The 71,863-nt window shown below is 36.6% G+C and overlaps 6 protein-coding genes across 7 annotated transcripts in view; 3 read left to right on the top strand and 3 right to left on the bottom strand.

Annotated features, from left to right (window-relative positions):
* LOC108989468 overlaps positions 1-2,645 on the top strand; it is a 13,569-nt gene extending 10,924 nt beyond the window's left edge. For both annotated transcript variants that reach the window (XM_018963084.2, XM_018963083.2), the window contains exons 8-11: positions 254-481; positions 566-916; positions 1,403-1,504; positions 2,010-2,645. In XM_018963084.2, the coding sequence (XP_018818629.1) occupies positions 254-481; positions 566-916; positions 1,403-1,504; positions 2,010-2,261 (933 nt within the window). In that variant the 3' untranslated portion in view covers positions 2,262-2,645. The remainder of the gene's footprint in view (positions 1-253; positions 482-565; positions 917-1,402; positions 1,505-2,009) is intronic.
* Positions 2,646-13,414: 10,769 nt separating this feature from the next.
* LOC108989448 lies at positions 13,415-13,921 on the top strand. Its single transcript, XM_018963050.1, has one exon. It carries the CDS (start codon positions 13,415-13,417, stop codon positions 13,919-13,921), a length of 507 nt encoding a protein of 168 aa, XP_018818595.1.
* A 7,180-nt stretch (positions 13,922-21,101) lies between these two features.
* Positions 21,102-22,107, bottom strand: LOC108989450. Its single transcript, XM_018963053.1, has 2 exons — positions 21,592-22,107; positions 21,102-21,212 (listed from the first exon to the last, which is right to left on the bottom strand). Exons 1-2 carry the CDS (start codon positions 22,105-22,107, stop codon positions 21,102-21,104), a joined length of 627 nt encoding a protein of 208 aa, XP_018818598.1.
* An 8,973-nt stretch (positions 22,108-31,080) lies between these two features.
* On the bottom strand, positions 31,081-41,462 carry LOC108989486 (protein argonaute 10-like). Its single transcript, XM_018963107.2, has 22 exons — positions 40,974-41,462; positions 39,559-40,153; positions 39,070-39,278; positions 38,663-38,812; positions 38,432-38,565; positions 38,231-38,340; positions 38,035-38,141; positions 37,679-37,817; positions 37,457-37,573; positions 36,676-36,783; positions 36,512-36,583; positions 36,029-36,151; positions 35,784-35,943; positions 35,547-35,668; positions 35,130-35,267; positions 34,890-35,032; positions 34,719-34,781; positions 33,383-33,446; positions 33,161-33,296; positions 32,981-33,054; positions 32,171-32,297; positions 31,081-31,656 (listed from the first exon to the last, which is right to left on the bottom strand). Exons 2-22 carry the CDS (start codon positions 40,009-40,011, stop codon positions 31,463-31,465), a joined length of 2,943 nt encoding a protein of 980 aa, XP_018818652.1. The 5' UTR covers positions 40,012-40,153; positions 40,974-41,462; the 3' UTR covers positions 31,081-31,462.
* Positions 41,463-54,760: 13,298 nt separating this feature from the next.
* LOC108989481 (ATP sulfurylase 1, chloroplastic-like) lies at positions 54,761-59,025 on the top strand. Its single transcript, XM_018963098.2, has 5 exons — positions 54,761-55,424; positions 57,311-57,716; positions 58,017-58,277; positions 58,365-58,451; positions 58,611-59,025. Exons 1-5 carry the CDS (start codon positions 54,919-54,921, stop codon positions 58,746-58,748), a joined length of 1,398 nt encoding a protein of 465 aa, XP_018818643.1. The 5' UTR covers positions 54,761-54,918; the 3' UTR covers positions 58,749-59,025.
* Positions 59,026-64,661: 5,636 nt separating this feature from the next.
* On the bottom strand, positions 64,662-67,766 carry LOC108989438 (putative calcium-transporting ATPase 13, plasma membrane-type). Its single transcript, XM_018963041.2, has one exon. The coding sequence runs from the start codon at positions 67,764-67,766 to the stop codon at positions 64,734-64,736; it is 3,033 nt and encodes a 1,010-aa protein (XP_018818586.1). The 3' UTR covers positions 64,662-64,733.
* Between the last annotated feature and the right edge of the window lie 4,097 nt (positions 67,767-71,863).

Genomic DNA, 71,863 nt, shown 5'->3' with positions numbered 1-71,863 from the left:
TTTAACTTGCCTCTCTGAATGTGGACTATTCCTGTGCTTCAGTACAGAGTTTTTTAATTTTTAATTTCTTGTAGTTTGAATGCTATATTTTCTCATTTTGATTCCCCACTACCTATTTTAAGTTTTTTCCCTTGTTTGTTTATTTTTCTTACTTATCAAAAAATTTGTTTAGTTATTCTTTCCATGATTGATTATTATCTATTGTTAATCATCTCAATATAAGCGTCATGCATTTTATGTTTGGATGTTGCAGGTACGTACTTTGGAAGCCTGTGGGACTTCAGTGGGTGAATTGAGGAATTTTGAGTACAGTTGTATAGGGGAAGTAAGAATTTTAGGTGCTTTGAAACACCCCTGCATAGTAGAAATGTATGGACATCGAATATCTTCTAAATGGGTTCCTCAAGTGGATGGGAATCCAGAGAGACGTATATTAGAGTCTGCAATTTTCTTGGAGCACATAAATGGAGGATCTTTAAAGGTAAATTGATATAGTTTATTAAGGTTACTTTCCTTTGCTTGATAGTTTTTATTCTATCTTAATTATTTTCTACCCACTATGTAGAGCTATTTAGAAAAGCTATCAAAAGCTGGTGAAAAGCATGTCCCGGTGGAGTTGGCATTGTGCATCATTAGAGACGTTGCTTGTGCATTATCAGAGCTCCATTCGAAACACATTATACATCGTGACGTAAAAAGTGAAAACATTTTAATTGATTTGGATAGGAAGAGAGCTGATGGAATGCCTGTTGTGAAGCTCTGTGATTTTGACAGATCAGTACCTCTTCGGTCTTTCTTGCATACATGCTGCATTGCCCATATCGGAGTACCTTCCCCTGATATTTGTGTTGGGACGCCTCGCTGGATGGCTCCAGAGGTTCTGAGGGCAATGCACAAATCTAACGCATATGGACTTGTAAGTTTTATGTAATCAGCCATGATCTGAGTAGTATGCTTTATTCACAATTTCTTTATCCATGGTCATCATGGGCTGTGTCATCATGTTGATAAGCGTGCAGGAGTGTTTTCCTGCCCCCGCATGATACGTGGGGTAAATGTGCATCTATTATGTTTCACAAATTGTCTGCAACTCTGTATTCTATGAACTTGTCTGCTTTGAATCTTACCATGATAGAATCAGCTTTGTATTTTCGTGCATTGCCACTTTCAAACTTTAAAATTATCTTGGCGCGGTGATGGCTGATGGATCTGTACACGTGTGTTTGCTTAAAAATGACACATGCGTGACCTTTTAATGCAATGGAAGTAACTGTTCTTGTGCATCCAAATGTGCCATAATGCGTTCATCAGCCATTATGATTTTATGTAGTTGCTGCTGCTTATTCTTCAGGTAAGGGTTTTTTGGTTATTTGGGTTCTAAATTTTTTCTATCTGGATGCAGGAAGTTGATATCTGGTCATTTGGCTGTCTAATTTTGGAATTGTTGACTCTGGAAGTCCCCTATATTGGGTTATCTGAATTACACATGCATGACCTTCTTCAGGTATATCCCTATCACTTGACTGAATAAATCTGAATAGTTAAAGAGATGGTGAGCGTAGAGTTGTGGAAATGCAGGATCCTGAGATTATGGTTGCCTACTAGTCTGATGTCCCATACTGAGTGATTGAGTGAAGGTGGTGTATGCAATCTCATATTGTTTGGGAATAAGAAGTTTTTGCTCTTTATAATAATTCCAATGTGACTACTTTTATATTATGGGCCCAAATGTGGCTTGGGCCTCCCTAGGGCGTTACAAGTATACTCTCTCATCTCGTCTCTGGCCTCTCTCTCTCTCTCTCTCTCTCTCTCTCTCTGTGTATTGCATTCTCAAATACTGTGCTCCAAAGATCTTTGGGTCACAGCATTGTAGGATGCTATCTCACTTTATAGAAGTGAACCTCTGGCATCAACAATATATTTGTGTTGATGTGTGCCCCTTGTATTAGCTTGAAACCAGCTGTATACCCTCTGATGTATATTCTGTTTGCTGTCTTTGAATTAAACAGATGGGCAAGCGTCCATTGTTGACAGACGAGCTGGAGTCATTGGGGTCTGCCACTGAGCCTGCAATGGCTCAATCTGGTGTTGAGCTGGTGGGATCTGAGGCCGAACTAGAAACATTGAGATTCCTTGTTGATTTATTCCGGCAGTGTACCGAAGAAAACCCCAAAAACCGTCCTACAGCTGATGACCTCTATGAAATGTTGGTTTTACGAACAAGCAATCTTACCAGTTCTGGATGTCAAAAACCTGAGTAGGTTGTCCTTAGGCCCTTGGGTGATATATTCTCTCCACATAAGTTTTGTAGCACTAGGACGTATTATTGAAATGTTGTTTCCCTACATCTTTTGGGATAGAATATATAGGCTTGACCAAGAATTACTGTATTTTTACTGGTTAGATTTAGTAGCCACCCAGAGTTGATGTTTATCAGTAACGAACAGTTTTTACATACATCCGGTGCATCAATCATTTGTAACTTTATTTCTTTTGTCGAGCGTCATTTTATCCGATCGAGCTGTAAATATGGTTGGTAGTTATGTGTTTGGGTCGTGCAGTTTTTCAGCGGCCCTTTGTAACTGTCATGATTGTTGTAGACATTATTAAATTATTATGAAAGCTCCCCTGATTTTGATTGGACAGTTTTTGACCTTTTGGATTACATGGATGTTTGCTGAATCTAGATCTGGATTTGTGCAATAAATATCATCCATTTCTTTTTTATAAACTCTTATCTGGATATTTGCAGTCATGTTCAATTGAGATTTCTTTGGAACTTCTGGTGCTCAATTTATTATATTATACTGAATTCTGAAAGAATTATCTTCAAAGTTTCATCGATGTATCATCAAATCTTAATTCTTCTGGGACCATTCATGGGGAATCATTCATCGGATTGCACCACTTATTTTGCCGAGCAAAGCCGATGGTGACGCATAAATAAAGGGCTAGGCGTTTCCAAAGTAGGGCGTTAAGTACCTTTGAGGAGAATCGGATGTGGCTGACGATCTTCGGATATCAAGATTCAAAACATATCTCATTTTTCAGATTGTTTTACGTATTGTTGAGGGTACGGCAGCCACTTTGGAAAACGCTATAATGATTCTCCAAGATCGTCAGTCAGATTTCATGAAACACCTTTTCCACTCTCTCTCTCAGTGGAAGCAACCTTGGCTATTCTCAAAGGCAACTATGTCGTCTAAGTTTGCTGCCTCAAATTTGACTGTTGATGTATTTTATTTTTTTTTTATTTTTTTATTTAATGATTAAGAAATTAATTATTAGTGAATTGATAATGTTTAAAAAATATATAAAAGAAAAAGCAAAAAAAAAAAAAAAACATTTGGTGCATGTCAAGTGGGTAAACTTGAATGCCATGATAGCACTATCCTTAATTATTTTTATCACCATTTACCAATGATCTCATGTACTCTTAACATCTTTAAAGTCACCTGCCGTCCAGTCCAACTCTTTATATTTTTATTTGGTGATGTCGCTGTTGTGAAATACTATACAAAGCACATACACCAACGATGACAAATAAAGTAAAAATAACACAATTAAGAACACGAAACAGTATTTGCGTGGTTCGGCAAATTGCCTACGTCCACAGAAGCTGCAGAAATCTTTATTAACCAGAGAAGATTACAATCACTCAATCTCAACTCATACTTTCTAGGGCTTTTTACTCTCTCACAGAATATGACTCACAAGACAATTGTTCTCTCTCACAATATGCTTCAGGCCGTCCAACACAAGTCTAATATGATGTATTTATAGTGAGTGGCGCTGGAAACTCTAATCTGATAAAAACTGCGTATTTTGCTCTAGAGGAGTGTCGAGTGCAACTCGAGCGAACAACCAAATGAACATTGGTTCGAGCAGAGTGTCGAACAAACACTAGGGTTTGCATCTAGTTCGAGCAGAGTGTCGAGCGGGACTTGAGCGAACTCTCTCTGACTTGCCTTTGCTCGAGCGGTATGTCGAGTGATGTCGAGCGAACCTTGGCTCGAGCCAACAGTCGAGCCAACTTTAGCAGACACTTTTTCAGCTCCAAAACCAGTCTCCACATATACCCCAACAATCTCCCACTTGGAGACTGGGTCTCCACATGCCAGCCACTGTTTCCAGCCAAACTCTATCATCTCTGCAGCTCACAGCTCCAGTCTTCAAGCTAGAAAATGCACTGAAGTCAAGCCCGACTTCAGTCTTCCACATACATCGCCCTTAGGGCGACTCACAACTCCCACTGCACTAGGAGTATCCGGTCTCGAACCGATTTTGGCAACTTTAGCCAACTTTCTCAGGCTTTCATGAGGAACTGCAAACCTGACTCCATTTGACTTCCTCACATGTTTCGCGCGATCAAGCTTGCCTTTTTGCACTCTTGTATTTCCCTGCACATCACTGGATCCCGATGTCAAATACAAAGAATTAGATCTATTACCATGTGCTAGGACCAGCGCACCCTTAGTGATCTTCCAAGCTCCTCTAGAGAACGCTACTGCAAAACTGCTGTCATCAAGCTGTCCCACAGAGATCAGGTTTTTCTTCAAATTTGGAACATATTTGACTTGTTGTAAAGTCCACACGCTCCTGTTTGGAAGTGTGATATGCACATCACCACTCCCACTACATCCAATGCCTCTCCATCAGCCACATACATCTTCCCAAAATCACCAGCAACATAATTCTGCATGATTTCTCGATGTGAAGTGCTATGGAACGAAGACCCTGAATCCAACACCCAATCATCAATCGGACTGTGCACTGCAAGAAGTAAGGCATCATGAATTTCTTCTGCCACTACATTCACAGTATCATCATCAGAACTTTCTTGATTCCTGCAGTTACTCTTGATGTGGCCCGGCTTGCCACAACTCCAACACGTGATCTGCTCCCAGATCTCGTCTTTCTATTTCCCCTGCTTTTGGAGCTTGACCTACCATGTCCTCTACCCCTATTGTCAACAATCAGGGCAGATCCTGAATCCGAGGACTCACCCATGTCTCTCTTACATACCTCTTCAGCAAGCACCATGTCACGTATGTCATCGTATTTCAGTTTTGCCTTACCGGTTGAACTACGTACAGCCATCCTCATGGACTCCCAACTATTGGGCAGCGATGCCAACAGAATCAATGCTCTGATCTCATCATCAAACTCAATCTCTACAGAAGACAGTTGATTTGTGATCGTATTGAATTCATTCAAGTGTTGGGCTACAGACATACCTTCAGACAACTTCAGATTGAACAATTTCTTCATCAAGTACACCTTATTATTCGCAGATGGCTTTTCATACATACCTGACAAAGTCGCCATGAGATCCACCGTGGTTCTCTCCTTACTGACATTGTGTGCCACTGTTTTGGACAAGGTCAGCCGAACAAGACCTAGAACCTGTCGATCTAACAAGGTCCACTCAGCATCATCCATGCTCTCCGACTTCTTTCCCAACAATGGAAGGTGGAGCCTCTTCCCATAGAGATAATCCTCAATTTGCATCTTCCAGTACCCAAAATCAGTACCATCAAACTTCTCGATCCCATGTGCATTCACTTTATCTCCAGCCATCATTCTTCTTCAGATTCGACCTTGGCTCTTGCTACCAGTTGTTGTGAAATACTATGAAAAGTACACACACCAACGATGGCAAATAAAGTAAAAACAACACAATCAAGAACACGACACAGTATTTACGTGGTTCGACAAATTGCCTACGTCCACAGAAGCTGCATAAATTTTTATTAACCAGAGAATATTACAATCACTCAATCTCAACTCACACTCTCTAGAGTTTTTTGCTCTCTCACACAATATGCACTCACAAGACAATTGTTCTCTCTCACAATATGGTCCAGGCTGTCCAACACAAGTCTAATATGATGTATTTATAGTGAGTGGCGCTGGAAACTTTGATCTGACAAAAACTGCGTACTTCGCTCGAGCGGAGTGTCGAGTGCAACTCGAGCGAATAGCCAAATGAACATTGGCTTGAGCAAAGTGTCAAGCGAACACTAAGGTTTGCATATAGCTTGAGTGGAGTGTCGAGCGGGACTCGAGCGAACTCTCTCTGACTTGCCTTTGCTCGAGCGGTATATGGAGCGATGTCGAGTGAAACTTGGCTCGAGTTAACAGTTGAGCCAACTTCAGCAGACACTTTTTCAACTCCAAAACTAGTCTCCACATATACCCCAAAAGCCGCAGAGGTGGCAATAATTAAGTTATTAACCCTCTTCCATCAAAAGTGAAAAATATAAAGTTAAAGAACTTTTCCTTGGCCCTATTCAGAGAGAGAGAGAGAGAACAAGCGCGCATAAGCGAACAATAGCATGAAACACAGTTAAGGATAAATTTTGTTCGCGGGGGAGATCTGAGATCAGCTGATTTCTTCCCCCCGCTGCCTTGTATTGTGTTGCTTTTTTATGTGACCATCTATAAGCGTGATGTCTGAGAGGAAAGAGAGAGTAAATATTTGCCCCCTCATTAGCGGTATGCTTTGCAGTAAAATGGGACCATGCTACACCGGTCCTCAAACAAAGACCTGTCTTCCTAATAATGATCTACCCTCTATAGCGTCTTAGGGAACAGCCCTTCCATTAAAGACTCTCTCTCTCTCTCTCTCTCTCTCTCTCTCTCAAAAGTGCTTTCTGCCTCTTGCAGCGGACACAAGGTTAATAAAAAAAAAAAAAGTGTTTGTAGCAGGTCGGTGAGCCCCAGACCCTGGAGAAACCTCACTTGGGCGGTTCCTGGCGTGTTCTTGCGCCTCAACTTGACATCATGTCAACACTAATCCACGATTTTGTAAATGACGTAAATATCATTTTGTCTTCAAACTTTTTTTAAAACAGATCAACCAAAGTCAACGGAAAACTCCATAGCCCTTGTACCTTATATATCATCGTGTGAAATTCATTTTCTCTATTTAAACTTGTACCTAACGTTACTCAACAGATCAAAATTGCATTTTCCCCCGTGCTAGCGGTCTCCAGTTTGAGCCAACAAATGTGATTCGATAAGATAGCCTTACCAACTTTCAGCTCCTCAGCCATCCCCATGGCCTCTATAAATACTGCTCATTTGACAGCAGGCATGCATGGGTTTAATTAAAGTACTTAAACTTCAGTATTAATTTCATTTGCTTGAATTTAGACTAAACATTCAAAGTTAAGGTTAATAGGTTTATCTTTTATATTGGAAATTTGAATTTCACACGCGTATAACAAAATAAAGTACGTACGTAGCAAAACATAACAATATTTAAACAATTAACCAAACAAAAGGCATAAATTAAATTGCGATCAGCAAACTGCAGTACTTACATGGCTAAAAAACTAGCCATAGAAATCAACAGATCATATAAGTTATATATAACCATTAAAGTAGTTTTTTTTAATGTTAACTTCTGTGTGTGTGTGTGAGAGAGAGAGAGAGAGAGAGAGAGAGAGAGAGAGAGAGAGAGAGAGAGAGAGAGAGAGAGAGAGAGAGAGAGAGAGAGATAGGCACGCATGATACATTTTATAAAATCTCTCTTTATTAATATGAATTCTTTCTCAATAATTGTTGTTTATATAATTTGCAATATATATTAAAATATATAATATTTATATATAATATGTGGCACATATATTATTAGAACATTGGTATAAGCACTGGAGAATATTATAATTAGACATTTATAATTCGAGTACATGAAACGATTGACCCTATGACCTAGGGCAATATATTATATATATATAGGATATGTAAAGCTTTATTAGCTAGTACTCATGTCATCTCTCTATCCTTTATTGGCCCACATCAGTTCGCATAATGAAGCGTCTTATGATGGTATCGGCATAGTTCGATGAATATATCATCCAAAGGAACATGTTCCAAGAGAGAGATCAGAGGAAAAACAATTTGTTTGGAAAAGAAGATTATTCCATATTGCTTTCGAGATCTCAAAAAGGTTAGGCAAATCTCATTAGTCTTACAATAATAAGTACCATTATTTTAACATTCCAAAACATGCACTTATGATCATATTTCTACTTCAAAAGCTTTATTCTCGAGAGCGATCGATTTGCCTATTTTAGTTCAATCATCATACCTATATAGCTAGCTAGTCATGCATAAACTAAAAGGAACCCAGATTTCTAAATTAATGCAGGAACTTTTCATGAAGCTAGCTAGCCACTTTCCTAAACGTCAGTATCAAATGTTTATAAGAACTAGTATGTGCAGCTAGCAATTATGACCAGATGCAGCACTAGTACTGCCAGCCATGTATTCAACAAATGGAAAATTCACAAAGAAAAGGCTGTACCAATGAGCAAAGAGGGGATAAAAAAGGAAGCTTAGATGGAATGCACATCACATGACTAGAAATATTAATTAGATCAGAAAAAGATAGAGATAAAGAAATTTATATGCCTAACTCATCTCATAAAACATGTTCAATAAGAGATGATTGTTCATTCCTTATAAATATACTCAAAATTTTGTCCACAGATAACGTGAAATTATTCTTCAACAAAGATATTGGCATGATCTTTTTGATCGACTGAGATGATTTCTCCTTTCTTGATCTTTATGTGTGAACCTTATGCAACACCGAAACCATGCATGCAGAATGGTCCCCTACTTATTATATAAACCCTTTCTGCTCTGGCTCATGGTTTATGGTTTGATGCAGAATGTAAAGGGTCCCCCACACTCTCAACCCCCGCTCTAAAAGATAATTAAATGCTGCTACAAAAATATATAGAAACACTACAGATCACTAACCTGTCTGCAAACTGCATGGTGTTAATCTTGGCGTGACAATATTCAATTTGCATCACTTGCATGGGGACCACTAATTGCATCGTTTATTTTGTTTTTAACCTGTAATTTATTCGTCAGTCCCCAAATAATAGCATATTTCCCATTCGTTTCCCTCAAATTTACATTCCCCTCCTCACTTTTCTATATATTTGTACACCTCTTTATCATCTTCTCCATCAAACCCTAGCAGAACCAGCAGCTAGCAGTGGTGCCAAAACAGGTCGATCTCTCCCTAATTTCCAAAGCTCACCGGTGCACATTTTCTTATCACGTGCTCCACCATCAGTTGAAGCTGCCAGCATGATCTTAACCTTTCTCCTTTGCTGAGGAACGATCAGATCATGCGGCAGTTTCACCTGTTGTTGGTCGCACCAGAAACCCTAATTCCTCTCAAACTATATATATTTCCAAATTCTTTGTTTTTATACACGTCCTAATTAGTTTCCTTTGACCAATCCCTCGAAAAATGTATATATATAGTGCTCTTCTTGTCCATGATTTGAAATCATCCAGGTTTTCCAAATTCTCGGGGGTAATTGTACAAGTAGTACCTGTGCTACCGGTTGGTGTATTGGTTGTTGTGCTTCATTTTCTTTATTGTGTGAGATTTGCAAGGAAAATGTTTAGTACTGCTTCTTGTTAGGGTTTTCAGCGACAAAGATTTTCTGTTTGGGTTTGCTAGGGTTTTAACTGACAGAGTTTCTGGTCTCCTCACTCCTAATTAGATGGTTAATTTGTAGACCCTCCTAGTGCTTTGGTGATTGAACATGTATAGCTCGATGCCGCAGCACTGCTTTTGTTGAATAATTGGCCAAGCATATGTTATTTCAGGTATATGTTGAGCCGATCATCTCCCTATGTATAATCTGTTTCATTTTTTTTCCTTTGTCATGTTGTGGACACGGTGTATTTGGCTTATTCTATAGCATTAAATATAAAATCCAAGCACTAATATTTGCTAGTTTAGGTCATGTTTATGAACTCAATATTTCCACAGTTTTATTATAAGGGCCCTATCAGCTTATTCTCTCTTGTTGACTTGGGATCAACTCATAGCTAGCTTATCATTAATCAAGCTAGGGTTCCTACATATGAAGTGGGTTTTTATTTGCCAGAGAGACAGAGATCTTGAAATCCTGCACTTTTGGAGACTCGGATTTTTTCTTCTCTCTGCAGGTAACTTCGTTAAGTTGTTCCATTTTGAAATCCTATATATATATAATTGATTTATCAAAATCCACGGATCCAGAGAGAGAGAGAGAGAGAGATTTGATCATGGGTATATAAGTTCTCCGTACAAACTAATAGAGATTGCCAGATAGCGTCAATCCAGATCGATCGGATTAAGATAATTATACCCATATATCTTTTTATGCTTCTTCAACTTGCATCTTGAGATATAGGGTATATTTGCTATATATCATGACTTATCAGTGGGATGGTAAATTTGTCTCGTATGAAGGATTCTTCTTAGTTAAGCGGCCTCTTATACCGAGCCGATTCCTTGGGATATCTATTCTATTTGGCTCAGGTTTAGATGGTGACATAACCGTAGTGTGATTTGACAATTTTCCTATTCAGTTCCGGTTTCATGCTCTTTGACAAATATATTTCCCTCAACCTGATCATCATAGAAAAGAATAAGAATATATAAGAAGTTGATGATGCTGGTAATGAATAAACCAGTACTCATGATTTTAAGTACTGCTTAACATTAGTTTATTTGTTTAGTTTTGTTCTTGCTGGAGCCTAATTTTGGTTTGGAGAATACAAGTCAATTAAAATCCAATGTAGATGCGCGCGCACACACATATGATCAACAACCATTTGAAGTGTTTTCTCGGTTTGGAGATCAATTATAAAAATTTTTTCTCATCGGCCACTATTTACTACTCTACACTCCACATCTTATAAAAAATATCTTGACACACCCTATGAAAAAAAAGAGCTATAGAATGTAAAAATGAATAGTGACTGATGTATAGAATCTCTCGCCATATTATATATATATATATATATATGCATGGAACAATTTGATTTGAGCCTTTCAGGCCGTACTATCCCTCTCATCGGGCCTCTAAATGAAAAGTATATATCCTCTAGACATGTTTAATTTGTTAAGCTAATTTATCAGAAAACTTGCAAATCCATTTGGCTCGGCCAAAGCTCTAAGTTAGTTTTTTGAAGAGAAAGGTAGCTTTCTAGATCCTATTTTGCTCTGAAACCTGTTTTCTAAAGTTATTTGGAAAACATGATTACTACTGATGTAATTTTCTGACTATAGCATGTGAAATCTTTCAGTTTTCCACAAGTTGTTAGTAAATCATCTCTCTCTCTCTCTCTCTCTCTCTCTCTCCCTCTCCCCACATGTAGTCTGGTTTCTGTGAAGTTTGGTGATTGGACAATGGATATTTTTTTATTAGAATATTCCAACCTGGAAAAGATTTCGTATAATGATTTTTCCACTCGTACCAAATGATAAAAACCTCACGAGTGTGACTCTTCCGATTACTCTTTCTTGTGTCTTCATTTGTCAATTATCATTCATGAAGGACGGTAGGTGGGGGATTCATTAGTTGTAGCTCAGTTTGTCACATACTGCTCGAGAGGATGGACGTCCTTGGAAAAGCTTTTATTGATGTACACTGGAGTTGCAGTGACTTGGTTCAGGGGTTGAAAGAGAGAGATCAGTCAAGGAAGTACGTTCAGTTATTTTTGTGAGTGTATTGATCTTAGAAATGTAGGCTAAATATTCTAACCTTGTGGCGACGTCTGAGATCTAAATTAATGATCATAAACTAGATCCATGCCCATATATATGTGTGTGTGTGTGTGTGTGTGTGTGTGTCAGCTAGCTAGTTGTCCTGACTCATGCGTATCTGCACAATTAATGTAGATCGACATGTGTTACGTCCTTATAAGATTATAATCTGATTGCATCCAACTGTTTATAGTTTCCTAGCTACCCGTGTGGAACGTCGCGATTCATTTTATCTAGGTGGTGATCCATGTGATCTATTCAGAAGAAAAAAAATGCAAGAACATATATTCTTACTTGAAATTCTGTAGATAGAAAGCAGCTTTTGACTGGATCGGACATATCACACAAAAGTCTCAGGATCATTCAATTTCTATCGCTATCTTCGAGCATTAATTGGTGTCAATTTGAAGGATATTTATCGTGATCGATCAAAGTTCAGGATCATGAGTACTACATGCAGTATGACTGATTTATCCAAAGGTTGTAATTATAAAATATCACAACTAATTAGATCAAAGAAATTAAAATCTACAACATATCACGGAATCTCCAAAATTACAAGAATCAAAGATCTGTCATTATAATTTTCTTTGTTAGAGTAGCTAGAAATCTATTTGTTTACTTGAAAGTCCCCCAATAAATGTTTAAACCACATGAAATGGAACTGTACCGCGGAAGATCAGAACATCGATCTCAAATTAATTAGGAATGAAGATGTGACATGTTTGTGAATGTGATTTATATAAGGATCTAAAATTAAATGTATAAACCTGCATGCGTGTCATGCATGCGGATAGCTTTTTTGTCTCATATATATCCTAGCAGGCATTTTCAATATTATAAATTATATCATAATGAAAATGGGACTTATGCCGGCTTCTAAAATCGTGACACGTTGATGAAATTATCCTTTATAACTTATAAGTTCCATGCATGGTCGGAAATCTTACCTGACCTGGACGCGCGTACATACCCCAAAAAAGACAGGCCAGTGATTGAAATAGCTTGGTCAATTTCACGTACGTACGAGACATATATATATATATGTATATAGTACCATTTGATTAGTCAATATATATATATATGAGAATTTGCTGTGGACGTCTTATATAGAGAAGATTATGTGACCAAAATATACGTACGTTCATAAACATGCGACAAAAACAGCAAGCAATGGATCAGGAATCGTTGAATTTGGTTGGTTTTGCTTAAAGATATGACCAAGTATTACTACTGGCACCGGGTGGATGCTCTGGGAAGTAAAAAACATAAAGGAGGTACTGTTCGAAAGTCTCAAAGGGCGAAAGCCCAACCCCAAAAATTAAATTTATGATTGACAACATGTTGGTTTGGAATGTCCGTGGTCTAGGGACGTCCAAAAGGAGACTAAGGAAATTAGTGCATAAGTATAGTATTTCGGTTCTAGCTATTTCTGAACCGTTTCAAGTTGTTAAAAAGTTGCAGAGATGGGCGTTATCTCTTGAGTTTCCCTTTGTTTATTCTAATGCTGACTTGGGAGGAAAGGTTTGGATTTGTTGGAAAGAAGGGATTGATATGAAGGTTGTGGGTGTTTTGAATCAATGTATTATAGCTTTGTTTTCTGGTCTGAATGGTTCCATCCATGTTTCCTTTGTTTATGCAAAGTGTGCTCAGATGGACCGAAAAGAGTTATGGAATCACCTTTGTGGCGTTTCATGTGTAGGCATCCCTTGGGTTGTGATGGGTGATTTTAACATCATTCGTTCGAATGATGAAAGGGTTGGGGGTAATCCAAGATTGAGATCCTCTATGGAGGACTTTAATAATTGTATTCATTCTTGTGGATTAATTGATTGGAGGATGGAGGGAAAACATCTTTCTTGGTGTAATGGACATCAAGGTTTGGCTCGGAGTTGGGCTAAACTTGATAGGGTGCTTGCCAACAATATGTTTGTGTCCAAGTTTGGAGGTGTTGTTGCTTGGTTTTTGAATAGTAGAACCTCGGATCATTCGCTGATCTTATTTCAGCTAGTTATGAAATTTAAGAGATACGGCCCTGCCTCGTTTAGATTTCAGAACATGTGGACGTCTCATGATGATTTTCTTTCTACGGTGATGAGGCCTTGGGATGAGAATATCGTTGCTGAGAGTGGCTTACATGTTCTTGCTAGAAAACTTATAAGATTAAAAGTGGCTCTTTGTGTATGGAATAAGGAGGTTTTTGGGCAAGTTGATGGGCATATCCGTGCTCTTGAGGAAAGAGTAAAGGTGTTAGATCGCTCCAACAAAATTTCTCTGATTCAGTGGATGCCGAATTGGTTTCTACTAAAACAAAACTTGATTCTTGGATCCAAAGAGAAGAGATGAGATTGGCGCAGCAGGCAAAGAAGAAATGGCTTAATGAAGGGGACCAGAATTCCAAGTTTTTTCACTCTGTTATTGCCCAACGTAGAAAGCAGTTGTGCGTTAAAATGATGAGCCTTGCAGATGGTTCTACACTTGGATCTCCTGAAATGGTTCATGAGGGGGCGGTGGCTTACTTTGAGCAATTCTTGAGTAATGTGTCATCCAGAGAAGACCTTGTGCTGTCTAGTTTAATTCGGCCGGTTGTGAGTGATATTGAGATTAGTTTACTCAATTTAGTTCCGCAAGAACTAGAAGTGTATGATATATTTAAGTCTATTCATGTTAATAGCAGCCCTGTACCTGATGGTTTTGAATCTCTTTTTTATTCTTAGTGCTAGAATATTATCAAGAAGGACGTAATGGGTAATAGAATGGAGACCATGATGTCTTGGCAAATATTCATTGTATTTAGCATAGCAATTACAGAGAGACTGTAGTATTTATATAGACAGATAGTACACCATGTAGTTCTACGGAAGAGAATAAAAAGGAATCAAGTTGGTTACAATAGAAATGCTAAATGACAGAAACATTCAGAATAAAAATGCATTATTAGTGCAGAATCGAAAATAGAAACAAGATTTTTGGTGATAGTGGGAAGATGAAGAAGATTAGAAAGTTTAATAGGAGTAGAGTTACTGGTGAAAGAAGATTCACCAATGTTATGAATCGGAAGACCTATTCTGTTGCCAACTCGAATTTGCTCTTGTCCATTGTATGGTTTAGATGTGAGGTTAAGGTGGGAAAGGTCATGGGTTATGTGATGGGTTGCGGCACTGTCTGGGTACTAGGTTTGGTATGGGTTGGTTGATGGAGAAGTATAGTTGGTTGATGAAGTGGTATGGTTGGCTGAAAAGGATTGGGGAGGGTCATATTGGTAGGCATGGTCGAACCTAAAATGGCACTGTAATGCAACATGGCCAGGTTTGTTACATACCTGACAGGTAGGCACTGTAATGCACTGTAATGCAACATGGCCAGGTTTGTTACATACCTGACAGGTAGGTCTTGATTGATTGGTTGGATAGGAGGAAAAATGTTGAGTCTGCTGTGAAGAGGATTGTCCCCTATTAGAGGTAAAACGTCCACATCCTCGCTTGTTTCGAGCTCCTCAATAGAAGCCTTTGCCTCTTCGATCTCTAGGGCTATTGGTACTTAGATGGGCAAATGTTTCAAAAGGGGAAGATATAAGGGAATGGGTGTTATGGGCCATTATGCTTTCATGAATGAGAAGAAGGTGGTATAGCTCATACGAGGAAATGGGTTCGATGCGAGTTGTAATTGAAGTGATGAAGGATTTGTAGTTTGAACCAAGGCCATTTAGGAGATATGTAACAAACTCCTTGTCTGAGATTGAGCTCCCAGTTGCAGCAAGTGTATCGACAAGCATCTTAACTTTGCTGTAATAATCCGAAATGGATTGTTCGCCCTTAGACAGATTGGCAAGTTGGAATCTAACTTGAAATTCCTTGGCTTGTGAGTGTTTGTTGTACATAGATTCAAGGGTGATCCAGAGCTCGTGTGAGGTACCTGTAGAGATCACATGGGTAACCACATATTCTGTTAGTGAAGAGAACAGAATACTCGAAATGAGTTGATCTGTTCGTTGCCAAGCAAGGAACGCTAGATTTGTTTTGGAACTGGTATTGGTTTCGGCAAGGAGCATTTTGGAAGGTGGTGTTTGAGTGCCATCCACATATGAGAACAGATCCTGGCCTTGTAAGTAGGCAGTGATCTGGCCTTTCCATAACATATAATTTTCTGAACTAAGTTTAATGGAAACTATATGAGAAAATGAGGAAGGAACAGATGTAGAAGGAGATGGAGAGGTAGTAGAAGGAGTAGCCATGGTAAAAAAAAAAAAAAAGACTGCTAGTCTACTGGCTCTCGATACCATAATAGAATGGAGACCATGATGCCTTGGCAAATATTCATTGTATTCAGCATAGCAATTACAGAGAGACTGTAGTCTTTATATAGACAGATAGTACACCATGTAATACTACGGAAGATAATAAAAAGGAATCAAATTGGTTACAACAGAAATGCTAAATGACAAAAACATTTAGAATATTCTAGAGCTATTAGAGCCGCTGCTGAGTCTGCTGAGGTGGATTCTGTTGCATTTTATTTTTGAGAGGAGCAGTGTCATGCTTATGGTCAATAATGGGTGCTGTCCAAAATTTTTTTCTAGGTACGGAGCTTCCTAGATTTTATTCCTCGTCTTTTATTGTCCTGATTCCTAAAGTTAAAGACCCCTCGTCGTTTGATAAATTCCGGCCTATTAGCTTGTGTAATATTGTTTACAAAGTTTTTTCGAAGTTGCTTGTGAATAGACTCTCTTGAGTAATTGAGAAAATTATCTCTCCAGAGCAAGGTGCCTTTGTTAAAGGGAGGAGTATTTTCCAGAATATTTCTCTTACGCAGGAAATGATTAAAAACCTCCACAAGAAAGCGAGGGGAGGGAACGTGATGGTAAAAATTGATATGAGTAAGGTGTATGATAAAGTAAATTGGGATTTTTTGATGGTTATTTTAAGAGCTTTTGGCATTCCAGATAATTTTTGCAAGCTGGTTTTCAATTGTATTGTCTCTCTGTGGTTCTCAGTGATGATGAATGAGACTTTTAGATGATTCTTTAAATCCAAAAGAGGTCTTCGCTAGGGTGACCCTTTGTCGCCGTATTTGTTTATTATTATAGAGGAAGTCTTCTCTAGATTAATCAGCTCTAAGGTTGAGAAAGGAAGAATTGGGTTGTATTCTCATCCGATTAATGCTCTGGTGGTGTCACACTTATTATATGTGGATGATGTTGTAGTATTTACCAACGCTTCTAAAGGTTCCATTCGTGAATTGTTGAAGGTTATTAAAGTATATAAGGCTTGGTCTGGGCAATGTGTCAATTTTGGAAAATTGGCCATTTATTTTTCAAAACACATGTCTCGATGCAGAGTTAGAGAAATCTTGGGGGAAACTGGTTTTTTTCTAGGGCAATTTTCCGTTTACCTACTTGGGAGTGCCTATGGTAGATGGTAGATTAAGGGTATCTCATTTTGATCCTCTGGTGGAAAAAGTTTCCAAGAAATTGGTAGACTGGAAGTTGCGACTTCTATCCCAGGGTCGACGTCTCATATTATTGAGGCATGTATTGTCTAGCATGCCTATTCATTTGCTTTCTGTTTTTCATATGCCAAAAGCTGTTATTTCCAAGTTAAACATGTTGTTTTTCTCCTTCTTTTGGGGAGACGCACATGGTACGGTGAAGCATAAATGGAAGTCACGAAGGTGTGTATGCGCGCCTATTGATGAAGGGGGTGTAGGCATTCGTGATTTGGCTGAGGTTCAAAGTTCATTATTTTTGAAGTTTGCTTGTCAACTTATTACCCAAAATTCTCTGTGGGCTAAGTATTTTAGGGCTAAATACGCTAAATATGATATTGTGGCTGTGGAAGGAAGAACTCTTTCGGGTTCAATTTTCTAGAAGAAAGTGGCAAAAAAATTCTCGGTGCTGGTCCATAACTCAAAGTGGAAAGTTAGACAAGGTAACATCTCTCTTTGGTATGATAAATTCATGGAAAATGGTCCTCTCTGTGATGTGGTGGAAAGAATTGATGAACCAAATTTGTGTGTTGAGGATTTGGTGATTAATAACACTTGGGATGTTCAAAAGATGAACCAATTAATTGGTGGGAACTTGACTAGAGAGGTTATTGCTTCGGTAGGCAGTTTAAATCATGCTCAGGATATACTGATTTGGCTGCCTGACAAAAATGGGTTGTTTTCATCCAAGTCGGCTTGGGACATTCTTCGTGTCAAAGTCCAGAAATTTGATTGGTCTTGTTGGACTTGGAACAAGTGGATCCCAAAAAAATTTGCCATTTGCATTTGGAAAGCAACGTTTAATTGCCTTCCAGTGGATGATCAAGTTCGAAGATGTGGCATTCCATTGGTATCCTGTTGTAATTGTTGTAATGTGGGGCATGAGGAAGACCTTGACCACGTGATTAATACGAGTGAGGTTGCTATGGAGGTGTGGAAAAGAGTTTATGCTGAATTTGGTATTCATTTCACTGCTTAACAGGGGTGGAAGGAAAGAGTTCAAGGGTTGTTTAATAGAGCTTCTCGGTACACCCAATTGGGGATAGTGTTTTCGTTGATCCCTTCTGTGGTTATTTGGCGATTGTGGCAGCATCGCTGTATGGCTAGAATGGAAGGTATTTCTAAATCCATCAACTCGGTTTTTAGCTCTATAATGTATTGGATTAAGTATATTGCCAGCAATGTGAATAAAGTGAAGCGTTTGTCAAGTGTGAATAGAGTTTTGCTTACCAAGTTGGGTGTGAAAATAATGGAACCAAAAACTAGTAATGTTCAACTTGTGAAGTGGGTTAAACCTCCAAGGGGTAGGTTCAAGCTCAACGTTGATGACAGTAGCTTTGGGAACCCGGGACCCATTTGGGGCATTCTCTGTGATTGCAATGGTAAGCTTATTTTCATTTTTTCAAAGTCTTTTGGATTTTGTTCTAATAATGAAGATGAGCTCCGGGCGGTATTGGAAGGTATCATTTGGTGTAAGGAGTTGGGTTTATTTTGCATTGATATTGAATGTGATTTTTTGGTGGTGGTTTATTGGATATTGACTAAAGCTTGTACTGTTTGGTATCTTTGGGATTTTTGGGACAAACTGTTGATATTATTGGATGAATTTGATTACACTATTAGTCATTGTTTTAGAGAGAGAAATAAAATTGCAGCCTTCCTTGCTCGTGAGGGGGCCTTCGAGGTGAATAATATGGTTAGAGAGGTGTCTCAGCTAGGCCGTGAGGTCTGTGGTTTGTATAGGCTAGACTGGGTGGGATTGGTAGATTTACGTATTTCTTGATTTTGTTGGTCTTGTTTTCTTTAGGCTTGTTAGATTATTGCACGGTTTTTATAGGCTTGTTAGAGTTCTGTCTATAGGCTTGTTTAGATTTGTTTATTGCTGTGGTTTTTTGTTGGTTTTTATTTGGGTGGTTTTTATTTTCTTACTTGTACACCCCTAGATGCTTGGCTTGTAACCATTGTTTTCCTCTACCACAAGTGAGGAGTGAGGGCACTTCAATAAATTTGAGACGGGGCCACTTAGACATGTGGCTACCGGCTCTTTAAAAAAAAAAAATTACTACTGGCATCGGCCGGAACATATAGGCTGAGATCATGGCCTACCCCGACGATGTAGTTAATGTTTAATATTCATTTGCTTAATATACGAAATGACGTGGAATTAAAGAAAAAAAAGGTGAAGGTGCAGTATTGTCACATGAAAAATATAAATTAAGCAAATTATGTACTTAGCATAGGTTTGGATGGTAAGTTGAGATGATATGTGTTGAGATGAAAGTTAAAAGTTGAATAATATATTGTTAGAATATTATTTTTTTAACATTATTATTGTTTTGAGATTTAAGAAAGTTGAATTGCTTATTGTATTTTATGTGGGAATTTATGAAAATTATAATGATGAGATGAGATAAGATGAGATGGATTGAGAGTGTTTCTCAATCCAAACCTAACCTTAGAGGCCGTGAAATGATTTTAGAAATGGATCGAGCTAGCAGGCCGAAATCTCAAGTAAATTAATGTAGTAGTAGTACTGATCTTGCTCAGATTTGACAAATTCTAACTAAAGAGTGGCGGTCTGTTAAGATATAAAATAAATAATAAAATTTACATATTCTCATCAGGTTAAGTTTTTGGGACAAGTGGTGATTTTATATGGTATAAAATCAGAGGTTCTGAGTTCGAACTCTGACTTTACAGTACTCTATCTCATTTAATTAAATATTCCATATATTAGATCACCCATTGAGAGGGAACCTACCCCACACATGAGGGCCGAGAATATTAAGATATAAAATAAATAATAAACTCTACTTTTTTTCATCAATTAAAATTTTTAAGATAAATAGTAATTTCACACGGCCTAACTATATACGTAAACTGGTCGTCAAAAATTCATTTCTTCATAACTTTCAAGCTAGCCCAGCTAGCTGCAGCTAGAACCCTTCAAATGAGGTGCATTGATATAATATTTCAGGTTTATCCAAAAGTTTAACTAATCTATATATATAAGTAGTTTTGTTGCTGTCGATCATAACATGAAGGAATGGGAAATTTTAAATTTTGCTTTAAAAATAACCATGCAGCTTGTACGTAACGTCTTTTGTTTATAGACTTCATGCATATACATTAATGGCGGAAAATTAAAATTGAAATTAAATATATAAGTATTGCAGGACGGACTACGTACGTATATACATGCACTTAATTTCTAATTATTACGTTTAGAACTTTATATATATATATATATATATATATATATATATATAAAAGCTCGTCTCAATTATCTTTCTGTAGGTGTTTCTAACAATCTATATATAGAGTTTATAAAATAATGCTTTATAGATCAGGGTGATCAGATCAGGAAAAAGAACACAATATCAATATGCCAATATTATTATATTTATATGGCGATCATCGCCTAATTACCTAATCCCCACCTCCCATGAATTCGCCTCCTTAATTGCATGGGGGCCCATGCATCAACCCATGCATCAACCCATGCATCGCATCATTGTCTCCTCACTATATCCTAAAGACAGATCAAGAATTATTCAACTTAAATGGGGTATTAATTTGAAGTAATTATTCATTGGATACGATCCAAATATTCAATATTTATAATCCATATTATAAAGTGGGATCCAATAATTATATATAAAAGTGGTGGTTATAAAACAATTAACATATAAGAATATATGATGATCTAGTTAATTCCCACATGATCGTGTGTGTGTGTAGAGCCTAGCAAAATTTTGGAAGGTGATCAATGACAATTTCATCAAATCAGTTCCTACAAGCATCTAAAGGAATTAAAGGAACCTGTTATGGACCTGCCTTTGTAATCCAATGTATCTTACAAAATCTGTTGCAATGTAGTGAGAGTTGGGAATTGTTTGTAATGAGATGAGGGCTGTTGTAAATAAAATAGAGTAATTGCGGAAGAAATATAGCTGCAGGGAAAGTGTTTGATAAAGAGTCTCACAGACTCATATTCATTGATAGTGGAAAGCTTCGAGGGTTTCCAAGCTCCATACACAGATTAATTTACACAAGGTTCCACAATCATTCTCCCTTCTTTCCATCCGTCCCTTATGCCAATGCAGAATAATAACTCACCCCAATACAAGAGTGACACGTAGACAGCTAACAACTAACAAATAAAAGAGACCAAATACAATTTCAAGCTGTAAATTTATTAGGATGCAAAACGGTGCGTTAAGCATTGGTTTATTAAAACTGTGCATTTAACTAAACTCCAAAACGGTGCGCTGAGGCCTCCATCTTCCACGCCACGGCTCCCCCTTTCTTCACTTCATTTCTTTATTTACTTCAGACTTCTTCAGACATCTCTTTACTCCTGATTGCAAGCTCCCCTTCCTCTACCTCTTCCATCTCATCTCTCAATAGGCCATAACAATCTCTCCCCCTTAAAGAACCTTGCCCACAAGGTGTGGGTAAAGATCTTGCATTTTTTTTAACCCCTCCCAACTATTATTTTCAGCTGCTGCCCCAACCCATTTGATGAGCACCTCCGTGATGGCTCGGTGGCCCAACTTCATCACATGGCGGTCCAAGATGACTTTGGGTTCAGGCTGTATTTCTCCCTGGGTGTTGACCGGTGGCAAAGACGGTAGTGCACTGATCTGGGTTCCAAGTTTCCTCTTGAGATATGAAACATGGAACACTGGATGAATACGGGCGTCGGCTTGTAAATCAAGGCGATAAGCCACCTTACCCAAGCGTTGGACCACCCTAGAGGGCCCATAGAACCTCGGTGACAACTTCAAGTTGTGGCAGACTAGAACAGATTTCTGCCTATAGGGCTGTAAACGAAGGTAAACCCACTGCATCGATGGTTTCATCCTCTTTTTATCTGCATAAAGTTTCATCCTTTGCTGTGCAAACTCTAGATTAGCCTTGAGTAGTGTAATGATCAGTTCCCTGGTTCTGAGTTGTTGGTCCATTGCATCGATGGTGGTTGTCCTTGGCATGTAGGTAGTTAGTTTTGGAGGGGGATATTCGTACAAAGCCTCAAATGGGGACATTTTGGCTAAAGTGTGGTATGATGTGTTGTACCACCACTTAGCCATGGATAGCCACTAGGCCTAACGTCTGGGCTTCAAACCTGCATAGCATCTCAAATAGCCCTCCAAGCTCTTGTTCAAGGCCTCAGTTTGGTTGTCGGTCTCCAAGTGGCAGGCTAAACAATATTTCAGAGTCGACCCTCACAACTCAAACAGGTTCTTCCAAAAAGAACTTAGGAAAACTGGGTCTCTATCTGAGACTATGTCCTTGGGCAAACCATGTAATTTGAACACCTCTTTTAAGAAAATCTGAGCCACTGTCAAAGTTGTGTATGGGTGAGCAAGGCCCCCAAAATGGCCATACTTCGTTAACCTGTCTACCACCACTAATATTTCATTGACTTCTTGTGAAACTAGCAACCCCTCTATAAAATCTAGGAAAATTTCTTCCCAAGCCCTCTCAGGAATAGGTAGTGGTTGGAGGATGCCGAGAGATTGTACAGTTTCAACCTTGTTGACTTGGCAAATGTCACACTCGCGCACCACCCTCTTTATATCCTTCTTCATACCCTTACACCAAAAGCCCATTTTTGCCCTCATATAAGTCTTAAGGTACCCAAAATGTTCTGCTTGGGGATCCTCATGAAGGAACTTCAGCACTTTCTCCTTAAATGAGGACTGTTGGTCAATCATCACCCTCCCTTTTTAAAGTATAATACCCTGTTGGACAGTAACTCCCTTAGGAATTTCCTCTCTAGCCTAGTACTTGGACATAATTTGTTGTAGATCCTTTGAGGAGGCATAACTCTCTTTCAACTCATCCATCCAACTTGGGGTAGGAAATGTAATGAAGGCCAACATTCCCTCTGAACTTTCTGCACTGCTCACTGATTCATGCCTTCTAGAGAGGGCGTCAGCCACCTTATTCTCTTTTCCCACCTTATACTCGATTCGAAAATCGTACCCCATTAACTTAGTAATCCATTTTTACTGGGTTGTAGTTCCTATTTTCTATTCCAGCAAACACTTAAGGGCCTGCTGGTCCATCTTGACAATGAATGCTTGGCCCAACAAATAGGGCCTCCATTTATGAACTGTTGTTACAAGGGCCAGCAGCTCTTTTTCATAGGTGGAGAGGTTCAGCGCCTTCCTCTTTAAAGCCTTACTCAAGAAGGCTATTGGTTGCCCATGTTGCATCAAAACAGCCTCTATTCCACACCCGCTAACGTCGCATTCGATAGTAAAGGACTGAGAAAAATCTAGTAGTTTGAGTACCGGAGGTGTTGTCACTGCAATTTTTAGCTCTTGAAAAGCCCTAGCTGCTTGCTCATCCCACACAAATGAATTCTTCTTTAAGAGACTTGTTAATGGGGCTGCAATAGGCCCATACCCGCGAATAAATTTGCAGTAATATCCGGTTAGACCCAAAAATCCTTGTAAGGACTTAGTATTCTTAGGAGTTGGCCATTCAACCATGGTTGCTAGTTTCTTTGGATCTCCCTTAACTCCCCATTCCCGTCACAATATGCCCCAAGTACTCCACCTCTCTTACCCCAAAGTGACATTTAGACCTCTTGGCAAACAAATTATGGTGTAACAGAATGTCCAGCACCTGTTTAACATGCCCAATGTGCTCTTCCCAGCTACAGCTATAAACTAGGATGTTATAAAAAAAATACCAAGACGAACCTTCATAAAAAAGGTTTAAAAATTGTATTCATTGGCCCTAGAAATGTGGAGGGGGCGTTGGTAAGCCCAAAGGGCATGACAAAAAATTTGTAGTGGTCTTCATGAGTACAGAAAGCCATTTTAGGATATCCAAAGGGCATGACCAAAAATTCGTAGTGGCCTTCATGAGTACGGAAAGCCATTTTAGGGATATCCTCCGGCACCACTCGGATTTGATGATACCCCGACCGTAAATCCAGCTTTGAGATCACTTCCGATCCATGTAACTCATTTAACAATTCATCGATAACTGGAATAGGAAACTTGTCCTTAATTGTTTCCTAGTTCAAAGCCCGATAATCCACACCTAGGCACCAACTACCATATTATTTTCTCACCAAGAGGACATGGGATGAAAATGGGCTGGAACTAGGCCTTATCACCCCTATTTTTATAAGCTTCGTCACTATCTTTTCAATTTCTGCTTTCTGATAATAAGGGTATCTGTAGGGGAGGGTAGAAATTGGGTTTCAGCACAATTTTATAATCTTGATCCCTCCTAGGAGGAAGCCCCATGGGTTTTTGGAAAATTGGTGCATACTCAAGTAGCAGCTGGGCCATTTCTGGGCATATGGTGCTGCTGTGTTGCTGAGATTCTTGGAAAACCAGCTGCAGTAGAATAGCTTTACCCTTGGTGAAAGTGTTCAAGGTCATTTTATGTTCTTCCACAAAGAAAGTACCAGTCTGCTTCAGCCCACGTAAGTCTACAAGTTTGCCCTCCACTCGAAAGGTCATTTGTAAATTTGATAAATCCCATGTGATGGGACCCAAGGTTTCAAACCATTGGACCCCTAGGACCGCATCACAACCGGCTAGAGGTAAGACACAATAAGATGGGCTGAACCGAGACCCCTGAATTTTAATCATGACATTGCTACAGCTACCTTGCCTATGTATGACAACCCCGTTTGCTACCTTTACATTTAATTGTTCAACCTCAGTTAATAGTATATGATTCTTTCTAACAATAGAGGGATTGAGAATCCCTAACAATAGAGGGATTGAGGAAGTTGTGAGTACTTCCTGAATCCACCAATATCACAGCCATACCACTTCCAATTTTTCCATATAACTGCATAGTACTATGACAAGGTGTACCGGTTAAAGCATTAAGAGAAATTTCAGGCTTACCTTCGGACACCGGTGTAAGAGCCACCTTGCTAGAATCATAAAATAATTCCTCTCCCTTGTCCTCCTGTTCATTCTCCCCTGCCATCATTAAACAAACCCTTGGGCTCTTGCCCGTGTGGTTTGGGTATCACTTTTTATCGCAATGGAAGCATAAACTTTGATTCCTCTTCTTATCCATCTGAGTAGAGTACACCTTCTTGGGCTGGAGTGAATATTTTTGAAATTTTGGGGTACTGTCAGTGTGTGGGCTGGGTGTGTAACTTCTTTCTATGGTTGTATGTATGTGGCTTTAAGTTCCTGAATTTCCAGATTGAGTGAAGCTCCTTTCCCCCAATCTTTTTGTAGACTTTTTAATACTAACCAGGTACTCTTCTTAGATTTTTGCTAGGCTAAAGGCAGCCCCAAGATTCAATGGGTTCAACATCTTAATGGGTAGTCGAATTTCATCTTTCAAGCCACTTAAAAACAGCTCAGCTTGTGTGAGTCCGTAAGACCCCTCAGCCAATTGGTCGATGTTTTGAATTGAGTCGTGTAAGCCGCCACCGTGGTGGTTTGTTTGAGCCTTGTAAGTGCTTCCATTTGGTCGTCATAGGCTGTAGGATCAAAGCGAGTTAGCAATGCTCTAGTAAATGTTTCCCATGAATTGATTTTCTCATTGTCAAAAACCCCTGGTACCATGGTAAGGCCTCCCCTTCCATGTGATAGGAAGACATAAGAAGTCAATGGGCTGGTGGTGTTTGGTGAAAGTTGAAGTAATGGCTGGCCTAAAAAATCCATCCAGCTAGGTCCTCACCTGAAAAGTGGAGAAAATCCAACTTAACTCCTCTGTTGGGGTTCCTGCGGTGCTCATGAGGATCCAATTCTATCTCCACATTGTTATCCCTTTGCTAATTGGTAGCTATGCCACAGACCAGTGCTATGAGTTGAACAAGTTCCTTATAGAAAGCTTGTAAACGTGCATCATGAGCTTCATTTCTGCAATCCTGGGCATCTTGCCTGAGAGTAATCTCTTGATGCTTGGTTCTAGTGTTATCAACCATGAAGGATCAGTGCTCTGATTACCACTAGTTTTGGACCTGCTTATAATCCAATGTATCTTATAGAATCTGTTGTAATGTAGTGAGAGTTGGGAATTGTTTGTAATGAGATAAAAGCTGCTATAAATAAAACTGAGTAATTGCGAAAGAAATATAGTTGCAGGGAAAGTGTTTGATAAAGAGTCTCATAGACTCATATTCATTGATAGTGGAAAGCTTCGAGGGTTTCCAACCTTCATACACTGATCAATTCACACAAGGTTCTAGAATCATTCTCCCTTCCTTCTGTCCGTCCCATATGCTACTGCAGAATAACAACACTCCCCAATATAAGAGTGACACGTAGACGGCTAACAACTAACAAATAAAAGAGACCAAATACAATTTCAAGTGGTAAATTCATTAGGATGCAAAACGGTGCGTTAAGCACTGGTTTATTAAAACTGTGCGTTTAACTAAACTCCAAAATGGTGCGCTGAGGTCTCCTTCTTCCATGCCACGGTCCCCCTTTCTTCACTTCATTTCTTCATTTACTTCAGACTTCTTCAGACATCTCTCTACTCTCGACCGCAAGCTCCCCTTCCTCTGCCTCTTCCATCCCATCTCTCAAGAGGCCATAACAAAACCCGAGCAATCCATGATTCATAGCTTAATTAGAACATGATCCAAAAGTACCGTCATGCGTGTAAATAACACCAGTCCAGTAGTCCAGCCTACATATAAATATATATATTTGTGGGCTTCTAATTTAATACTCCAAAATCTCAAAGCTACTGCATATATGCAAGATTTCCTAAATTAATGAATGTGGAAGTATATTACTACTCCCAAGTAACCTTACTTTAATTAATGACTTTTGTTCGACCCACACCTTCGCATGCATCTAATTGGAACTTGTTTTGGAGCCCCAGCTAGGTTCGAGTAATTTGGCTCTCTCTCTCTCTCTCTCTCTCTCTCTCTCTCTCTCTCTCTCTCTCTCTCTCTCTCTGTGTTTTGTAATAATCTTACTCCAAAGCAAAAGCCTGTATGGAGTCTATTACACATGATCATGAAAACAGTCTCACTAGCCATAGGCAATCTAGGTACCGAGTACAGAATATATATATATATATATATATACACACACACACACACACACACACACATGCATACTAGCACAATTAAGCAGCAGGTTGCTGAATTAATTAGAAGCATGCTTTAAAATGGAAATTCAAAACTCCACCTGCATGTATTAATTAGAAACCAAACTAATTAAGGAGATGTTGTGGATTATTCTAGGCAGCCTCATGCAGCTAATGTGTGGCCAAATGGTTGATAGATTAATCAGTCCTGGATAGTAGAACATTTACAGCACCCACCTTCATGTACAATACTCTAGCTAGCATTCCTTGCCCTACAACTATATCATACTTAAGTGTACTCTTTTATGCCAAAATTCAATCTCTCTCAACTATACGTAATTAGGAAGATTATCCTGGGGGATGTTTCCATATGCCAACAAGTAAATGACTGCTAATAATTAAGGGGCGTGGCCCCCAGTGTCTCACTTGAGCCTGGGGTTAATGCCCCCTTTCCCATCGTTACTTGTGTAGCAGACATGGGCACTTCACCTACTTATTCACAAGCTCTCTTCATTTATATCCTTTAATTTTTACTGAACTTATTTTCATTATGGATACCAGATCATAGGACAAGAAACATCACAGCAATCTTGTACATGACTTTTTTTTTTTTTTTTTTTGAGAAATAAAATATCATGTTTACTTTGATCCAACATTTACCTAGGCTGGTACCTGCAGGCACATAACATGGTTTCTACTTGGATTGTTTCCCCTAGGCCCCACCTATCACAGTTCTGCTATAGGCAATTGGGGGTGGGGAACCCTAGGGAATCGGCTGACATAGCAGCATACAACTTTTTCTTCATGGGTGAAATTCAAGTCTTGGTAGAAGATCGCCTCTCCGCCTCTGCCAATACCTCCCTTCGTCTTCTCCACGAAAGCACAAGTGATTCCCTTTCTGTGCCATGAAGCTTTCTTGCAAGCTTCCGTTTGCCGCATACTCAAATATCACGGCCCCTTGTTCTGAAATCATGGAGATTAGATCTAAGAAATAGAAATCTATTGGCCTTCAAACAAAGGAATTAAGAACAAACGAAATTGAGAGTGAGAGGGAGAGGTCCGACGGAGCTGGAGATGGAGGGAGGGAGAGGGAGAGGGAGGGGGAAATGAAATTTCGAGAGAGAGAGAGAGGAGGAACGAAATGGAGAGGGAGAAGAAGAGGAAAATGAAACGGATGAAAACACACCGTTTTGTTAAATGACATGGACATCCCGGTTGCATGCTGGTTGCACCAAGCGGTTGGGCAGAATCTAAGAATTTAATATATCTACATCAACTACGGAGTCCAATACAACAACCAACTACAAATGCAAAAGCCCAATACATCTGGAGTAGTGTGCGTAAACGCAACATTTCAGCTTCATGTACAACAAGCACCAACTCCTTCCGAACCTCCTCGGTTATATTGGATAGCAGCATCTCTCTCTTCTCAATCTCACCCAATCTCTTACGGAGCTCAATCTCCCTCTTTTCGACATCGTCGAGTCTCTTCTCGAGTTCTCATCCAAGCAGAAAGCAAATTCAAAATTTTTTCAAGTAAAAAATAATCTACACATGTATAAAACTTAATAAGCAAAGGCATAAACAAATACAAGAGAAACCAGTGGATCCAATCTTACTTGACTACAACGTATTCTCATTCAAGCAGAAAGCCAATTCAAATTTTTTTTCAAGTAAAAAATAATCTACACATGCACAAAAAAATATTATCGTATGCCACAAATGCGGCTTATTTCACGGGGTGTACATGGGCTGTCTCATATGAACATTGTGCACGGTACCTATTCATGTGGGAAAGCTCGTGTGCATCCCGTAAAATAAGCTTGTGTATGCATTATGATTGTTTTTATGTAAATGGTTTAAAGCTTTGTTACTTGGCTTGCCCACGTTGGATTTGCTGGTTATGAACTTAAGGCTACACCTTCCGCAATAAGGTCTTGACTCGATTCTCCACCTATGTAACTAGGCTACACCTTCCACAATAAGCTTTATTTATTTTGCCAAAATTTTCAATGGTTGTTCATCATTTTCATATTGAAGCATAGAGAGAAGGTGGTTTCTCAATCATTGATTACATTCTAATGATACATCATAATTTACTAGATTATACTGAAAGAAAACTTTAGCCTATACCTCAACTGTCCAATTATAAGGCAGCCACTAGTTTTCCTATAAAATCTCATTTTAAGAATATATATATATATATATATATATATATATATATATATAAGATTTGTATGCTTTAATCATAAAGTCTCGCGCAAGGACTTCAAATTGGAAAGTTAGACAAATAGAGTTTTAGCTAATTAGCTCCAAGGTTCCTTGAGCCATTATTAATAAATAGAACCAATTTGTAGTTAAAACACTTTATTAATTTTACTCTGAGAAAAATATTTATTTGTTTAAAATAATAAATTAAAATATTACAAACTAAACCAAACAAATTGAATCCTAGCACGCAATATATATATATATAGATAAATTGGGTAAAAATGCTTTCTGCTGGTTTCATGGTAAAGAACGAGGGCGAAAGTTCACACTTTAATACTCAAATCTACAATATAATACTGCATATAGAAAAAATTGGAAAGTGGAACCTGAACTGGGATTCATGCCTGTCTGTGTTAGCTCCTTTGTTCACTCCCACCACTGTGTTGTTGCTGTCAATGAGGGTATGAAGTGTGTTTGAAGATTTGAACTTATAAAGGGTTAGGGTTAGGGTAAGGGTAAGGGTAAGGGTAAGGGTTAGGGTTAGGGTAGGTTAGGGTTAGGGTTAGGGTTAGGGTTTCGGGACTTCTGTAGGAAGGGGAAATCAGATCTGGGTGGAGAAGAAGAAATAATGGGCTTTGTGGAGAAGACGAAGGGGGGTGACGACGAAGAGAAACCAGTGGCTTACCGAGGATTCGTGGGTATGGCTGTGGCTTCGTGGATAGGACGAAGAGACGAGACCCCCCACTATCGTGGGTTCGGCTGTGTCATGGAGAAGACAAAGAGAGGCTTTCTCTAAGATGAAACGTAATCGTGGGGATGTGAGGATGAAGACGAAGAGAAAATGTGGGGGGCGAAATGAAGACGAAGAGACCAGAACCCCTTCTCTGTCTTTGAAACGATGTGAGGATGCGAAATGGGGACGGAGACTGAAGCGAAAATGTGGAGGCGAAATGAAGACGAAGAGACCAGAACCCCTTCTTTGTCTTCGAAACAATGTGGGGATGCGAAATGGGGATGCGAAATGGGGATGCAAAATGGGGATGGAGACCAGAACCCATCTGTTTTCGAGCTGGCAGCGAACGACGTCATTTTCAATTTTTGCCACGTTGGACGCGATGCCGCGTCGGGGACGCAGGTCGGTTGTCTATAGAATTATTGTAAATGAAAAGGTAACTAAAAGAATCACTGCAGCAACTGATCGTCCTCCTATGCAAAAACCATTACTAAAAGCAAACGTGTCGAGACACCATGTAGATTTTAAGAGAATTGATACGGGGACAACAGCCTTGATAAGATGGCTTTCTTCCAACAGCCACGGCATGTATATGGGAAGACTAAAACCCGGTTCATTTTTTTTTTAATTTTTTTTTTATAGAGAACAAGTTGCAGATTATTTCAAGCTCACGAAATCGGCTACATCAGGAAAACATTGTAAAAGGTGCCCTCGGCTATTTCTTTTTCAAAGTTTTTATACTGGGATTTTTTTAGACATTTTTCTAAAGAAACTATGCAAGACTTCAAGCGTTTATGATTATTTTATAACTTGGCATCATGCCCATCAAGCATTTTGACGTAACCACTACATCCTGTTGAGACCGAAAAATAAAATTAAAAAAGGTCTCCAGTTCTCGAGTTCCTCCACCTTTCTTCCTTCCGTGAATTCTCTCCCCCGTACCTCCAGCATTTTCCTTCCTTATTTCACCATCGCGAATCCCCCTTTAAACTGGATGTAATTATTATAACATCATTTTCTCTTCCCACAATCATTGCCACGGTAAATGCGAGATTCAATTAAAAAACTGTAAGCGAGTAAGCGAGTATGTGGGAAAATTTTGATACATATAGATTGAATTGAAATAGCTATACATGGCCCAGTTTGGCATTCTTCACATCATCGGTGGACAATGCTGAACAAAGACCTGTTATCTATTATGGGTGTACTTCCCATGTTTTCTAGTTTTGTACCGTATGAAGGATAAACTCAAGCTCCACTGCTAAATTCACAGGTCCGCATTCGTAGGAACTTCTAACCAGGCCTGGATCACGTCAAACATACACTAAGTGGATATACAAGAGAAGGAAATAGTGATTCACGATTGCTGTTATCTCCCGGCTATCCCTTGGCCACCATCAGCCCTCCCCTGGTCTCTAACAGTAAAACATTACTCTTTTGACATTCTCCTTCAGGGCCGGCAATGGCCGGACACCAGACTCTCCAGCTGCTCGAGTTCCCTTGGCACCATTACTGGCACCCCCACCTGTCGAGCCATTCTCCTGCATCTCTGGTTCCATGTAGAATCGAGCACGAAAAGCAGCTAAATGTGCATAATGCGCCGGAGGAACTGCACAAAGCAACAAAGTCAATTACTTCAATTACAACTCTGTGTTATAGTTGGCAGTAAGGATCTAATCTTTTCCCTTATTCTTCTCACCCATCCCATTGTGTCATGTAAGCTAAAATTATAGGTCTGGTGCTTGGATGTACGATGATCTTCACAGGCATTTGTTTTCTTTCAAGTTATAGCTTCACAGTAAGGTTTATAATGAGTCACTCCAATCTTCTTTATCTTCCTGCTATGAGCCTATATTAACGAGTTAAACTCTGCATATACATTCCTTGATCACTTCAATTTTTGAGTCCACTACTGCCATTTTGCTCAAGTGGCGAGTTAGTCTTCAAAATTATCTGTCATCCTACCAAAGAGGAGACAGGGTCCCAGGCCCCGGGAGAGGGTGGGGGGGATTGGTAGTGAATCCATCACACCCTTCTATGTTCTTGGGGGAATGACTTTTTTAAGGAGTCAGCGGTGGTGGCAAATATATGTCAAAAACAGTGGAAGGAACAACATTGCTTACCAACAGAGACAGAGCGTGTACATCTTGCATAAGTATAACAGAGATTGTTTGTCAATGACTGGATTCCATCTGCCGTAAAATTGTTCTCATCCCATAAAACATGGTAGTGAGCTGGCCTACTTGTCCCCTATCACATAAAAAAAACTGAATTTATTAGTCAAAATTTTAGTCTATTATGTACCAAAGTCAATTTACAAGAATCAACTGGCTGACTTGTCCGTTACTATTCCATGGTGTGTTGCTAAATTTATCCAAAAACTGCTTTTTAGGGTAGAGATCATCTCCTACCAATATGTTTAAGACCTTATCCAAGATATGGTCCTTCAAAGTTTCAAACAGAAAAGTTACGGCTCCAAAGCTTCCTGTATGAATGACAGTCAAGCAAAGAAATAGGATGGTATCCAATTATTTGCCCCCTAGAAAAAAAAAGGATGGTGCCCATTTATGCAATTACTTTTTCTTCCTCCTTGTCAGTATCTTTTTCCTAGCATGTCTACCTCCCCAATTGGGACCCAAGTATGACAGTTTGGAGAAGGTAGACTGCTATTTTGGGGCCCAACAACTAAAGGAGAGTTGTAGCAGTAGTAACAGATCTATCAAGTGGTCAGGAAAAACCTATGCCATTGTATCAATCCCAACAAACAAAAGGTTCGATAAGTTTTACCTATGCTATTGCATCAATCCCAACAAACAAAAGGTTTTATAAGTTTCCTCTTATGATGTTTGCTATAAATCACTATTCATCACTTCTCTAGTTTCGTAACACACTTCAGAATTGTAAATCCTCCCCAACCAAATACAATGTTTTACCTGAATACCAGCATGGCTGCAGAGATAAAAATCAAATTCTGTTGGATGACAAATTTTAGAATCAACCACAGTGCCTGAGAAAACAGATCAAACGTCATTACAAAATCAAAGGTATCCATTTGTGCCTATGAATGCAAATCAAGAAAGATTTTTATGTTCACCCTGAAAATTAAACCTCACCAGGCAAAATGTTCCCACTCTTGTCCATGCTGCTCCTGTCCCTATGGTTGTTAGCAAACAATCGAGTGTGATGTCGTTTTTGTACCACAATAAAAGTCACCGGTGGTTGATAGTTTGGTTCTAGAGAAGCACAAGCCTGTGCAGTGATTGCATAAGAATCGCGCATGTTATATTTTTTTCTATATCATTCATCATTGTAAGAAATAGACTTCAGTTTCTCACCTTCCGGATGGCGTCTAGCTCATAAAGCAGAACTTGATAAAACTGCCCTTCACTTACACCATCCCTGTTCGAATTAATTTATGGATCATGAGGGAAAGTGCAAGTATACATTTTTACAATGTGTTTACTAAACATAATCAATGCATGCAACTCTATATACACTTTCTTAAACGTGCAGATCATCTAAACTTGAATCAAAGCATGAAAAAAGGCAAATGTAATCCATTTAGATATATAATTTAATAAATTTCCATTGATGCTCAGCACTTTCTGAAGATAAGTTTTTTATGTCGTACAAGAGTCTTTGCTTAACTCCTGGGCTCCAAAAAATACAATCAAATTTTACACTTTCTTTTTCTTTTTCACCTCATCAGATATGAGAAAGTGCACATATGCACCATAAATGCACTAGTGGATATATTATTTCTTTTGACAAAAGAAGGGCCTACTTCTCTTGCATAGACACTCAATAGTCTGTCAATCACAATGCTACAACCAGCTAACTTCCAGGACATGTGCCAAAAGTGTCAGTAACATCGGGTAATTGAATCTTGCCCGCACAATCAAACTGGACACAAGATTGATCCACATAGCAAACATGTGTATAAATGAATCTGCATGGTCAGATGCTTTGGGCCATACAGCACAAATTTCTTAGATTATATTTGCCACATGGGCTTTGCAATAGAATTCTGATATGCTTTACTGTAAGTTTCCAAGAAAATAAAAGATATTCTTCAAACTTTGCACTTTATTTTTTATAAGCCTCATTTTGCAGTCAACACTTAGGATAACTTTCATAACCAGTTTAAACTAAACTAGACAAGCATCACTTTCAAATTTTGAGGTTGATTCATAATTTTTTTTTTTAAAAGTAAGAGTTTATTCAAATTTTGTGATTGCTTGTTAGTAATGATGTCAACACGGTATGAAGAAAAAGAGATTTGTGGCTTCAAAAGTTCTAATTTCTTCAAATAAAGAACATCACTTCAATCTTTAGCATAATAAAAAGTACCTTCAAAGTCCGGATTTTTAAATAATATACTAATAATAAATTGCCTCAGTAATTTAGCAATCATTAGTTTCTGTGAGAAGACTGGAGCCCCTGTCACCCACAAATTGTGCTGTACCAGCCTTCAAAAGGTTTGTGAATGATCTACCCATCTAAGTTATATTTCAACATGAACTATTACACTTCAAGGGAGCTAGCTGTGGGTAATTAGCAAATGTGGTGTCAAATTGTGCAATGTCATAAATGCTCGCAACATTAGAAAGAGAACAGGGTTCTGTTACAAGAAGGTAATATAAAACATGCACGAGAGGCTAGAATGGTGACCTGTAAAATATAATCCTTAGTGGCTTCTGCCCAGTTGCCTTCCTAAAAGAAACAAGGAGATCCCTGCATGAAAGAGGATCAGTAAATACATGAAATGCAGACCTAAAACAGATGACCAAGAAAGTAACCAAGATAAGATAAGTCCAGCCTAACAGATGAAGAGTTCCATACCGGATCATGCCACCACTAACCACGCCACGAACAGGATCGTGCCATGTTTTGTACAAGTCCTTTATGAGTTCCTGTCTGTGAGCTTGAGCACAAACTAATCCAGCATATTTTGTAACTTCAGGCCAGTCCTGGGAAGCTACTACCTACAGTTGGACCAAAATCTATTAGCAACCAAAGTCTGAATAATCCATCAAGTGAAAAGAAGCTTATATAAAACATAAATCGTTTAGGAAATCATACAGCAGCTATTGAGGGACTGGAGTCTTCTCCATTCTCTGGATGTGTCACATCAGCTCCAAATATTATTGTTGGTATGTCACTCACTAATGGTATTCTGCAGCTGATAGCATCTAGAAGAACAGTGTTTCTACCACCCATCTGTGCACCGCCAATGGGAAAAATTCAGGATCCAGTTATCATGAACCAAGAGTTTTCAGGAAAGTGGAGAATTATTCGGATATTATTGCAGGCAGAGTGAACATGCTGAACCAACCACCCCCAGGGGTATCAAATTCAAGAATATTAAAGTAAAAATATGAATAGGAGGCATGCCTAGAGAACAAGAAATTTGTAGCCCAATACATATTCAAATATTCAGAAAATTTTGTCAACATCGATGATGAATGCAACAGAAAAAAAATGCAGGTAAGTTCAAACCTTAACATTGATCTTCAGAGACACATTAGCCAAGTACTGCTTGGTGATCTTGAAAACATACTTTGTGAGACAGCATTGCGACATTAAGCCAAGATCAGTTTCGCATATTCGTTTGAGATCACCTGAAAAAGGAATCATATTGAACAACCACATTTAAGATTTTCGTTCAATTCAAGCTGGTTAAGCTCATCCCAGTTTCATTGGCCACAACCACTAAATCTCCAACACAAGGCATACCATACAAAGACCCATTGTTGTCAGGCAAAATAGCTAACAGAAGCTCTAATTCTTTGCCTTTCATCTTGTTCATGGCTGCATGATAAACATGCTTCAAGGCTTTCTCCACTTGTTCAGGCCTCGCATTGTAGATTGGAATAACAGGTTCTAGATTAAATTCCTAGAAAACATGAAAGAATTAAAGCTCTGCTTTGATAAAAATGTTTGATTGTGAACCATGCAGAATGAAACAGATAGAAGGCTACCATGCCAGATACTTGACACATCTGGGCAAGTTCGTTACAAAACCCACGAGCAACACTTTCCTGCACGCTCCGTGAGAAATTTATACATGCCCAGCGGGTTACAGTCATCCCATTGATCATTTTCTGCATTATGTGAGGAGCAGGAAACCAAGATATCAGTGGCAGAATCTCTAATGGAAATATAAGTAAACTCTGTGAGAATCATAAACCCCTAGCATTGGAACAAAGAGATTAAGAAAAAAAAAATGAACGCCAAAACCTACATTGAAGAAGAGACAGAACAATAATGAGTAATTCTTTCACCTTCCTACACAATTGACTGACTTGGGATTTGACAAATAATTCTCATTAGTGTCGTTTACAAAAACTGAGTTAATGGATTGCTTCAAGTTTTAGAACACTTCAATTACACTCTCCTAGTTGCTTCTGACAAAATAATTGATAACATTTACAGGAAACGAGGGAAATGCACAACAATTATACCTTGTTCATCATGTTCCACTGACCAACTTGTGGCAAACAGTCCTTTTCTTTTCCAGCTTCGTGATACTTCAGCTGCAGTTTAGAGTGTCATGATCCTGAACAGTTAATATAATACCAACTGCCTTTTCTGAAACATAATTATCATAATAGGAGGAACACATTACCCAAGGAGCAGGAAGAATTCGTGCCTCCACAGAAGCTAGCTTTTCACTGATTTTGATCCCAAACTCCTTTGCATAAGGGTCTTGATCGTACGCATTATGTTGAACTGTCTGCTTGAGGCCAAGAACAATAAAATGTTATCTGCATAAACTAATCCAAGACCCAACAACACCTGACAGGTCATACGACAGCATGTAATTCCTATTTACAGAGCTTGCATTATCCCAACACGCTCTTGTTACGCATGCAACAAAATTTGAGGCTCCTTCAATGTCTCATGCTATTGTGTTGATATTCCAATTACTCCGATCACAGCTATTTTATACATATTTTATATGAATGAAATTAGGCAAAACTGCTATAAATATTGGACCTCTATGCAGAAAAACACAGCCTTCTAGCAGAGGTTAGGAGTTGGTTAACTTGAATTAATCAGAATATCCGACACCTATTCTCAAGAACACCCCTTCTCAACTAGGTATATAAAATGTTGGTTGGTTTTTCCCCTAGAATCGAGGAATTTATAAATGCTTTGATTATTTGTTAAGAAATAAAAAGGATATTTAAAATTTTCACGCTTTTACAATTGGCTGAGGGTTGAATGAAGGGTATAAGATTTCAGAGTATCTTCCTTTTTTGGGATCTCATAATCGAGTGAAGGGAAAGTATCTATGCTGCTATGCTATGCATGAATCCCAGTCCACAAATCTTATCTTGTAAAGCTTGCAAAATGACTTGACTGAGTAAATTGAGGAATAAACAATATTAGAATGTCACAAGTACCTGCAAAATGTCATTTTCCCGATCTCTAGGTCTTTGGCAGGTAACTTTTAGGAAAGCAGTAATTTGCCTCTCATTCAGTCTTTTTGTATATAGTTGACCCTCAACAATTTTGCAGGCCTGCTCATCAAAAGCATGAAGATTTCATGCAGGAATTGTGCAAAACAAAAACTGAAATAAAATCAAGTAGGAGGTAGGGAAAACTTTATTAACAACTACCCATACCTCCATAGGCAAATAATTAGCCTTCTTTTGGTTTCCTACTTGTAGGCAAGGAAGGTGTGCATGTTGAATGGTGAAGCCGTACATCTCTTGGAAGTATTCAACAACTGACTTCATGGTTGAATTGTCATCAACAGGAAACCTGAACAAATATACCTTCATTAGCCAGAATATGAACAGAATTATCACGAATTAAAGAGGGAACGGACAAGAATAAGTTTGCTTGTTTCTTATTGGAAATGCTGCTAAGCTCTTTTTATATTCAACCTCCATTTTTTTGAAGATGCAAGATCTGTCACTAACTTAAAAGTTTGTCAACTTTGAAGAGCAAATACAAACAAATAAAAATTTAAACTTACACTAGTTCTCTAGTAGGTTGAGCCGTCAATCCTGAAACTCGGTACTTCCTTCGTACAGTTCCTCTGTGGGTTACTTCAACTTTCACTCCTCTTAGGGCCTTCTTAATCTGGTAAACGTTTTAAGTCAGATATTCTAATTAAATGAAATACTAAGAAAAGAAAAACCTGACCACAATACCAATATACAGAAGAGTACCTTTACACGGTCAGAATCAGACAATGGTCTTGACAAAACATCTTTGCCAAGAAGCTGGGCAACAAATTCTATTACTGGAAGAGGCTCGATAAATGCAGCCGAAGCCATGTCTGTAAAATGTGATAATTGAGTTAATAAAAGTGGGAGAGACTGTTTAAGAAAGATCTTAAGCAATGTCCCTTGGAAAATTCATAGAATTACCAATGTTCAGAGAAAGGCCCATCTGGGTAGGCCTTATACTCTGGTAAAATCCACACCATGACTCCAAACCATCACCAAGGCGTTGCGGCCTTCTAATATCTGGTGAAAAGAAGGATCTCCCTATGGGGCAATACCTTTACAAAATGCAGCTTTGTAAGATACAAGAACCAGTTGTACGAGGGTCATTGACCTCATAAAACTCGAAATTATATAATCATTGAGAATCGGCACCTCTTTGTTGAAAGTTCCCTTAATACAATGTCAAGAATTTGAAGTGCTTCCTGTGGAGCGTCAGCACGCTTACCAGCTAGAAACTGACCCAAATGATGCATGTTGGCACGTGCAACGAACTTAATCACCACTTCATATTCTCTTTCCCGTCTGGAAATTTTTTTGTAGGCCAGTCTAAGTTACTTCCAAGGGTATATAACAAAAAAGAAAAAAAACTCCAAAGCAAAGTTCATAAAAGATCAAAAGTCACCATCCAAATATTTTTGTTTGGCATTTTACATTTTCCGTTGATTTTTATTATCTTCAATTTTATAAAGACGATCAAGATGTCACAAGGAAGAGGAAAAAGAGAGAAGATTAGAGAGAAATAAAATAGGAACAGAATAGCACAGGCAATAAATCCTTACTTGGGACCATTGATTCCATCCTCCTCATCTACGAGCTTAATTTTGAACTCCTTCCAAGTAAAGGGAAGCTCCCCAGCTGTGTACAAACTCTTTCTGCCATCATAAGCGGGTAGTCTCGCTCCTAAGTCAGTTTCCCTGTACAATCTCACCAGTTCTTCCATGATAGCTCTGTTCAGAGCTCTTGATGATACTTCGGGAGTTATGGTAACCTGCATGACGCAGGACAATAGATGGTAAAAAGGCAAACAAACAATAACAACAAAATTGAAGGCCATTTAAAACTCAAAAATGACATTAGAAGAGAAGGACAGTGCCGAAAACAGAAACCTAATCGATTTCATCTGCAATGTAACAGCAAGCATAAGGATAAAGTACACCATAAACTTATTGAATGTCAGATTCTATGGGCCCAGTTGCTGCGATTCAATTTTGTCAACAATATATTAATAGATATGCTTAACATTAAACCCACTAAAGCAAAGAGCTTACATCATACTGGTTCAAGTCCTTCTCCGGTAACTCGGCAAAGAAATGGTTGGCCTTTACAATACACTTTGTCCCAACTTGCCCAAAACCAGGCCTAGGGGCAAAACTCAAAGACTTGCTTGAAGCAGGAAAACTCATCTCCATTCCACTCAAGTTGCCACCATTTTCCACTGAACCATTCGGAGTACTTGCTACAAGAGCTCCGGCCGGATTTTCTGAGACCGGCTTAGGCGCCACGGTGCAGTGCCGGGAACTTGGACGCATACAAACATCACCTTGATCAACCTTTCGTCCACCTCTACCCCTTCTTCTTCCTTTGTTTTTTGTGTTGTGGGATTCTTGGGGTGGGGGACCGGCAGTTTTGGGTGCCTGCTGCACTTGGTTCATGAAGTTCTGCAAGTGGGTTTTGATCACAAGGTGCTGCTCTGAGCTCTCTTTCATCTGCCTAGTAGGCATGCTGGTTTCGCTAATTTTGCAGGCTGAAACTGTACAAAAAAGCACGAATACTAGTTGAAAAGATAGAAGCTTCACTAAATGCTACCCAGGCACTTCTTTCCCTTCTAGTCTTTACTATCTCACAGATTCAAGACTATTTCTCCTGAAAAAAAATAGATGGGGGGGGGGGGTTGTGGAGAATGCCGGTCAGCGAGATAACAGAGATTGAAGACGAGTAAACAAATGGAGATAAAGATGAGAAATGCTTCATGGTTTTGTCCACAGAGTGAATGTATCTGCAATGTCCAATCTTCGTTGAAGATTACGAGCATTACTATTCTTTTGCAAACCATCCACATATGCTTCAGGCAGTAGATTGACCCCGAGAAAATACACAGAAACAAATAAGAGCCAAACCCCAATAAACAAATTGTTACAGTTTCTGTCTAACTAGTAATAGAAGAACGTTGGGTCCAGAAGACAGAGATTATAGCTCAAACACACCCAAATAAAAAGATGGTTTGTTTAAGATATATTTCTTAGTCTTTGACTCAAAATCTCAGAGGCCGTCAATAAGAAAGGAAAACATAGATGATAGAACACGAAACCCCAACAAAATTTGCGGCCTATATACGAAAATTATAAATGCAAAGATAACCAACCAGACCGCAGAACAAACCTTCTTCAGAGGCTTCTATTAGCAACCCAATGAACAGAACGACAAAGGGCATAGAATAAATAAAATACGGTTAGACAAATAGAGCCCCTACAAACCGCAATACCCAGAAGACAAAACCATTAGCTTAGGTTTGTCCCCACCCGAAACCGAAAATCATATAGAAGTTGAATGAGCCAGACAGATAAAAAGATTAACAAAAACCGGGTGACTGTTGTAAAGGAGAATAGAGACACCCGGAAGGAAACAAAAATTAAGAACATATACAGAGAGAAGGAATAAACATTGAAAAGAGCAGTGTAATCACCATATGTAGGATGCCCAAAATTAATGTTGTAGAGGAAATGCACCCCCTTTAAATACAACGAAGTCCAAATAAGCCAAAAAAATGAAGACTAACGAACTAAACACCTCACTCAGTACTTGGGAAAAAAAAAAAAAACACCTTACTCAGTGACCATGGGAGGGAAGGAGAGCTAAAGACAAGTCACTTGGCACTTTAATTAAACTATAACAAGGAAGAGGGAAGGGAAAGCCGGGGACTTTAGAAGTATGGCTGGGTGGCAAAGAACGTGAAGGGCGATTAAAAGGGAAACCTAAAGCTGACTACATATAAAAGACGGGTTTTGGTGGAGGATTCAGATACCAAAGAGATAGAGAGAGAAAGATGATGATGATGATAAATGAATCTTTATACACGCATGCAAGCGCCTTTGGTGTTTTCTTTATCACGTGTAAAAGGCTTGTGAGGACTGGGTACTGACTACTGAGGACCCTCCCCAGCCCCTTGCTTTTAAAACTAATCACCTTCTCTCTCGGTTTGTCCCGGTTCTGGACAGGTCGCGCAGCCTCGGAGTCGAGGATGTACATGAACATATACTCTATGTATTAAAAAAACAATATATATATATATATATATATATAAATATATAACGAGAGGGGGGGGAGGGAGGAAGAGAGGATCAGAGGAAGGTGGTGGATATGAGTGAGTACAAAAGAGTTTCTGTGGATTGTAATAGCAATCATACACAGAAGAAGAATAATCTGAACTTGCAGTCTCCCTCTCTTGCAGACTTGTCCATGTCCTCTCTCTGTCTAGTCCCCATATAGAGTATTGTGTAATATCTGCCTGCCCTCTCAAACTCTCCTTTTCCTTGCTTTTATTTTTTCGTGTTTCTTCTCCCCTGCCATCAGGTGTCAAGTGCCTTGGTAAAACCTTGAACGGTCGATTCAGGGGGAGGCGGGATAAGATTTGGGGTACCACTCTCCTCGTGTGGCTTTTTTATCTGCTTTATGGACCCTTAATTGTCTTGATCTAGTACACTAAGATCCACTATATTCAGCTGCTCCACAACTCGGAACCGCCAGATCAAGTAGTTTCATGCTTTGATGGGACCCAGATGGTATATTCTTTGCATTTGTGAAGGACATTTCCTAGAGGAAATTTTTATTTAAGAGTTTAGAATCTCCACGACGATTGACGTTTACTAAAAGATTAAGAAAAATTTTATTCATCATCTTCACATACTACACATCATATATTTTTTATTTTTTTATTAAATATAATATATAGATAATAAATAGAAGAATTCAATTAGTTTAAAAAAAATAAAATTAAAAAAATAAAATAAAATAAAAATAAATATAATGTGTAATAATGATGAGTAATAAAACTCAAAAATTAAATATAAATATTTATCACAATTCAGTTTTTATTATATTAATAGTGAGTCTTTACATTGTCAAACGCATAACTTAAAAATAGAATGACTTTATGCCATTTGGATAGTAAAAGTATTTAACCACATCTCAATTCATCATTATAATTTTTTTAAATTTCTATATAAAATATAATAAACAACTCAATATTTTTAAATCTTAAAATAATAATAATATTAAAAAAATATTTTAACAATATTTTATTTAACTTTCATCTCACCTTAATTCAACTCATCGCAGCTCAAGTCACTATCCAAACGGCACATAAGTTTAAGTAATTCAATAATATATGCCATCTAATTCGCGCGATTTAGTACTTTTGAGTCCTAAAATCCTAGTTTAAAACTTTAGTATTTGAGACTTAATTTAAAATAGAAATGATATTTGCAACAGTACTACAATGTACAAGTCTTGCGCACTATCTTTAAAAAAAAAAAAAATTTAAAATCTACATGAAAAAATAATTTTTTTAATGGTGGGGCTCTACTTATTTTCAAATAAAATACTACTTGAAATTTACACATCATATGATTGTATCTAATACTATTTTATTTAAAATTATTATATGTCTTTCTTATCCTTTTATAGGATCTCAATTTTATTTATGAAATGCAATTAGACATTGGAAGAATTCTATCCCACTATGATGAGGTATCATTATTTATTAACTTTTAAATATATTATTTAAAAAAATGATTTGATAAAAATATTACACTTTACATAATAGGATAAAAGTGCAATGAAGTGTGATTTGTAACATTACTCGAAAAATAAAATCAAAACTCTTTGCAAGTATAATAAAAGTCCATTCGAAATAGATGGTTTATTTAATATTTTAAGAAATCTAGTATAAAAGTATTTTAAATGTCGATAATTAACAAAACTCAAAGGATGAAGAGGTTGGAATGGTTAAGGACCATTGGTTTGTGAGTACCTTATGTTATCCATGGTTGTCTTGTTTGCTTTGCAACGTTATGATGGGTTTAATTATAGGAGAAAGGGCAAAAAGGAAGTGAGGAGGTAGTGATTGTCTATAATGACATTCGAGACTTGAAGCGAAATGGGTCTTCATGGTTGTTGTAAGTAGACTGGATTTTACAAGATCCCACTCATTCTACTTTGGACGGTTGTCAATGCTGCTGGAGTGCATTAGGAATTATTACTACTTGACCCCAGTGGAGTTGACAGATAGTTTGAGAGCCTCAGGTCTTTCAGATCCTACAGAAGCTACCGTGTTACGAGCTTGAAATCACCGTTGGATTACTTGGAGAGAGAGGATAAAAAAAAGGATATGAGGTATTGAAATTATAAAACTCTAATTATGAGCGAGTTACCCACGTTTGAGTGACCAAGATGTGACCATATCCATGACGAGGAGGGAAGACACAGAGGTTGTGGGTCATTTGAAGATGAAAAGACAGGGACCACTTTGATTTCGAGGGGGCTAGGAATCACAGACACAGGGCAAGAGGAATAGAACAGAATAGAATCAAAAGAATATCTTGTGACGATAGAGAGAGAGAGGAATTCTACTTATTATTCACTCCTATGTCTTATATTTACAGTTTTTATTTTTATTTTTTATTTTTATAGAGTGCAGGAATTTTTTTTTTATAAGATATATACAGAGTGTGGAATATGTGATAATAAATATTGACAGATAAAAAATAATTTTTCTAAAAAAAATATGGTCTAAAAAGAGAACATAATCCAAGGATGTACCTATGGGCAGTTTTGGGAGGCATGCGCTTTTCATGATATAAATTATAATTAATGCACCACATCCTGACTCCCACTAAGAATATTTTTATTGAATTAGTTAAAATTAAAATATATTTTTTTTATGAATATAAAATAAAATAAATTTTTAATTATTTTATTCACACAAATTTTTATATTAGAATAGTTATTTTTTCATTATATGATAATAAAATAATATCAGATAAATTTAACTTTAGTTATTTACATCAAATCTCCATATTGAATTATCTATTTATACATTATATAGTAATGAATAATTAATAATTTCAAAAATATTTTAATTTTTTTAATTATGAATTTATTTTATTTTATTATATTTTACTATTCATAATATTATATATTAATAAGTAATCATATTATAATTATATATTTTTCAATTATCATTTAAAAGAGAGAGAAATAATTAATATAACATATATTTGATGAATGAATATTTTATTTTAAATTTAGAAATAATTTTAGAAGTGATTGCAGTTAAATTTTAATTATTTGTAATTTAGTTATTCTAATGTGATCATATTTTATGGTTTAATAGCTAAATTTTCAATAGATTTAACTTTTAGTTAATCTAACGAGAATGTTCTAAGAAGGGAAAAAAAAAAATGAGAGAACTTTTTTTTGGGGGTGTTCTTGGGGGGCATGAGCTTGTTTTACTGGGCCATAAGTTGGCTTGGATTTTTCCTATTTGATCGGAAAAGTAGCAATAGATTAGAGACAACTTTGCATATGGTATATGGGCAAGGCTTGTTTTTGTCTTTATTTAAATTAAAATACATACATGTTTGCTCTATGGTTGTGGACAAGGAAAATTCATATATGAGAGTAGAGTAGTGGCGTTGGGGGGAGTTTCCCAAGTGAGAAGAGTGAGAGTGTGTGTTGGTGGTGGGGTCCAATCTCCACGTTCAAGATTTTAATCATCATTTATTCTAAAAGTTTAAACCGATAAAAAAATATAAATTTTATTATTTATTTTATATCTTAATATAATCTATTTATCTCAATATTGGGTGCTCGATTGAGAGATTGTTTTTGTAGAAAGAGAGAAGATTACCTTGTTTCTTAAACAAAGAAAAAAAAAAAATTCCCTAAGCACCTTTGCAGCAGGTGCAAATGAATCATGGAACACACCCACATACACACAAGCAGAGCTGTGTGCATGCTACTGCTTATTCCCATCACGTGAGCGCCATTGATGGTGAGAGCACTCTACTTTACAGGATAAAAGCGACTAATTAAACTCTCCCCCATCATTTGTTTTGGGTTTATTTTCCACATGCAGTACTCTACATTCATAAAATCTGCATGCATACTGAATCTCTTCTGTCTGACAGTCATGAGTGATGTGCTTGAAACTAATACCTTCAACATGAATCGAAACGTTTAATCAGACTTACTGCTCAATTTGAAAATAACTTTTTATTTATTATTTTTCTTAAATCATAGATGATCGATCAATAGCTTAATTTGAAGATAACAATGAAACGAATTAAGCAGCTAGCAGGTTGAAATCAGAAATTTAAAGACCTTTCAAAGAAGGAGGAATTAATTCCAGACGTGCATGCATGCATATTAACAACAATTAAATTAATGACTCTAGCTTATTGATGGAGTACTGGCCATTGGGATTTTGCATGCAGCTAGCTTGGGGGCAGGAACGAACGAAGGTTTCATTAATTCATTTATAAGCTATGGTTTCGATACTCATACTGTTAAGATCATTATCTTATGCCTTTTCAATTACTTCAATGCTAGCTTTTTAATAACGCCGGCCAACGCACGCGTGCGTGCCAATATTATATTCTTTTCTTTCTTTCTTTCCTTTTTTTTTTTTTTTTAAATATTGGCTGTTCGTTTTGTTGCTTAGTATGGAGTAATTTATATTAATGGTAATGACTAGATTATATGGCCCATGAGTAGGATGCAGCTAGCAAACATGCACTCATGACCGGCCTTATGATCATGTCCATTAATTCTTCATGCATATATATTTAAAGGGAATAACTTTCCACAAGATCAACCCGTTTTTCTCTATATAATAGAGACGAATCACAAAATGTCACCTAGGCCATACACCATATCTGTTGTGGGGAGCATTTCAAAGGAAAAAACATATCTTCCCCGTTGGTCTACGATCCCCACTCTCTCTCTCTCTCTCTCTCCCCCCCCCCCCCCCCCCCTGAGATTATCTCCTTCCCCAAGATTATCTCCTTCCCCAAATCTCCTCTCTATCTCATTTTCATCTTTAGGACTCAAGAAAAACCAACACCAACACACTTGTTCATGTTCCATTTTTTGAAAAATGGAAAAGAAAATAAAATTTGTGTATGATTTGCTTTGTTGCAATTGAATGGAAAATACAATTTAAAAAAAATATTAACTTAAATTTTTTGTAACGTACCAATAGTTACTTACTCTTAGATTTTGAAATGAGATGAAATAAGATGAGTTAAGATACTTTATGAATAATAATAAAATTTGTGAGTTGAAATTTGTGAATAATAGTGAGATAAGATGAGATGATCTCAAATTTGTGAATATACTAATTTTTTGGATAAACTAATGACAATGTCGTAATTCCAATTACTTCCATACCCTACTACGTACGGGGATATCAACGTGCATGCATGGAGTCCAACTTTTTTATAAAAAGAAAAATACTGTTACGTACTAACATTTTAATTTAATGTCTCTATATTTATAAATCTCATGTTAGGTACTGTGCTCAGGTTGTGCCGGCATACTTGAAAGCAACATGGACTTCAACGACAACAACCATAATAATAATAATAATAATAATAATAATAATAATAATAATGATGAGAGACTATATTTTAAGTTTGCTTGCAGAGGCACCTGAATAAAAGTAACACTTACGACTAATGCACTGTCACATGATCAGTAAGCATTATGAAATTAGCATTTACTCTTCTAGTATACATGGACCATTGAATCATGCATGTGTTATATATCTAATCAGAGTAATGATATATATAGAATATTTTTATCATATTTTTTTCAATCATATTTTAAAATAAAGAATATTTATTTAAACAAAAATTATAAGAAACACACCTCTTTAATAGCACGAAATGCACAAAATTCTATAAATTATTTTATAAAAATATCATTCATTTATAATATAATTGTATAAATAATTTTAAAAAAGAAGTATATGCGTTTAAATCTGCTGCTTTGGTCCACGCCAGCGGATTCGAATATGAAAAGGTTATTATAATTATCACACAAACTTAGGAGAAGGAGAATTTCGATAAGCCAATGGAATTATTACATCAATCAATTTCAGACTTTTCCCCTTTTTAACTTATAACCCACCGTACCAACCACATATATATACACTTAAAATTAAAATTATTAAAGACTTTTATAGTGTTTTATATTAAATAGGTCATTTTTCATATTTTAAGTGAAATGAAGTTGCAAACTCGAGATATAAAAATGAAAAATAAAAAATTTCTTAATATTTGGGTCCGTTTAGATTGAAAGTTAAGATAAAATGAAATAAGACGAGATAAAAGTTAAAAATTAAATAAAATATTATTTATTATTATTATTATTTTAAAATTTAAAAAAATTAAATTATTTTTTATATTTTATATAAAAATTTTAAAAAATTATAATAATAAGATGAATTAATATTATTATCCAATTCAAAGGAAGTATATACACAGAATCTAGATAACACAGATAGGTTTTGATGGAATTAACAGCTTGTCTTTTCCTCGAATTCTCATTCTGAGAACCTTGAGAATTGTTGTCATTTTCATTTTCGATAAGGATGACATTTTAGTCTTTTCAAATTATTTTGCATTGCGACGTTTTTTTGTGGGCATCAAAGAGCACCAAGAAATACTCTGATCGGTCACCCAAAAAGCAAAACAGTCAGTAACTCCAACGCAAAAACAAAAACACAAAATGACTTTCACATCTCCTTTAGGCTTTAATCATCATCCTACCGCCAATTACTTTTTCTGTCAAAAAAAAGCACAATGGGGGTATTTACGTCCATATATATTTGTCAATTTTAAAAACTTAATTTAAAATTTTTAAAAAAAAAAAAAGAAAAAGAAAAGGACATTTTGTCTTTTAGGTGTCTTGGATATGCCCCCACCAAATATCCAAAGTCCATGGGCTAATCAGCATGTCTGTGGGGGGCGATGTAATCCCCTACCCGTACAGTTGGCTTGGCTAGTTTTGTACGATAAATGGTCTGTCTAAGCTGTAGGGCACTTTGTAAATTTTTTTTTTTTTAACGAAAACCTCTCCAAAGCAGATCTTTCAAACTCATCCTACAGTTCATGTTGAATTGAAATAATAAAATATTATTTATTATTATTATTATTATTATTTTAAAATTTAAAAAAATTAAATTATTTATTATATTTTATATTAAAATTTAAAAAAATTATAATGATAAATTGAGATAAATTTACTTTCTAAACAAAGCCTAAATATTAATTGTTGTGCATTACATTCTTAAAAATTTTTCGAACATGAAATTAGATAAATTTTTCACTAAAGGATGTCACTCCAAAAGATGTTTGTATCCATGAAGTGTCGAACGTTAGACTCTAGAGAATGACATCCTAAGATCAACACTTCCACCACTTAGGCTAACCACTGAGGTTAAAAAGTGAAATTTATTATAAAAAAATATAAATTTTTTATTTGAGGATGTAATCTACATTTTTATAAAATATTTGTATAAAATTTATCTATTTAAACTTATATAATAAAATAGAATACTTTTATTATATTTGAATTAATCATTATTTATTTTTTTAAAAAAATTAAAAAATAATTCTACCTCATTATAGTGAAATGAAAATAAAACATAAACGCATTAACTAGAATTTTCCTTCCGACTAATATTAGAAAATTTTAAAGTTTAGTTGTTTTTTTTTTAATCAATCAATTCTTCTGACGTCAATTAGTGAGGAGGACTAATAGCAAAAAGATGTTTCATACAAAAACAAACGCCTATAACATAGCGTTATGGATGAAATCTTTTTGTTTATATGATGGGCTATGATTCTCAATCATGGAGGCTTGAAAAGATTTGTATCATCTTTTTCGTGAAAAATTAACCAAATAAAAAAAAAATATATATATATTTATATATATCAAAAGGCAATAAACTTGGACGGGATTCACTTTTCACTTCATTATTGGAGATGACAAAAGGGCCTTGGTGGGGTGTTGGGACCAAGAGAGCCTCGTGCTACGTGATATGTATATAAGACTATGACCAGACATGAATCCTTTTGCTTTCTTTGACTGCCCATCTTCATTTGTGCGCTAACTGCTAGCCATCATCCTCTGAAAAAACCCTTTTATTTTCCACAGCTTTTGGCTGTAAATGTGCTGTTTCCTCCCCTTACTATTTTCTTATTTGACTAAACTTCTTGTCCTCATCCTTGCATTTGAAAATAAACATTGGTTATAATATTTCAGGATATCCTACTTACCACAAATCAACTGTTATTTAGGTCTAGTTTATTTTTACAGATGAAATAAAAATAATTGTAAAAATAAATAAGACTATAATAAGTGAATAATAATTTGTATAAGTTCAATTTATATATGCATTTTTATATATAGAAAAAAGTAAATTATATTATTATGAAAAAATGTAAAAAAAAAAATATTTTTTTTAATGGCAGAGTTTACTTTTTTCTAAAAGGTCTACGTGATATTACTCACTTATATATAAGTAATGCTAGATGCAGTCGTAAAATGCATAAACGCTGTGTAGTCATTTTGAAAAAAAAATGGGATTCACATTTAAAAAATTATTATTTTTTCATGTGGATATCATATTTATTTACTTTTTTCAAAATGATTATATGGTAATTATTCACTCACGATTGCAACTATTATTTCTCTTTATATATTTCGCCTTAATTAATTAAATCAAGCCGTATACCCTTGTTTTTATTATCATTACATTGCATATCACTAGTAATAGGTATAAATTCTAAAGTACTCCCCATATATATGGCCCACTTGTACAATGCTTTTTTTGCTTTACCATTATGTTAAGACCCTGTTTTGCTTAATCACATCATTACCTTTTGTTCCTTACCCCACTTCAAAAGATTTGAAGCAAATAATTGTTATAAAAGTAACCTGTCGTACAAATTATTTTTATTTAGGATGCCTTTTACCTATGGTTAAGATTATATGTATGATGAGAGTTTTCGACATGACAGTACTAATAATGGACGGAATAGGTAACAAAAGTAGAGATTATTTCTAAACAATGCTAACTAATATTAGATTATCAAAACACCGGATCATGATTTAACGTTTGTGGTTACCATGTTTACTTGCTCCGTGTAGTTTTGGTTGACAATATTTAGTTATCAAGTAATGTTACAACTACACTATTATTCTACCTTTATTTCACTTTATAAATATCGCGCTTTTTGTTATTTTTTGATCGTGTTTTATTTTTTTAAAAAGAAATTTAAAAATTGATAAGTAATGTCACGTCGTCATCGCAATGAGATAAAATAGAATGATGGTGTAATATATAAAAATTTTCAAAATTTTCAATTCTATTAAAGGATGTTGATGGGGATTGAGGTGAGACTTGAGCATTATTTGTGCCTGCAGGTAGACCTTACAGTACAAAGCTGCACGGTGTGCTTGCTCGCATGCATCTTGTTCATGGTGGTTGATATGAACCTGCGGGAATAGAATCCCTTAAACCTACAATCAATTCATTCGGCTATTGTTAGACTTGTCCAAAGTGAATTGTATCAATTTTTACATTGTTTCCTTCATCTTTTTGGTTCTTGACCTTGTAATTGGCCTAATTGAAACTTGCAAAAGATCTTTAAAACTAAATCCATCTTAATACCTATCAGTGGTGTCATGCTTGCACGAGTATTTTTTGACATTTAAGAGGAAGAATGGCTAGGAAGATGCTCTCTCTTACCATGCATGGTGAGCGGCTAGCATGCACTAACCTTTGCTCTCATTGCATCTGATTCAAGTGCATGCCTCCGTCCGAATCACTAAAAACCTTTGTGTTCGTCGTGATGGCCATTCGAGGATTAAGCTTGTTTCTTTGCTATGTGACAGAGTACTGAGATCTGTGAATTCGATAGATGCATGTTTGTCTTGTTGGTACGTGGAGTCTCTGGCTTCAGTCGATAATAGCATGTTGGCATGGGTTAAGGCCGGGGCCCAGGGTGGATTATTTACTTAGCTTATAGGTGTATTGGGCCTGAAAAATCTAAACCCTAAACCTAATCATGGCCTATTCCCAGCTCTGCCACCGGATTGGGCTCCAAAATAGTAGACTACTGTATTGGAAAAGTTAATGGCGGTTTTTTTTTTTTTTTTTTTAAAGCTTTATATTAGTGAAATCCATTGTATGGGAGTAGTCAAAATTTGGGAGCTCCACGTATGATTTGTAGTAAATTCAAACATTTCTCCATCTTTAGTTAGACACTATTCATAGCCAAAATACATATTTTATTCCAAAATATTTTTATTTCCAATTATTAATTAACATTATCAATAACAATATTAATTAACCGATTTTGTGCATGATTATTAATATTGATATCTCTAATTATTAATTAATATATAGTTATAGTAGTTGCAAAATATGGAAAAAAATTTTCAAAAAATATTATTATTAAAAAAATAATATTATATTAATATTTTGGCTAACATATGGATAATCTAATGTGAGATTATATGTTGAATGGCTTTGGTTTTAGGCAAAACATATAGTTTTAGGCAAAATTTGGCTTTGACTTTGACTAGACCATTGTCAATGCTCTTATATCTTCAATGTTTCACGCGAGCTTGCAAGGTCTATTTGCGTAGTAGAGCATATTTAATAAAGTGCTCTATTAGATATATATTGTATGGGGATAAATGATTGAAGACCTTTCGAGAGACATTTTATTTAACCTACTAACATATAATAAATTTTATCATCAAGTTGGTGTTTAGAGTATATTTAGTAAAGCGCTTACATAATATAATTTGATTTAAAAGAATTTATTTTTTATATGCCTCATGTTCCACTAGTTTTTTTTTTTTTTTTTTAAAAAAAATCAAAGAGTTTCTTTTGAAAGAAGATATAACCTAATTTTCTTGACAATCCTTCTTAACGAAAGAAAAAGAGTTTCTTTCATGGGCAGCTCCATAATCCATTAGCTTCTCCTTAACGTGATGGATTTTCAAATCTTGAAAGATGTTTGAAAGGAACCACATTGCATTCTCCAATTAAGTACTGCCCATAACGGCTCCATTAAAAAGATGAAAAATCATCAAAGTTTGAATTTTGTCGAAAATATTATAAGCTATATATATACGTTCGGTTGTGTTATCCATCTTGTTTTTAGCATGAAAATCTACTTTCCACGATTATATCCATCTATCCCATTTCATGGAAGAATTAGATATAGTGACACACAGCTTTCTCCACCCAATATATACATGTATGAAAGCCAAGAGGGTATGATGATGATAATGACAAGGCAAGAATCGGAATAACATGATAAGAAGAAGATTCTCGCTAATGTTTTTTTTCCCCCCACAAAATGATGGGTGACACCAAATATTTAATTCCTACCTTAATAATTTATTCTTTACAAATTAATACCTGTGGTTCTGTCTGGATAAACAACCAAACATGAGATTAAAGAAAGAACAAGAAAATTGGCCGTTTACGTACGGTCTATGATACTCTTGGAAAACAACACATGAACCTGGTCGTAAAGTGGGCAATGTTCAATTTGTTGGAGATCCGGCCATGTGCTAAGCAAATTCATGAGATCACTCTTTCCTTGTACATATGAACCTTTCTTTGGGTACATCTCTATAAGTTTTTGTTCTTATTTATTTGGTTTTAGATGCACAGTATCTTTGAATTCAACAAAGGAAGTTTAAAAGAAAGTGTGATAAGAGAGTATGATTGGGAGGATGTACCAATCCCGACACACACCTTTTTCTTTGGACAATCCAATCTATAATTGTCGAAAAATAAGATAATGGCGGCGTTGATTTGGGCACTATGCCCTTAAAGAGTCTCTCGATTACTTATTCCAACTTTGTTACGCAACTTCCATTATATTTCATATTTTTTTAAAATTTTAAAATTTTAAATATTTTTTTAAATTTTTTTTTAAGTTTATTCTTTTTAAATTATTTCAATTTTTTTATTCATTATTTCTATAATAAATATTTGATTAAAAAAAAAAAAAAAAATTAAAAAATAATGTGGAGTGTGGAGTGTTAGAATATTGTAAAAATTTTTTATACTTATTCTTCCCGAGTATTACTACACAATCTCTACTACACTCCACACTTCACACTTTTTTAAATTTTTAAATTTTTTAATATTCTTTTCAAAAAAATTTTTGAGTTTATTTTTTTAAAATTATTTAAAATATTTTATTCATTATTTATATAATAAATATTTAATAAAAAAAATAATAAAAATTAAAAAAAATATAAAATATAGAATGTTAGAAAATTGTAAAGATATTCTCCCCTCGTTTTCTTCTCCTCACCCGACTTTAATACTCTCTCCTCCTCGCCGCTAACTTCCAAATCCTATCTTCTTGCATTACATCGTACTGTTGTTGTTGCTAGTAAGTCAATATTGAGATTTTTACCCCTCTCTCTCTCTCTCTCTCTCTCTCTCTCATGTTAGATGTTGGTCAAATATATAATGCTTGATATCTCATTTTGACATTTTCACAAATTATAAAAATAGGTAGTATATGAGGTATTATTTAAAAATTAAAAATTTTTATTTTTTATAATATTTCGATGAGATTTCTATTATATTATTGATTAATTATTTTAAAATAAAAATATATGTGATTTGAATATTCCATTAAAACATTAGATGATGGATGTTGAATGGTGGGAGAGTCTCGTCCCTTAGTCTCATTGTATACGCAGGAGTACTATATTAATTTGTTCCAAAAAAGGTGATTATATTTTCAAATGTTCTCATAACATGTTTCTTTAAACATTGGTTGAGCACAACATAACCAATGGATTAATGTCAGAACTCAGTCCGCATAATTAAACTTTGTAAAATATCTCAAATTGACTCTACATAATGATATTATTGTGGGATCCAAATTGTGATGCATTACTAGAGACGGATCATTATCCTAATTCTCCAATAGAACTAGAAGAGTGATTTTGGTCTTTCCAATTGAAATAATATATAAAATAGCCATGGTTGCCCAAATTTATTTCTAAGTTGACACCTATTAAGAAAGAAATTAGAAAAGGATAATAAAGAAAAGTTGTGAAAAGAGCATGGAAAAAGATGTGCAGATTCAACCCCTTTCAAGTCCAAATCTCTTCCTATAAAATCTCTTGAGTTCTCTCTATCCAAATCAAAAAGAAAATTCCTTCCCATGATTCCCATTGCTCCAAATCAGTCCAATTTCAAAAAATTAAAGAGTTTTACTATGTATAATCATTTTTACGAATTTTTTTTAATGTATTTTAGTGATTTAATTAATTAAAATAATTATTTTATATTAAAAAAAAGTGAGACAACTAATTATATTAATAAAATTAGTAAATAATACACAAAAATACCTTCACATTGAAAATTAAAACCCAATGCGACCCTCTCCCATCCCCACTCACACCCACTAACTCTCTTCCTCCACTATATTTTTATTATTGCTATTAATAACGTCCAAATAAACAAAACTTGCAGCACCTGAAACAGAGCCATTTGTTGGTCTCCACCTTCAATGGCTTCGATGGCTGCAGTCTTCACCAAAACCCCGTACCCTTCTCACTCCCTCAATACGATTCCTAATACCCATTTCGTCCCAATCCGCAAAGTTTCCGTATCTCTTTCCCCCGTCAGAAGGACTTACCGGAGGCTCCGAGTTTCATCTGGGTTGATCGAGCCGGACGGTGGGAAGCTCGTGGAGCTTCTGGTGGATGACCCTCTTAGAGATGTGAAGAAGAGGGAGGCTTTGTCTCTGCCTAGAATTAGGCTCTCGAAGATTGATCTTCAATGGGTCCACGTGCTGAGCGAAGGGTGGGCAAGCCCGCTCAGTGGTTTCATGAGAGAGTCCGAGTTCCTCCAAACGCTTCATTTCAACGCGCTCCGACTAGAAGACGGGTCGTTCGTGAACATGTCGGTGCCTATCGTTCTGGCCATCGACGACTCGCAGAAGCACCGGATCGGCGAGTCCACCCAAGTCGCTCTGTTCGACTCGGACAACAACCCGGTGGCTATTCTCAAAGAGTAAAGAAACTGTTTTTCTCTGTCGTTCTTTTTTTTTTCAATTTATTTTGTGATTTTGAAACTCATTTTGGTTGGCATGTTTAAGATGAAAGGCTGTTATTGCGTAAATGGAAATGGTCGATTATGTTTTTTTTTTTTTTTATTAATTATATGCTTGGCTATGTGGTATGCCGTGTTCTGAGTTTAGATGAAGGGAATTATCTGTTGATTTTAATTGGAGTTGGAGAAAAAATATGTTGGTTTTGATCATCTGTGGAGGTGTGCTACCTTTTGACATGTAGTTGTTCACTTGTTTGGTTAAGTTTCGATTTATTTTGTGTAAGATATGACCTCAGTCATTGCTGATGCTTATAATTTTAAGACTTCAGTTTTTCCTGCAAAGCCTTTGTTTGTTCAGTTGAGGCAAGGAAATTATATATGTGCGTGTAGAAGAATACTATGAAGAATAGTCATCGACATGCATTGCCTCTATCTATGCCCTCGTGTTACTCCAAACTACCTTTCGGGGATTTTTTGGTGGTTATGTGATAGGTTTGACAGTCTGATGATCATTTGTTTATGCACCGTTTATGGTCTTCCAAACAACCCCAAAACAAAAAAAAAAAAATCCTCCATTCTTCTTTTTGCATGAATAATATTCATTTGAATATATCGGTGCACTGAAAGGCGTTTCATTTCATCATTAATAAATCTATGAAAGATGATTATACCATGTCATTATTAATCAATTCAACGGAAAAAATTTAATAGCTTTATTGTATACCATGGTCTAAGTGGTGTCAGAAAAAAGATTGAAAAATGGATTTGCTCCATCTTTGTTGTTTTTTATTCCCTTTCTAAGGTCCCACATGATTGTATTTGATGCAAGAAATACCGACTAAGAAATTTAACCAAATTAAACAATTTCGGCCATGCATCTAAGCAGGAAAACATCTTTGCTCGAACAACTCAAAGTAAACGTTTATACATACCAAGCAATAAGCACTGTAACAAATAATCAAAATTTGAACGATCATGTAAAACATATATATAGAAAATTTGAACGATCATGTAAATCACCATATATCCAAGAAGTCATGGGAATTAGACTTTTACTCGGGATAATTAAACCGTTAATATAACCTGTTTTATGTATATAATAGCATTGTCATTGGTCTTACTATTATATGTGCCCACTATGCCAATTTGTCTCTCTTTTACTTCGCACAAAGTTTCTTTCTTTCAGAAACACTCATCTTTCTTTTGAATTTTCTTGTGTGCAAAGGATTGATGTTTGTCAAGCCCGTTAAAGTTTATTATTGTTTTAACTGTGAGATCAGATTTTTTTTTTTTACCAGGCAACAAGCACAAGAAGAGTACCATGACAAATTATTTATTTGTTTCGAGTTGGTCTTTCAGTTTGAATTGAGGTTGAGCTCTTTGTGGCAATAGATTTAACAGTCAACTCTAGATTTCTAAATATCTTGAACTAGTCTGATTTTTTTCCTGATAAAACCTGGTTACATTACTGTTGTGTGATATAGGATATACTATAATCTTGTCTGGGAATCAGTCTGGGGTTTGATCTGTTTTTGTGCTGTAATTTCAATTTGCATTCTCGGTCAATATGATATACTCTGTTTGGTTACTTGGCAATTGCTTCAACATTTCTTTTCTAGCATGAATGATTTGATTTAACAGTATAGCAAGGTCCTATTGCCAGTTTTCTTTTTGGGACATTGCGTGTGGTTAGTGTGTCATAGGGTGATGGCACAAGCAATCACATGAAGTTGCTTCTAGGAGTTTATTCCTTTTATTAATAGATTTGAGTGTTCGTTCATTGAACTGAATGACTTGCTGTACTTTCTATTGTCTTCTTCGCCTATCTATTCATTTGATTTAATCAGTATTGAGATCTACAAGCACCCTCAAGAAGAACGAATTGCCAGAACTTGGGGAACCATTGCCCCTGGCCTACCTTATGCTGATGAAACTATAACCCATGCTGGAAACTGGTTGATTGGAGGTGACTTAGAGGTTATAGAACCGATCAAGTACCATGATGGCCTTGATCGTTTTCGATTGTCTCCTGCAGAACTCCGTGAGGAATTCACGAGGCGGAATGCAGATGCAGTGTTTGCATTCCAGCTTCGAAATCCTGTACACAATGGCCATGCTTTGCTGATGACGGATACCCGTTGTCGGCTTCTTGAGATGGGCTATAAGAACCCTATCCTCTTGCTTAATCCATTGGGAGGCTATACAAAGGCAGATGATGTTCCACTTAGTTGGCGAATGAAGCAACATGAGAAGGTATACATACTCAAAGTTTCAACTTCCATAAACCATGCAATGATTTGGACCCTTTCTGTAAGAAAATCTAGACTAGAAGCAGAGATGCAGTGATTAAAATTATTTCTGTTGTCCTAAATTTTTCGACAGTGATTTGGGATTATGTGTTTATGAAAAAGATTAGAAAATTCATTGCTTGGTTTATATGGGGCAGGTGGTTTTTTGGAGATTTGTTTTTACTTCTCCCAAAAGAGGTCAATGTACAATTTCCTAACCTCGAGCCGTACTGACCATGTTTGATGCTATCAAAATGTTTGGCAGGTGCTTGAGGATGGTGTTCTTGATCCAGAGACGACTGTGGTTTCTATATTCCCATCTCCAATGCATTATGCTGGCCCAACTGAGGTGCAGTGGCATGCAAAGGCTAGGATTAATGCAGGGGCCAACTTTTACATTGTCGGTCGGGACCCAGCTGGCATGGGCCATCCTGTCAAAAAGAGAGATCTATATGATGCTGACCATGGTAAAAAAGTATTGAGCATGGCACCTGGACTGGAGCGGCTAAACATTCTTCCTTTCAGGGTATGCAAATCCTCTGGCTGGCTGCCATTAATACCCACTTATGTTGCACTTGGAATCCTTAGTCACCTTGCTTGGTTTCAATTTCAGGTTGCTGCCTATGACAAAACTCAGGGTAGAATGGCATTTTTTGATCCCTCAAGACCTCAGGATTTCCTTTTCATATCGGGCACCAAGGTAAGTTTTGTTGACATAAATGCTGGCTAGCATACACTAAGATAGTCATTAAAAAGTCTGAAATGTGGACATGATCTTATATATATATATATATATATATATATATATATATATATAATATATCTTTGTATCACAAAAATCTTGGCATGCAATTCACAGATGCGGATGCTTGCAAAGAACAAAGAGAATCCTCCTGATGGATTCATGTGCCCTGGTGGTTGGAAAGTGCTGGTTGACTACTATGACAGTTTGGTTCCCATGAGCGATGGCAAGGTCCCTGAAGCTGTTCCAGCTTAGATTATTTGTTGTATAAAGATGTGTGGATTTCTGGTTGGGAGAAACCAACCATAAAAAACAAACTTTAATCTCCTTGTTTGGTCCTGACCCTGTAAAAGCTCTGTCCAGATCTCCAATAAAACCACGTGAGGCACTGGTACAGAGACTCAAAACTTGCCTCCATCTGTAATTAGAGCGCCCGGCTTTGCATGTTGCACTGGTGCATTTTGTGCATGCGGGTGCATTGTATTATAGAGTGATTATGCTTTGAAGTTGGATTGTGGGAAGCCTTCAGTCTTATAGGAATCCATGTATCATGGAGGAAGCAAAAAGCAACCCGCTTGGAACTGGAAATTCCCAACAAGTTTTTCCAATGTTTAGAAGGATCAATCACGCGAGTAAATATAAGTGTGATTGCAGCCATTGGTTAGACTTCCCTGCTATTTTCTGCATGAGTTGGGTGGTTCTTGATTACGATTTTTGGTGGATCCAAAAATCCCTTCTCTACATGCAGTTAAAAAAGGTTTTAAATTTTCCTTTTAAGAAGTAACTAATCGTAAAGGTGGAATTGGGAATTTCCACAGTGGATGGTGCTAGAGCGGGGCGCACCGCTAGTTCAAATTTGTAGTTCTTTTTTTTTTTTTTTTTTTTCATTTTCATTTTAATATTTTTTAACATCCTTAGTTATTAAAAAAAATTTAAAAAATATATAATTTAATTAATAATTAATTTCTTAATCACTAAATAAAAAAAATAAACTAATTAAAATACTCAAACGATAATTTTGAACGATAATATTGAGAGATTTAAATAACATTTCCTTGCCATATATGTATAGGAGAGGGTAGACAAGCTAAAAATTGTAATCCTACCAAGTTAATGACATCGATAGTATGAACATACTCGCAAAGTCTGTTTGAGAACAAAAACTCTTGCAAGTTTGCTCGTAATGCTACTATGTCGTCCTAGTTATACCGCCTATTTTGTCTCACTAAAAAAATTAAAAATAAAAACATGAAAGGTATAAAAAAATTTTAGGATTTGTTTTAGAGAAAATTGTCATTATTTATTCATCAAGAAACTTACATCCATGAACGGATATATTCTGAAATGTCTCTATATCAAACATGACATTATAAACTAAAATAATGCATTTAGAGCTCCACTGATACACTATTTCCTTTTGTGGCTAGTTTGATCTTTACTACTGTTAATACTCTCTAAAAAATTTAGCATCACCTTTCATAGAAGGAGATGGCATAATCTCTAAAGACAAAAGTTCGAGAGACGATCTCTTTTTATATTTTAATTAACAATAAGAAAATAAAAAAGAAAAATAGTAAGATAGATGCGAAAAAGGACGAATAACAGTTTGGACTAATTTCGGCAGGCTTCACAATATGTGACGGCGTGTGAAGGCAACCTGCTTGTCTCTTTTTAGCTACAAAGGTCAGATCTGAAATATTTAGTGGTGGTGAGTCCGGTGATCTATCTCGTGTGGCGAGAAAGAGCTGCTGGAAGGGGTGGCGCGTGAGGACCACTTACGGCGATTTTCGCAAAACCACCACTTTCCTCCTAACGATTTACGGGTTAGGAGTCTACTTGTGCCGCATGTGACTTTCGGGAGTTGCCAAAAAACTATAGAATTGTCTTTTTTGACCTTGAAGGAAGCAAAAAGAACTACTTTTATAGACAAGGTGGGTGGACGGAGGAAGGAAGGGAAGGAGAGGGAGAAGGAGGAGGAAGCCGCCTCTTCCTCTGATGAAAATCAGATCTGGAGCCTTGGTTTTTTACGCGAGAGAGAGAGAGGGAAGGAGAGACAAGATTAAAGAATCATGTTGCAAATCAAGCATATTTTTTTTTCTCTTTTTGTATTTCCAGATACTATTTTATTTTTAATAAGTCACGTGACATCAATAAAATAAAGTGAATGGTATAATTCGTAGACTTAGTAGCAATACTCTTTATTAAATATGAGAGTAGAGTCAAGCCAGACCTTTTAGGACTTGTTTGGAAAAAAAATTTCATCTTATTTTATCTCATTTCATTTTCAAATATCACTCAAATATAAATACTTTCAAGCTAATCGTTCCAACTTTTCCAAACTTTCAAACAAAAAATAAAAAATAATTCAATTTTTTCAAATATCTAAACAAAAATTATATTAAAAAATTATATTATAATAATATTTCAATTTTATGATATTTTTTATTTAATTTTTTTCTTCTCGTTTTTTAAAATTTCATAAAATATTAATTTAACGTATTTTATTACTATTTATAAATTATATTATTATTATTTATAAAATTTTCATTTCATCTCACTTTCATATTCATCGACGGCTGACATCTTCACACGTACACGTACATCATGCTACCTGCAGAAAACGTGCATGAAGTTTCATTACACCCTTGATTTGGCGAATAAAGGGTCATGATGCTACGTCAGACTACGTCAAACAATACAGTTGAAAGAATGCCAGGTAACAACACTTCCTTCGGCTCGTACCGAGGTTCAGCAGGTCGATAAGACATGCATGTCGGGGAAGTTGGAAGCATTTCATGCACCTCTTTGGATATAAGCAGACCAATAATTGAGCTGCCTTCTTTTCCCAGAGATTGTGCCGCATGAAACATGTAATAACCGGGCCTCAAGCCAAGCCCAGAGACTCGGACGGCGTTGGTAAGTAATTCCTCTCATTTCCGTTGGTTTCTTCTCCTTCCCTTTCTTCTTCTCCTTTCCTTCCCAACTACTCTGCCTCCGAAAATTTCTCCATCTCGTGTGCCTTGTCCCACGCTGTTTTGGTTTATGCAGTTTCTTCATAGAAATTTTCTTCCGCATCACATCTGCATCACACTTGAAACACCCAAAAAATTTTCCTCTCTACAAATTTCGGTTGGTCCTACGATTTCCGTGGGTCTTCAAACGTCTCGCCTTGGACTTGGTTGCACGGTAGTGAGTTTGTTTTTTTTGTTTTTCTTCTTCCATCCATTGTTTTCTCTGTACCTCTTAGATGATTTTGTGATTTTCTTCCTTTGGGTTTCGGCTTTGGGCAGCGTTTTCGTGAGTCTCGCATACTGCCTTCGTTGAAGCTCTTCTTTGAAGAATTTTCCTTCTATTTTCGGTAACTTCCGCCCACCATTAAATCCTTAGTCTCTCTTAATTTTTACTTGCTGTTACACATTCCATAAATCATTTTATTTCTTCACTTCGGTTTGTCTATCACACACACACACACTGCTTTGTTTGGCCGTGCATTACACTTAGTCAAATTCCCCTTTGCGTAGACCATTAGTTTCTTTCAGTAGAAGATTTTGTGACTTTTATTTTGGATTGTTGTATTTTTTAATTGTTGGAGCAGTGGAGTGTGTTGGAATTATGGATGTTGAGGAGTATAATTTTGGGTGTTTTGTGAGTCGGTTTTTTGAAGTATTATTGAGATTTTTTGGTGTAAAATGATGGGTGTTTTGGAACTAGTTGTATTGAACTTTTATGCAAGTTTTGAATTGTTGAATGATTAGAGTATTGATGTGTGCACTGAAATTGTTTTATTCGAAGGTTGGAAGTGAAATTTGGGTTGGATTATGTTTTAATTATTGGAGTTGCTGTGGTTGGTTTTGGAAATAATTATAGTTGGTTGGTGTTAATAGAAGGTGGTGGCTGTTTTGGGTTTCAAATGCGAATGGTTTGAAGAGAGAGTTGTTCGGGTTTAATTGTTAGATAGTTATGGAGCTGTGAAGGGACTGTTTTGATTTATTGCTCAATAAATAGCAGTCTACTAGAGTGGTTATTAAATGCTGGATATATGCTTCTTTTTGTTTAGGTGGTGTTACTATTAGAGTTCCGGCTCAAGGTGTTGATAATACGAAGAAGTCAGGTAAGCGGGGTTCATACACTAGTTTTGCATAAAAGAAATAAAATGAGGTTGATCTTGAAAAATAAGCATGTTTGTTTTGAAAAGAAATGATCTGAAAACAATCTCAGATGTTTATTCTGCATATGCATAAATTCAATATAAGAGAAAGTGTTTTCCGTCATGACTGGTGTAGACATGAGCTAGTTTTGTGCACTTTGTTTCTGAACTATGTAAAAGAGCGAATATGAAAATCTAGAAGTTTTGTTATGAACAAATGAGAATATTTTGTTTATGTTTATCTCGAACATGTGAAATGATCTGAAACTTTTCAGTATTTTGTTTTAAAATGATGTGTCATCTGAAATCCTTGGCATAAAGTTCTGATTCTGTATATGATTGTAATCGAATTTTCGATGAAATCTGTTCTGTTTCTGTTAAGGCCCAGCCACGGGTATAATGGTGGATTATAACCCTACCACGGGGGTGAAACATGGTATACGGCTCAGCCACGGGTATAATGATGGTTTATAACCCTACCACGGGGTGAAACATGGAATATGGCCCAGCCATGGGTATAATGGTGGTTTATAACCCTACCACGGGGGTTAAACATGGTATTGTCCCAATGTGATACTAAACGATGATATGATTATAATGTTTCAGTTTAGAAATGCCAACGGATCTTCTTTTTGGAATAAGTTTATTTTTCTGAAAATTTCGCTCTAATGTTTTTGTACAAGTTTGTTTCTGCATTCTGAAAGTAAATGTTTTGTTCGGCTTATCAAATGTTATAAATGCTCATGTTTACATGCTAGTATATGCTCTCTGCTTGCTGAGTTGTTGATAACTCACCCCGTTAATCTTCATAATATTTCAGATGACATCGATGGTTCAGCTGAGGATCAGTATTAGAGTCTATGAAGAAGATTAGCAGTGATTTGTTGTTAGGTATCTCATGATATTAGTGTTGGTGTCGGAGGTTAATTATTTTTTTTTTTAAGTTTGCTTCAATGGATTTAGACGGTTTATGGAGACTTATGTTAATTTTATATTATTTCTAGTTGTTATTTGAGACATGAAGAAAAGTTGATTTTATTTGGGTTGTTGGATTGAATATTGGATAAATGAGTTTATATGATTTATTTAATTGAAGTATTTACGTTTGATTTGAGGTTTGGGAAAATATATATTCTTGAATTTGGAAGTACTCTAGCCTTGTTAGAGTTGATTATCAGGTTATATGAGTTAACTCTCCGGACCCTCGGGAACAGGGCGTTACAAAACAGGTCGATGAAAAAACAGCCTAAATTCGTGATCCATTACCGCATATTGCACGCTGTATGTTCGTCGAAATTACTGATCAACGTATCTGACCATATTCCCCACGGTGGGTGTATAATGAAATCCCCGCTACATATACTCATGCATGGCTTAAATTATCTTTCTTCTTCTTCTTCGTTTGCTTCTATTTTCTTAATTTCATATTATCGGTAAGTCTTCTATTCATTCTTGACTTTATTGTGTACATGGAAGTCCATGACGACTAAGCTCTAAATTAGATGATGTCTTTACATGTTTAAGATCGGAATCCAATTGGACCGGTACTGTAACTTGCTATTTTAAAAAAAGAAAAAAGAACGGAAGAAAACATTGGGATTTCATATTGTCCGTAAAGGCCTCAAAGGCCAATCTAGGCGATAAGTCTTGATGCAAGCCAAATAATTAATCTTTTAGATATATGCTGCTTCAACTGATGACCCAGATTTTGTTTAGGTTTTTATCTCTAATTAGTGCATGAACTGTCGTTGAATTTTCCAAATATATATATGTTGTCTGATACCGAGACCTTGGCGCGCCTTTGCTAATAAAAGTTGATAGATTTATCCATGATTTTTTACTACAAGTTGCATTTAGGCAGACATTGCCTGAAGAGTACATTATTGAAACTGTCCTCGATATATGAAAATGATAAGTGAAGAGAATTATATTACTCAGCGTATAACAACAATAATTACACATCATATATGATATATGCTATACAATAAAAAACATTAAACACCTACAGTAATTAACCAGATTCAAATTTGACAGCAAGAGTGTATCACTGTGTGCAGCCATCTTCAATAAGATTGAAGATTTAGTGCGAGTCCTTATATCTTTCTCATCTTAAGGTAGTTGAGAAATGGTTTATGTGGAACAGGTATCCACTTGACAATCCAACCGATTGGCCAAGAGGCTGCTGCGATTCCAATGCATGCGCACCATTGCACCCAATTCAACCTTTCTGTATCTGCAAACTTCTTCAAAAACTCTACCATGACCACCTGAAGGACAATGGTTATTGCTATGATTCCCAAAAACAACTTGCTCTGATGTATCCCCTTGAAGATGTTCTTCTTCTCAAGCTTTCTTGCATTGAATTCATTGAAGACTTGGCAAAGCACAAAAGTATTAAAGATCAATGTGTCATTTACCTTCTCAGTCACACCAAAGATGGATTCACCTTTGAATTGCAGGGTCGAGAGGATAGCTATCTGATATAAAGCTTGTGCTAAGAGGTTTCTCCACATAATGTTGGTAATTAGCGGTTCAGTCCGACCCACAGGTTGTCTCTTCATGAGCTCCTTGGTGGGCTTCTCTGTTGCGAGAGCCAGGGCACCCAACGTGTCCATGATCAAGTTTACCCATAATAACTGTACTGCTGATAATGGGACTTCACCAGCTGAAACTGCAGCCACGAAGTTGATCACAAGAGCAGCAACATTTACAGTGAGTTGAAATTGGATGAACTTCTGGATGTTGTTATAGACACATCTTCCCCACCTAAGAACTGTGACCACGGAAGCAAAATCATCATTCATAATGACAATGTCTGAGCTTTCCTTAGCCACCTCGGTGCCTTGAATCCCCATTGAAAGTCCTATATCAGCTTCTTTCAATGCTGGTGCATCATTTGTGCCATCACCAGTAACTGCAACCACATGGCCTTTTTGTTTTAAACATTCTACCATCAGAAGTTTGTCAAAAGGAGAGGATCTTGCCATCACACAAATTTTTTCAACTTTCTCCAATCTCTCCTCTGGTGTGTATTTTCTGAATTCCTCACCTTCTACTACTGCTCCACCGAGAATGTCTTGGCCCGGCCTTAGTATTCCACATTCAGTGGCTATAGCTTTTGCTGTGAAGACATTGTCTCCAGTGATCATTTTGATGTTCACACCAGCATATTGGCAATCTTCTACAGCTTTCTTCACCCCTGGACGACATGGGTCCTTAAGTCCCACCAGTCCTAAAAGGGTCAAACCATCTTCTTCTAGCCTTTTATGTTCTTCGCCATCTACAGTATCTTCTTCTGAAACTGGCTTATGGGCAAAAGCAATGCACCGGAGGCTGCTAGCTGCCATACCTTCAATAATTTTCTCAAATCTCATCTTTTCACCATCATCTAGATCTTTAATAATTCCAGAAGCATCATAGTAGCTTGAACACATCTTCAGTATCATTTCTGCAGCTCCTTTCCAGTGTAGGTGGGTTGTGTTGTCTACCTTTCTCCTCATCAGGACCCCACTTCGTTTCTTCTTGGAATTGAATGCTTCGACAAAAAGAACCGTGCAACTTTGCGTCAATTGCTCCATTTCCATGTTTAGCTCCAGAACAGCCCATGAAAGAATTGCTTTTTCAGTAGGACTACCTGAGAACTCGATTTTAGATCCTGAACTAGGTTTGAAAACACTACCAGTTGTGTTCAGAGCAACTCCTTCATGGAACATTTCGAGTACATGTGGAGCAATTGAGTGAGCATTAGCTACAAAAGATTCTTTCCCAAGCCAAGACTTTGTCACCTTCATTTGGTTCAGCGTGAGAGTGCCTGTTTTGTCAGTACAAATGGTGGTGGCAGAGCCCATGGTCTCACAGGCAGGGAGCTTCCGCACCATTGCCTGATCAGCCATCATTCTCTTCATAGAATAAGCAAGTGTAAGCGTGACAGCCAGTGGTAAACCTTCAGGAATTGCTACCACGACAATTGTAACTGCAGCAGCTACAATCCCCACGACAGCATTGACTATGTCGTCAACCTTTGTCTTGCTGCCATTGAACTCCCTATTTCCATTCTCATCTTTTGTATTTCCTGTGAAGTAGCGAACCAACAAGACTACGAGAACGAGGAAAGCGACTACCAAACCAACCTTACCTACTGATGACGTTAGCGTGTTGAGGCGAGCTTGTAAAGGTGTCTGTTCGCTTGTTTCACGGTTGATGGAACTCATCATCTCGCCCCATGTTGTGTTCTTGCCCACCGAAGTGACAAGCATTTGAGCATAGCCATCGACTACCTTAGTACCAGAGACTAAAAATGGATGCCTGCAATTTACTTCTACGTGATCACTCTCCCCTGTCATGCTAGATTCGTCCACTTGCAATGAGTACCCGTCTAAGAATAGCCCATTTGCTGGAACTTGATCTCCGATCTTTAAGCAAACGACATCTCCAACGACAATTTCAAAAACTGAAATAGGTTGACGCCGTCCAGCTCTCAAAACATCAACTTGGATATTGCTGCTGACTTTGGATAACTTGTCAAATTGACTATTTTGTCTGAAATTACTTATGGCGGAAACAACGATGACAAGAAATACAGCAACAAATATGCTTCCACCATCATACCATCCTTCTTTTAGTCCATGCTCTTTTATGCCAAATGCAAGAGAAAGTGCTGCACAGCCTAGAAGGATGAAGATGGTAAGATCCTTGAAGGCTTCCACTACAAAATGGAAGAAGCTCTTTGTTGGGGGTCTTTTATACGTGTTTGAACCAAAAGCCTCATGTCGACGAGCAATGTCTTCAACATCACCATGAATCCCGGATTTAACATTGATTTCAAGACTGGATACTACTTCATCAACCCCTCCAATTTCTCGGAGCTTGTCAACATTTTTCTCTTTGACGAGCTTAGTCAGAGTTGTTTGATCGATTTTGAACCTCCTGTCTGAATTCAGATCCAAAAATACGAAAGATGGTGAGCGTGAAACTTTGGCCTTCTCGGGTAGAGAATCCAGCTTGGAAGTAGGGAATAGTAGGGCTCTAGAACAATAGATGGACACAAAAGCCCAGTGCCATCTCTTGTTGGGTTGGCCGAGGGTGCTTGATGCATGAAGTAAAGACTCTATTACAATGCTAGACATTGGATTGGAAAACACGAGAGGAAAGTAAAAGAAGCAGGTAACTGAAAAATGTGGTTTTTAGGAAAGGAAGGAAGCGACAATTTTGCTTTGGAAAGAAAAGAAATTGACAAAGTAGTAATTAGAGAGACAAGAGCAGCATAGTTTTTTTTCTTTTCCTTGTGGGGATGAAATGGAGCAAAACAAGGATAACAGAGGTATATATGTTGCAAAGCGAAATGGTAGAGACGCGTATATTGGCTAGCTACAAACTCTGGCTGAAATAGCACAGTTGTCAATGAGCCATAAGGTTTTTATGTAGGGAATGGATGAGATGCGCTGCAATGAACAATGCAGGAAAAATCACTTTTTTTTTTGAAAGAACGGAAAATGACTTGGATACGAAGTTGATGATGGCATTCCAGCGTAACGGCGTTCTCATTATATAGCTCCGGGAGGATAATGACATGTGTACGTACGCGGCGGGGGGGCGGCGTAATTTCCTGCTGCATTTCTTTCTTTTGTTCCAAGGGATACCGAGAGGTTTCGACGTAGAAGCGTAGCATGATATACACGCTGGCCTCGTTCTCCATCCATCCAAATTGAAATATTCTATGGATTTTTTTTTAGCCTCTGTTTTAAATTGCAATGAGCGGAAATGACTTTCTTCGCGTCTTGTTTGTGGCCGTTGTTTTACTTCTGAGAGACAAGCCTTCGCATTCTCTTCCAAAAAAAAAAAAAAAAATGAGGTTCCTGTCACTTGACTTGGGTTTAAGATATTTCTTATTTTTTGAAGGGAACATATCTGCACGTCATAAAATTCAATTTAGTATTAGGTGCCCTATCAATGCTCTCATTTTGGAAATCATTTTCTTCTCATCACATCTTATTTTCTTTTTAAACATCATTTTAATACAAATACTTTCAAATTAACTATTACAACTTTTTCAAAATTTCTAACAAAAAAAAAAAATCAACTTTTTCAAATCTCAAATCTCAAAATTTCTAATAATTTTTTATTCAATTTTTTCTTTCTCTTGGCCTTTTCCAAATCTCAAAAAATACATAAATCAAACTATCTCATTATTATTCACAAATCATATTATTACTATTTACAAAATTTTTATTTCGTTTCATTCTCCAAACATCTTCTAAGAACACTTGAGCATATTCGGTTGAAAAATCGTAAGTTTTATCAAAACCCAAGCATTCTTAAGCATAACAAATAGTGCTTTGGGAGACTTTTATCATAATCTTAAGAGAACGTTGAGACATATAGATCAGGTATGAAATTATCACAATTTTTCATAATTTTTTTATTCAAATATTATTCAAACATAAGATATTTTTTGGTTTTATATTTTTATAAAAATTTTATCTATCTAAAACTTGTGATGTATGAAGGATACAATGCTAGGGGTACCGAAGGTGATGCCCCCATTGTACCGTTCAGTGCAATTATGTTTTTTTTTCTTTCAAATATTTTTCAAACGTCTTTAAACATATAAAAAATACATAAATGAATTAATAGTTACTTTCTAATTAATTATTAAAAAAATAATAATAAAATAAAGAATCGGTTAAAATGGGGCACCATCTCTGTCTCCCTATCATTTTCCTGAATAAAAGGACTTGGAATCGCAGGAAGCAGATAAATGGCCATACTCATCTCATTTTCCTTCAAAGGCAAGTCAGAAGCAACTGCATGCAAGTCTGCAAGCTGGTCTAAACGTTGGGGATGGTTGACCGGCTGTAGTTTGAGTTGCCATTACTCCGAAGAAAAATTACTTAATAATTAAGAAAGTAATTTATAATATATAAGTGTATTTTTTTATTTTTTAAAAATATTAAAAAAAATAAAAGCACACATTTATGTTAGGCGAGCACCCCCGGCTGTCAAAGCTGGTGAGAGCCTAGCATAACTCTTACTCCGAAACACAATATTTGGATAGTGGTGTATTTAATGTTTTATTATTATTTTATATGATTTTATATTATTATTTAATATTTTATTTTATTTAATATTATTATTTAACTATTATTTATAGATAATCTAAAATTACTTTGTTATCCAAGTGTAGCCAAATAATCAGTTGGAGAAGTGAGTTTTTAAACTTTGACGCCCATTTATTTGGATTTTATTTTTAATTTTTTTAAATCTATATATTTCGTGACTGCCTTGGCCCCTGGGATACTTCCTGAACTTTCTTGGGAGAATATATTATTGATGAAATAAATGTTCATTGCAAATAGGATGAAATAAATTAGTAATATATATACAACTTCAATTAATTCCTAATACCGATCGAGATCAGCAAATACCTCAAAAAAAACACAACAATTTCCCGTCCCTCTGAAAACGAACGATGAAATTGCATGCATGCCCCCACCCCCGATACTGGTTCAAGTTCATTTTTGTAATTATTATTCTTTTTCTGTGGGAACCAAGACTTTCTAACTCCTAGTTTTCCAATTTCTGAGTACTGTAAATGAACTCGAAACAATCGGGCTGAAACCAAGGAAACTCCGCGAAAATTAACTTAATTTAATTGTTTATTCTTCAACAATTAAATAAAATTTGATCATATATAAAACATTGTCCTATATAAGAATAAACCATGCAATTTAAGAGTGTAATTGGTTCGATCCAAGTCACGGATCAATAACTTTCATCTCCTTTTTTTTTTTTTTTTGGACTAGACAAGACCTATTACATCTATAGACCAGACCAAACTGTTAGATATCGCAGTCTGATTCGGTCTAATCGGTTCAATTCAGTTTATGAATATTTTTTTCCTCTTTTTTTTGGAAGACAAATCAATACAAAAAATTAATGAAATTAGTAAAATGAAAATTATATAAGCTATTTAATGTTGATTATGTAACTAACTTATTAAAAAAATAATTAATTATAATTATATTTAAGATGTTAATAGTTACTAAATTAGTACTTTAGTATTCACAACGGCCGCCTATATTAAAATTCTAATATTTTATCTATGGTTAGTGAATATTAAATAATTTCATTATCTATAGATTATTTATACTTACTTGCAACTTAGGTATCTTAAAAAAAAAATTACCTAATTACTTTAATTAGGTGTAAATACTAGAGTTATATGTACCTACATATAATAACATATATTATCATATGATATATTAATTAATTGATATCATATATTATTTTACATTTTATATGGTCAATAGTGATAGATTAGATAAAAATTACATAATTAACTTATACAACTACTACTATATAAAATAATATGCTATATTTAAAAAATTTATATGTAAATATTTCAGTTGGACTTGGTCCGTTCCAGTCCAAAACAATACACCCTAGGACCGGACCGAAAAACAAATTTCACTTATACCATGGACCGAGATCGACCAACATGATTTTCAGTCCGGTCTAAACAAGGGGTGAAAACCATCGTCGTTGGTGCAGTTTCGATCCAACATTTTGAGATGTTCAGAATCGATCGAATTGACCTATTAGGGGAAAGATAATCGGCAGCCTTAGTGTCGGCTTGAGTTGGTGTGGTTCTTCGATTTGTTGTCAGTGTCGCTGTGAAGGAGGAGGGGAGCGGCTGGCTGTGCAGTTGGTGGCGCCGATTCTGAAAGAAGAAGAAATGGGGGTTTATTAATCCAAGGTCAAAATGACGATGTTTTAGTTTTTTTTTTAATTATTTTAATAAAAGTTAGAACTAAAACGACATTGTTTCACTCATTTAAGTGAAACAACGTTGTTTTATATATGTATAATGTAATATATATATATAATCGGCCGGTTCAACGGTTTGATATTGGTTCAAACCGAAACTGAAACGGCCGACTTCGGTTTTGAATTATTTCTATCGCCGGCCGACCTAGTGATGGTCGATTTCCTCGATTTTTATACAACTCTAGTCCAGACCGAACAGTTTGATCCGGTCAATTTTCCGATCTAGACCGGAAATCTTTCACCCCTAAGCTTGATACTAGAGATATTTAGCAAGAAATTGACCAATTCTATAAATTGAGGATGTTTTAAACCACCTTTCCACGTCCTAAGGAAAATATTATTGCTTTATGTAAGCACATGCATGACTAGAACATCAATGAAAAGCCAAAAGAACCCT

The sequence above is a fragment of the Juglans regia genome, chromosome 7 (genome assembly GCF_001411555.2).
Source record: "Juglans regia cultivar Chandler chromosome 7, Walnut 2.0, whole genome shotgun sequence".
Taxonomy (NCBI): Eukaryota; Viridiplantae; Streptophyta; class Magnoliopsida; order Fagales; family Juglandaceae; genus Juglans; species Juglans regia.
This window is presented reverse-complemented; position numbering and strand designations above follow the sequence as displayed.

Excerpts from the sequence above, each read along its gene's own strand:
- LOC108989438 (XM_018963041.2), bottom strand. The coding sequence starts at position 67,766 with ATGTCTAGCATTGTAATAGAGTCTTTACTTCATGCATCAAGCACCCTC.
- LOC108989481 (XM_018963098.2), top strand. The coding sequence starts at position 54,919 with ATGGCTTCGATGGCTGCAGTCTTCACCAAAACCCCGTACCCTTCTCAC. Across the intron at positions 55,425-57,310 it reads CCGGTGGCTATTCTCAAAGA|TATTGAGATCTACAAGCACC; the intron begins GTAAAGAAACTG and ends TGATTTAATCAG. Across the intron at positions 58,452-58,610 it reads TTTTCATATCGGGCACCAAG|ATGCGGATGCTTGCAAAGAA; the intron begins GTAAGTTTTGTT and ends TGCAATTCACAG.
- LOC108989450 (XM_018963053.1), bottom strand. The coding sequence starts at position 22,107 with ATGTCCCCATTTGAGGCTTTGTACGAATATCCCCCTCCAAAACTAACT. Across the intron at positions 21,213-21,591 it reads GCCACCGAGCCATCACGGAG|TTGTTAGCTGTCTACGTGTC; the intron begins GTGCTCATCAAA and ends TTTATTTGTTAG.
- LOC108989486 (XM_018963107.2), bottom strand. The coding sequence starts at position 40,011 with ATGCCTACTAGGCAGATGAAAGAGAGCTCAGAGCAGCACCTTGTGATC. Across the intron at positions 38,142-38,230 it reads CTGATTCTGACCGTGTAAAG|ATTAAGAAGGCCCTAAGAGG; the intron begins GTACTCTTCTGT and ends AACGTTTACCAG. Across the intron at positions 37,818-38,034 it reads CAACCTACTAGAGAACTAGT|GTTTCCTGTTGATGACAATT; the intron begins GTAAGTTTAAAT and ends ATATTTGTTCAG.
- LOC108989448 (XM_018963050.1), top strand. The coding sequence starts at position 13,415 with ATGGAGGGAAAACATCTTTCTTGGTGTAATGGACATCAAGGTTTGGCT.